Source organism: Podarcis muralis, chromosome 5 (assembly GCF_964188315.1).
Source record: "Podarcis muralis chromosome 5, rPodMur119.hap1.1, whole genome shotgun sequence".
Lineage (NCBI taxonomy): Eukaryota > Metazoa > Chordata > Lepidosauria > Squamata > Lacertidae > Podarcis > Podarcis muralis.
In genome coordinates this window covers 78,900,030-78,972,118 of record NC_135659.1, presented here as the reverse complement: position 1 = coordinate 78,972,118, position 72,089 = coordinate 78,900,030, and the positions used below count along the sequence as shown (strand labels likewise).

At 45.0% G+C, this 72,089-nt stretch overlaps 1 protein-coding gene and 1 long non-coding RNA gene across 2 annotated transcripts; one reads left to right on the top strand and one right to left on the bottom strand.

The window, feature by feature from the left end:
* Positions 1-32,803: 32,803 nt before the first annotated feature.
* SDC4 (syndecan 4) lies at positions 32,804-56,165 on the bottom strand. The gene is made up of 5 exons (XM_028735041.2): positions 55,968-56,165; positions 37,862-37,997; positions 36,750-36,793; positions 35,454-35,646; positions 32,804-34,312 (listed from the first exon to the last, which is right to left on the bottom strand). The coding sequence occupies exons 1-5, from the start codon at positions 56,046-56,048 to the stop codon at positions 34,158-34,160; spliced, it is 609 nt and encodes a 202-aa protein (XP_028590874.1). The 5' UTR covers positions 56,049-56,165; the 3' UTR covers positions 32,804-34,157.
* A 900-nt stretch (positions 56,166-57,065) lies between these two features.
* On the top strand, positions 57,066-59,931 carry LOC114598374 (uncharacterized). Its single transcript, XR_003707046.2, has 2 exons — positions 57,066-58,734; positions 59,638-59,931. It is a non-coding gene; the product is annotated as an uncharacterized LOC114598374 (long non-coding RNA).
* Positions 59,932-72,089: the final 12,158 nt, after the last annotated feature.

Here is a 72,089-nt window from a genome sequence, read left to right as displayed (position 1 = left end):
GAGCCTACTCATTGTTAAAGCCATGTTTATGGAAGACAATCTTACTCGGCTACGAGTGATTGCCAAAGAAGAAGAACGAACCATGGAGGGATTCCCAGCAGTTCATTTCAAGAAGCTCTGGCTTCTCTCATAACCACAGCATTGGATTCAAAACAGACATCACCATCCTGCTTTTTGACTCTCTCTCCAGCCCACTGCTTAGTAACTCTGTTGCTTAACTCCCAGCTGCCATTCCAAACTCTAACCTTTCCTAAAGCACTGTCATTGTGTTCTAACCCTCACTTGCGGGTGGGAGGAAATGAGGTTCGCTTTTGAGCCTTTGTGTTGCCTGAATGGCTCATCCGCAGGCACCTCGAAAGGAAATTATCTGAGTTAATTAGCTTTTACACTAGGCTTCATTAAAGAATTAACAAGGTCTAGTGAGTGCACGACTTAGATTCACACTAGGTCGGGCTTAAATTAAATGAATTGAATTGGATATCACATCAAAGGAAATTGGCTTCAACACCCCAAACCTTAATTAAATTCCAGCAGCCATAAACCTATAACATTATTATTATGTTGCTTTAACAGTCATAGCTCCACTCCCCGCACAGAATTCTGGGAGCTGTAGTTTGTTAAGAGTGCTGAGAGTTGTTTGGAGACCCCTTTTCCCTTACAGAGCTATAGTGGTTTAACCACCAACCCCAGTTTCTGGGGAACCCTGAGAATTGTGAAATCCTGGAGCGTCAATGGTAGATGATACTGATCTACTGAACTGAGTCAGAATAAGGCGGCTATGCAACTCATGCATTGATCACTGAGAATACATTATGTGTGGACATTGGGCACATGGAGAGGAAAGGCAGAGCTGGACACCTGAATCATTACAACTCCCCACCTCCCTCCATGCATACACTTAATGACACCGAACATTTGCGCATTATTTGCATATGGAAGAAAGGAAGGCTTAATCCTTGTAGTGTATCAGTGATAGCTTAGCCTGTTCCGCTCCTAAGTTTCATATTTCCACGAACTTGGCTTAGCTAAAATGCTCCTTCTGTCGGCCAGATATCAGCCTTCCTGATCAACAAGCTTTTCTGGTAAACAATCAATGTGTTTGTTCATGCCTGCAACTGTCTTTTTAAAGCACTTCCCTTTAATCTACCTTTACAGGCTGATGATAATAAGTGCAACTCTTTTTACACATATTGTTGGGGAATCAAGAACCAGTGAATGGCGTTTCTTTGTTCCGTCTCGGCCCTAAGCCATAGCAAAATGATATTATTTTGGACATTTCCTCTTCCTTTATAGACAACTTGGCTGCTTTTCCCTGAACCTAGCGCTGGTTTTCAGGGAAAGGACAGGCTACACACTAGGTGCTTGCTTTTGGAACAACCACACTTTTGCTTACTTCCTTTTTGTTGGGCATCCTCAAAAATTTGATTCATCATCAGATTGTTTGGTCTGTGTTTTCCCCCATGGTCTCTTTCAAATGTCAAAAAATCTGGTTTTTCTCGAAAGGACCAGAGCAATTGGGCAGATATTTAAAAGCACATCGAACGCAGCTTCAAAGGATTCCAAAGAATCCTGGGAAGTATAGTTTGTTCAGGGTGCTGGGAATAGTAGCTCTGGGGGGAAATCATAGAATTGTAGAATTGGAAGAGACCCTGAGGATTATCCCATCCATCCCCCTACCATGCAGGAATATGCAGCTGTTCCATGTGGGGATCAAACCTGCAACCTTAGTGTTATTGGCACCATGCTCTAACCCAGTGTTTCCCAACCTTGGGCCTCCAGCTGTTTTTGAACTACAATTCCCATCATCCCTGACCACTGGTCTTGCTAGCTAGGGATGATGGGAGTTGTAGTCCAAAAACAGCTGGAGGCCCAAAGTTGGGAAACACTGCTCTAACCAACAGAGCTATCCAGTGCTCAATGGAAATGGTAGCTCTGGGAGTTACTGTTGATCAGTAACTTCCAGAACTATGCTCTCTGTTTTTATTGTTCTTTAACCCAGACCTGGCCTATAGAGCGAGATGAGCGTCGCAACCCCAGAGTCGGCCACGACTGGACCTAATGGTCAGGGGTCCCTTTACCTTTAACCCAGACTTGAACCAGCCAGTCCTTCAGGACTCCTTCAAACAGAGGACTGTCTTCTATAAAGTAGAGCCAATGACCACACTAGTTTTCTATGTTTCCCCCCTCTTTTTTTCGTTAGAAATGCTGCAATTAACATATCCTTCAAGTGTACCTTTTGCTCTATTTCCACAGAACACAGAAGAACATTTTCCTTTCTTTGGAATACATATATTTATACGGAGGAGCAACTCAGTCAAGCCATTCCCTAGTTATAATTGCAGCAGTTTGCCCATGTGATCTATTGTTTGCAAACACTAGCTCCAAGAGGTCATGGCTCTTTAACTGCTGTTAACATGTTTTATGGATTGCCCCAGAATAACCCTCCGTCCGTGAGATTGTCTCTTGACCTAGACAGGCGATAGAAGCTTGAGGGCAGGGTTTGGCTGCGTTCCTACAGTCAAGATGCAGTGAATGTTTACCAACAATGGCAGGTTGAGGCAAGCACAGATGCCACAATGGTCTTTTCCACCCTTATGGACAACTGGATAATAATTAACCTGAGTCACCCTCCGATGACAAACTATCGGACACCACCCAGCACTTAGCATACCTCGTTCAAAGGCAAGCTAGGAGTTACATTTCAAGGTGTGCCTGTTCCCTTTTTCAAAAAAAGAATTGTAGACTCTTCCTCTTGTTAAATGTAACAACTTGTAAAAGCTGGGGGAAATAAATATATGTACCAGCCCCAACAGCTATTTGGCCAGCAATGTTATTAGGATAGGATAGGCCTCGGCCCAGTATATCTGAAGGAGTGTCTCCACCCCCATCGTTCTACCCGGACACTGAGGTCCAGCGCCGAGGGCCTTCTGGCGGTTCCCTCAATGCAAGAAGCCAAGTTACAGGGAACAGGGCAGAGGGCCTTCTCGGTAGTGGCACCCGCCCTGTGGAATGCCCTCCTATCAGATGTCAAAGAGAACAACAACTACCAGACTTTTAGAAGACATCTGAAGACATTTTAGAAGACATTCCCTGTTTAGGGAAGCTTTTAATGTTTGATGTATTACAGTATTTAAATATTTTGTTGGAAGCTGCCCAGAGTGGCTGGGGAAGGCCAACAATATGGGCGGGGTATAAATAAATTGTTGTTGTTGTTGTTGTTGTTGTTGTTGTTGTTGTTGTTGTTGTTGTTGTTGTTGTTGTATTTTGAGTTGAGAGAAGACTCTTTTTTTCAGGCAATAATGTCCTGAAGATTTCTGTGCAATGTGAAAGTTTCTTATCTCAGGCTACAACTTGCTACAGTCTGTTTCTGAATACCAGTTGCCCGAAATCATGTCTGGGTGTTTATGGGGGGGGGGGTGCTATTGTGATTGCCTCCTACTTGCAGACTTTCCAGAGGCAACTGCTTGGCTATTCTGGGAATATAATCCTGGGCTAGATAGGCCTTTGGTCTGATCTACCAGAGATCCTTAGAATCATAGAATCACAGAACTGCAGAGCTGGAACAGGACCACGAGATCCTCTAGTCCAACTCCCTACAACGCATGTTCTTATACAAATCGTCTATGTTCACACCATGCATTTAAAACACATATGAAGCACCACCACCTTGGAAACAAGAATTTGCCCTCCTCAGAGCTACAATTCCCAGCACCCTTAGCAAACTACAGTTACCAGGGTTTTTTGCCCGGGCGGGGGGCTTAAAATGTACAGAGTCCCAACTTGGGTGAGATCATGTATTGCATTTATGTTTAAATCATAGTAATCATTTCTAAATTTGCATTTACAGTGGTACCTCAGGTTACATACACTTCAGGTTACATACGCTTCAGGTTACAGACTCTGCTAAGCCAGAAATAATGCTTCAGGTTAAGAACTTTGCTTCAGGATGAGAACAGAAATCATGCTCCGGTGGCGCAGCAGCAGGAGGAGGCCCCATTAGCTAAAGTGGTGCTTCAGGTTAAGAACAGTTTCAGGTTAAGAACGGACCTCCAGAACGAATTAAGTACTTAACCCAAGGTACCACTGTATTACACATCAGCTAGCATATAAAATGATGTGCAGATTCGTGTTTTTTCTCTTTTTTTAGCCACGTCCCTGTTTTAAACAAAACATAACATTGAGCCAGTGGGGAACACCTGTAGTTCCACTGCAGAGCACCTGCTATGCATGCAAGAAGTTCAATATTCAGCATCTGCAGGTTGGACTGGAAGAGACCCTCTTTGGAATTCCTGGAATGCTGCTGTCCAAAATGGTAGAGACAATACTGCACTAAATGCCCAAATGATCTGACTTGGCAAAAGGCAGCTTCCTGTATTCTGACATGTAGATTGTAGTAAAATCTGACATTTTCGGGGAAGGAGAAGAGTATTGAATTTTCCAGGAGGGCAGTGGGGTGATTTTAGAGAAGTGAGAGCACGGCATGTTTTGCTTACTTACTGTTGCCTACACAAACTTCTTCTGTTTCTGTTCCGCCCACAACTCAGTGTTCCTGTGAATTCCCATTCTCATTATTCTTTGCATTGCTCATGCAATCGTCTCCTGAAAATAACAGCGAAAGGTCAGGGTTGGCTGAAGGTATTTCGCTGCCTGGGGCAAAGGACAAGATGGACAAACAGACACACACACACTCAAATCCATGTGTACAAAAACTGGACTGGCAGCTGAATCCTGCTCCAATGCTGGCAGCAGGATTAGTTTAGGGCAGGTGTAGGGATCCTTTGGCCCTCCAGATATTTGTTGTTGTTGTTTAGTTGTTTAGTCGTGTCCGACTCTTCGTGACCCCATGGACCAGAGCACGCCAGGTACTCCTGTCTTCCACTGCCTCCCGCAGCTTGGTCAAACTCATGCTGGTAGCTTCGAGAACACTGTCCAACCATCTCGTCCTCTGTCGTCCCCTTCTCCTTGTGCCCTCCATCTTTCCCAACATCAGGGTCTTTTCCAGGGAGTCTTCTCTTCTCATGAGGCAGCCAAAGTATTGGAGCCTCAGCTTCACGATCTGTCCTTCCAGTGAGCACTCAGGGCTGATTTCCTTCAGAATGGATAGGTTTGATCTTCTTGCAGTCCATGGGACTCTCAAGAGTCTCATCCAGCACCATAATTCAAAAGCACCAATTCTTTGGCGATCAGCCTTCTTGATGGTCCAGCTCTCACTTCCATACATCACTACTGGGAAAACCATAGCTTTAACTATACAGACCTTTGTTGGCAAGGTGATGCCTCTGCTTTTTAAGATGCTGAATTTTTAAAGATATTACTGAATGTCAACTCCAATTGTCTTGCTTGCTGTGACGCTGCGGCAGATTGGAGCTGTGGTTCAGCAACATCTGGAGAGCCCAAGGTTCCCTGCGCCTGGTTTAGGGGATGCATGACCGGCTTTAGCACACATAGCTTTGATCTGCCACTGAGGGGAGTGGCTAGGCGGCTCAAGAACAGCATCTGCCACCTGAGGCAGATTATAGAATCGGGATTCAAAATGACTTTAGCAGATTGGAGAACTGGGCACAAACTGACAACATGGATTTCAGTAAGGACAAATGTAAGGTTCTGCACTTAGGCAGGAAGAACCAGATGCACAAGTGTAGAATGGGGGACATCTGGCTTACTAGCAGTACATGTGAAAAGGATCTAGGGGTCTTGGTGGACCACAAGCTTAATATGAGGCAACAGTGGGATGCAGCAGCAAATAAAAGCTAATGCTATTCTAGGCTGCATCAAAAGTAGTCTAGTGTCCAAATCAAGGAAAGTAATAGTCCCACTCTATTCTGCCTTGGTCAGACCACACCTGGAAAACTTTGTCGAATTGTGGGGACCACAATTTAAGATGGATGTTGACAAGCTGGAACGTGTGCAGAGGAGGGCAACCAAGATGATCAAGGGTCTGGAAACCAAGCCATGTGAGGAACGGTTGAAGGAGCTGGGTATGTTTTGCTTGGAAAAGAGGAGACTGAGAGGAGAGATGATAGTCATATTAAAATATCTCAAGGGCTGTCACATGGAGCAAGCATGTTTTCTCTTGTTCTGGAGGGTAGGACTCAAACCAATGGATTCAAGTTACAAGAAAGGACATTCCGACTGAACATCAGGAAGAACTTTCTGACAATAAGAGCTGTTTGACAATGGAACGGTCTCCCTCAGGAGGTTGTGAACTCTCCTTCATTGGAGGTTTATAGGCAGATGTTGGATGGCCATCTGTCATGGATGCCTTGCAGGGGGTTGGAGCAGATGTCCTTGGGATCCCTTCCAACTTGATGATTCTCAGACATTTATTAAATATAACTAAGAAAAGCAAAGATTACAAACAAATAAGACACAACATTTTATCAAAGTATAAATAAAACCAGCAATCTATGTAATAAAATGGCATGTTAGAATTGCATACAGTGGTACCTCGGGTTAAGTACTTAATTCGTTCCGGAGGTCCGTTCTTAACCTGAAACTGGTCTTAACCTGAGGTACCACTTTAGCTAATGGGGCCTTCCGCTGCTGCCTGCCGCCGAAGCACGATTTCTGTTCTCATCCTGAAGCAAAGTTCTTAACCCGAGATACTATTTCTGGTTTAGTGGAGTCTGTAACCTGAAGCGTATGTAACCTGAAGCATATGTAACCCGAGGTACCACTGTACTTGGGTAGACTTGCCAGAAGAAAACAAAAAAGTTTTTACCAGGCGCTAAAACAATACAGCAAAGATCCCTGCCTAATGCCAACAGGCAGGCGTTCCACAGAGTAGGTGCTGCCACTCTGAAGGATTGAAGAAGAAGAAGAAGAAGAAGAAGAAGAAGAAGAAGAAGAAGAAGAAGTGTTTGGATTTGATATCCCGCCTTTCACTCCCTTTAAGGAGTCTCAAAGCGGCTAACATTCTCCTTTCCCTTCCTCCCCCACAACAAACACTCTGTGAGGTGAGTGGGGCTGAGAGACTTCAAGGAAGTATGACTGGCCCAAGGTCACCCAGCAGCTGCAAGTGGAGGAGCGGAGACGCGAACCCAGTTCACCAGATTACGAGTCTATCGCTCTTAACCACTACACCACACTGGCTCTTTGATTTGTTGCAAAAGCAGAATGAACATTATGTGGCACTCATAAAGGTTTGTGCCAGTGAACACAAATGGCGTAAAGCGACCCTTCAAGTAAACTGGTCCCAAGCTATTGAGGGCAGGGACGCGGACTTATAAAAAATATTGGGGGGGGCCGGGAAAGCTCATGAATAATAAATAAGCTCATGAATATGCAAATAAAGTGGCGCCGCCTCCTCGTGAGCGAATAGGGGAGAGCGTGCTGCGCCTATTAATCAGCTCCAAAGGAAATTGGGTGGAGCTTTTGCTCGGGAGGGAGGGCAGGAGGCATGCAGCCCGCCCCTCCCTGTGCATTTTGGGCTGGGAGAGGGGCGGCGATGGCGCTCTGCTGGAGGGGCGCCGGAGATTATTGGGGGGGCGGAGCCCCCCCAAACGAATTTTTGAGGGGGCTCGGGCCCCCTCAAGCCCCATGGAGTCGGCGCCTATGATTGAGGGATATGCAGAGACGGAGATTCCTGCCCCGATGAGCTTACAGTTTAAGTTTTACAGAGGAGAAGGCAGGATTAACGAGTATGAGTACTGGGAACTGCATATGAATATGGCTCTCCTGAAGCACGGACAACTCCATCTACCATTTGCAGACTAAGGTGCTGATTCACAACTGGGTAACCTTCGGGGTTTGCTTGGTTTTTCGTACGGAAAGGCCCTGGAGAAAAAAGTTATCTAGAAAAAGGAACCAAACGCCTCTCACTTCTTTCTTCTCCGTTTACCAAAAGGGCACAACCGAGACGCTGATCAAACACTAATACTCCCGTCTGGAAAGCACCCCTCCCGCCTTCCTGTCCCTCTCTGAATCATCTGGCGGAGAATCTGTGCACTGGGGTGCAGGGGCGCAGCCGGGGGGGGGAGCAGATCAAGTAAGACAATAGAAATACTTAACTAACTAAACAATCACGTCCGTTCTGGGTCCCCCCTCCCAACAAAAATCCTGCCGCCGCCCCCCCCCCCCAAAAAAATCCAGGCTCCGCCCACGCTGGGTTGGGAGCAGCACCTTGGCGTGGGAGAGAGAGATTTGTGTCCAGACACCTGCACCAACCCGACGCTGCAAGATGCTGTGATCTGCGACGATCAGGCTGATTCCAGGTCCCGATGAATGAAGTGGGAATAGATGCCTTGCCCTTGCCCTCCCACCACCCTCCCCGGGGGGTCATGATGAAGTCGCGAGCATGCAAGGGAAACACAATGCCAAACGCGTGCACCCACACACACCCCTCCTCAAACCTCCCTCGTCCAGAACACCTTCCTGGGATGCAGGTGATGAACCTGGCCAGCAGGTGGCGGCAGATTACAAAACGAGCGAGGCAACTGGGGTCTGTCCGTATATAAGCAAAGGATTTTCGGGTTCCTTGGGGTAGAATGGGCGAAGAGCTGCTTTCGCTTTTCTTCCGCGTGCTGCGGTAGGTGGGAGCCTCTGGTGCCCCTAGGGGCACAGGGCAGAAGGCTATCAGATTAGGGAGCTCGTGGGAATCTCATCCAGATCTCTCTGCTAGCATAATTTAGGGGGAAGGGCTGTGGCTCAGTGGCGGCAGCAGCTGCCTTGCATGCAGAAGGACCCAGGTTCAGTCCCTGGGATTTTCTGGAAGGGCTGGAAGAGAGAGCACTGTCTGAAATCCTGGAGAGCTTTTGCTGCACAAAGCAGACAGTTCTAAGGGGGGTGAATGGACCAGTGGTCTGGGGGCTTAGCCACACTTACCTTTGGCCTCGCTCTTTCCAGTCACAGGTCCATGCTTAAAAGTTCTGTGTCAGAGCATTTTATTTTATTTTATTTTATCCCAGAGCTTTCCCCATGAAAACATGCTCTTTAATGCTCAATCAGAACAAATGTCAATCCTGGTTTTCTGCAGATTAACGTTTGTTTCAAGTTTTTGTGGGGGACAAAAAAAGAGGGGGTGCTTAGCTCCGACAACAGACCTTTAAAACATTAACCGTGCCTGGAAATAGCAAAGGAAATGTAAGTGTGGATAATCAGTAAAAGGCAAAGTTTCCAATGTTTACACAGTTTCTAGGAGGTAACACACATGTTAAATGCAAAAATGTGTATTTACTTGTTAAAAGAATTTTCATTTAAAGAATTGGTACTTGTTTTCCTCTTCCCTCCTCCTCCCTTTCCTCCTTTCTCCCCTGACTTTTGGATTGCGAATCTGCAGCCTAATAGGGTCTGCCTTCTTATGGATCTTAGGTAAGCCACTTTCAAGAGGCTTTTCAACTGAAGAGGGTGGTTTAAAAAGGCTTGAAATTAAGAGGTGGGCATCAGTACATAGGAAGCTGCCTGCCCATGCTTGCTTTTAGCAAAAAAACAAACACAGAATTAACCTCCCTTCCCTAGCACAGCTGGCCGCTCTGATCAAACTCAGAACTTCCACAGCTCCCACTTGTTAGTTTTTCTTTTTAAAAAGCCCATTGGGGAATCTTATGACTGAGGGGGGGGGAACCTAATAACGCTGCTCATGGAACATAATTTGTCTCGGAATTCACGGTTGCATAATAAGCCTTTCATCTGCATTGTTTTCAGTTTTGGCCCTAAGCACTGCCTGCCAATACACGATACTGATTAATTTATAAACCTGTAAAGGTTTTGCACTTGAAAGGAGAGTTGCTTAAGAGAAGGCTGGGGGATGGAAAGACCATTATTTTTGTACCGCATACCGGCTCCTATAACGGCAAGTTTGGCTGTTCCAATGCAACTTGTGTTCTGAGTTCCTTGGAGAAAGTGCAGGAATTGCAACATGAAAAGAACTCCAGGCTATTGAGCATCACAAGGTCTCTCTCAGATGAAGATGGTTTTAATTCCATGAGTCCCCTGGAAGCAACAACAGGAGATAGGAACCTAGGAAGCTGCCTTATAATACTCAGACCCTTGGGTCCATGTAGCTCACTGCATTGGCAGGGTCTCCAGCAGACACAGTAATCTCTCCAAGCCCTATCTGGAAATGCCAGGGATTGAACCCGGGTCACAGTAAATGTTAGAATTCCTGCTCCATGATTGCAGTCATGGGATTGTTGTCTATCACAGGACGGTGTATGTTTTGACTCCACAGAATGGGAAGTGACAGAGACAGGATGTTTGTGTTACTGTGTTCAGTGAAGTGACACTGTTGTCCTTTGTTCTTTTTCTCTTTGCTGTCTGATGCTAGAGAGAGAGGGAGCCATGTTGCAGTGCTCTGTGTGTGTTTATATGTAAATAAAGTAGATTAGCCAAAATGCTGAGTTGCTGAGGTCTGTTACGCAAGCTGCGAAGACTCTGCAGATCCCTTAGTGTGCCAATGTCTATTGACATCGGTCGCTGTGATGTCCGGGCAGAAGAAAGCTTTTGAAGCACCTGAATGATCGACCAGGAGGGCGGGAACATGCCAGTCAGGCATGTGTCTCTGCCAGGGTCCTACTTGAGAGTAGGACGAGCTCCTGACAGTAAATGTCCTGCCACTAAACAACGGCCCTTCCCTTTTAGAATATAAGGAAAGCCCAGCTGAATTAGCCCAAAGACCTATCTAGTGCAGCATTCTGTCTTCTGCAGTAGCCATAAGAAACCCACCAGTAGGGTTTCAATGAATCCACAGACTTCTATTCCAGTTCTGATCTGTGTACAGCTTTGTTTTCACCAAATAACAGTCAGGACCAGCTGCAGGGAGGGGTGAGGCTGTAGATTTGCCTGGATCCCCAGGATGGGCAAAGGGAGCCCATCCCTCCTACAGTGCTACCATTCTTACAGGAACCTCTATGCTACTTGCTCATTGTCAGAGTTATTAAAATTTTGGGGGTTTAGTTTCTCATTGCCCTTTCAAGGGTCTGTCTATGTTCCTTCTTGGCCTCCTGTCTTTGCCCACAACAATATCCAAAGGCTACTATATAGCGCCACAGTACCCACAAAGCAGTGAAAGAGCATTAGCTCAGCTGCTTTGAATTGCTACTTAAGAGTGAAGAAAGAAAGGCACTGCAGGCCGAAATGATGGTGGCAGGCCCCTGGCACAGACCAGAGGCCTGGCTTTGCAGCAGCTCCTTCATTTGCGTGTTCAGACCCAGAAACCTCCCCCCTAAATAAATTCACACATGACTCAAATTTCGGTTTGGTTTTTGGCAGAATTTAGGCCACAACTTTATTGATTACAGAATGTGACTGGTTGCATAGGCTCTGGTTCGACTAGCTCCCTGCCATGCAGGTAGCGCTGACCCAGGGTTCCAGCATAGGTCAGCCAAGGGTGAACACCTGGATAAGGGGAAAGTCAGGAACGGGCTAACTCTGCCACCCAAATGTCCCTCTGGACTCAGGCATGGGCACAACCCCTTCTCAGGGGTTGACCAAACCATTGAGTCCCTGGATTCCTTTAACGGAATACCCTTCACATAGGGATGGCGAGAGTGTTCTCCCATCCCTATCACCTGAACCAGAGCTTATCCGCAACCTTACAAGTTGTGACAATTTGCTACACAGCAGGCAAAACCCAAATGGCAACTGCCAATCAGCCAAGTGGGGAAAATTCCTGCCGTGCCCCTGTCCCAACGACAGACGACACACGACGGCATAGCAAGGTCAAGAGCAAAGCCCTAAAAGTAGGGAGAGGTGGGCGGGTGTTCTGAATGCACGCGCCAAAAGAGGAAGCTCTGGGTCACGTGCATGGGCATAAATAGGTCCCTCTAATAGTTTGGACTGCGTCCCATTGGCCAAATTGCACCCAGCTTCGAGGGACATACCAATTGCTTGTTGTGGCTGTCCAATAGAACCCACCCACAACACAAGGTGTCGGTTATCCGGGTCTCAACACAATACATGCCCTCTTTAAGGGAGGACCCAATTTCTGAGTAGTGCAAACAGCAACCTCTTCTCGCACATCTCTGCTCTCCTGAAGAAAGATCATCCTCCCTTTCCCTTAACCTTTTGATATCCAAGGAGGTCCAATGTCCTGCAGTTATTACAGTGGGGGTGACCAACCTTATTTTCTCGTGTGGACGGCAGTCACACTCGGCCAACCCTCCACGAGCCATATTCCATGATACCACTTTAAACAGTCATGGCTTCCCCCAAAGAATTCTGGGAGCTGTACAGTGGTACCTCTGGTTAAGCACTTAATTCATTCCGGAGGTCCGTTCTTAGCCTGAAACTGTTCTTAACCTGAAGCACCACTTTAGCTAATGGGGCCTCCTGCTGCTGCTGCGCAATTTCTGTTCTCATCCTGAAGCAAAGTTCTTAACCCGAGGTACTATTTCTGGGTTAGCGGAGTCTGTAACCTGAAGCGTCTGTAACCTGAGGCGTATGTAACCCGAGGTACCACTGTATAAGGAGACCCCCTGGGCTGCAATCCCAGAGTTTCCTGGGGAAAGCGATTGAGAGTTAAACCACTCTGGACAGTGTACCCCCAGGAGAGAGTATCTTCTTTAGAGTATATTGGTTTTCCTGATTGAGGCTGTGTGCACGTGTACCTTTAAAGCACATTCAAACCACATCTCCCCCCTCAAAGAATTCTGGGCATTGTAGCTTACCCCTCAAAGAATTACAGTTCTCAGGAACCCCTGACTAACTGCAGTCTTCTGAGGGGGGTGAGTGCGATTTGAACGTGCTTTAAAGGTATAGTTGTCTATGCAGCCTTAGTTAATCTCACTATAGTTGCACAGACTTGCGTAAGCCCTGGATGGTGCAAGATCTTTTTCAGCTGGATCCCTCGCTTTTCCGTTCCTCTAATTCAGAGCTTGCTTCAATCTGGGCTGCTCACAAAGCCTCGCTGCTGGTGCCAAGTGGAACAGAATAATTGCCAGGCTTGGCACCCACGTGATCTTCAAGCTGAGGCCTTGCCCTTTTGGACAGCCGCCTCCCCTTGACTCACAGGTTCATTCAGCTGCTGCTGCGGGAGCAGCGAGGCAAGAAGAAAAGGTCAGGATCGGAGCAGGAGGGAACGAAAGATTCCTCAGAGGCAAAATGTGCAGGGTTAGCCGGGCAGGAGGGAAAATGAGTGCAGAGGCCAATGACACCCTTAGATAACAAAGGATTAGAAGAAACAAAGGTTTGCCTCTTGTGATTTGTGGCTCTGTCACATCCAGAGGCAGCTTAGCCCCAGCAGGAGCTAAACCCCGGCAGAGTGTTAGGTCTCACCTAATCCCCATCACTGGAAATGTCCCAGGCTTATAAACACTGTCGAAAAGAGATAATTCAATCAACCCCAGCCTAGATAGCAGGAGGTGGCTGTAATATCACACATAAGAGAATGTGTGCAAAACAAGCATCTTGGGGGGTTTTTGCCCTTTCATGGGTCCATCATGGAAAACCTGCATTGTTTTCCTGCAGGCCTCACCTCCTGGCACAGATTCCCAAATAGTATTCAGGGTGCATAAGTCTGCTGAACAAGGGCTGGAAAAATTTAGGTGCCAAGGGAGTGTGTATGTGCAAACACTATACTCTCTGGAGTATGAGGTCCCATTCAGTACTGATCCCCTGCTTCTACTTACTGATTATTTTAGTTTATTTATAACATTTATATCTCACCTTTCTTCTATGGAGCTCAAAGTGGTACAGTGGTACCTCAGGTTAAGTACTTAATTTGTTCCGGAGGTCCGTACTTAACCTGAAACTGTTCTTAACCTGAAGCACCATTTTAGCTAATGGGGCCTCCTGCTGCCGCCGTGCCACTGGAGCACAATTTCTGTTCTCATCCTGAAGCAAAGTTCTTAACCTGAAGCACTATTTCTGGGTTAGCGGAGTCTGTAACCTGAGGCGTATGTAACCTGAGGTACCACTTTATACGTTATTCTCCTCCTCTTCTCCATTTTATTCTCACAACAACACTGTGAGGTAGGTTAGGCTGAGAGTGACTGGCCCAAGGTGACCCAGTGATCTTCATGGCTTAGCGGGGATTTGAACCCTGGTCTTTCAGGTCCTAATCTGACACTTTAACCACTATACCACACTGCCTCTCAGGCATACATGTCAATAAGGGCTGACCTACATCATATAAGCTCTTTTGGCTGGTAAAGCCACTGGGCTATGCAGCGTTTTCACTGGACTTCGGAATAGTGTTTATGCTGTCTACTGCATTTTCAAATACTGAGCTTTTGTTTTGTGCGGCATCCTTGTTATTGTTTCTATTGTGAAATTTACAATTAGTTTTTCAAGAAATACATTTCAGATTTTTGAAGCCTTTCTGGGGAATATCTGTTGAGCTACTCTGCGGTTCCTAATCCTTGTTCTAGAAACATCAGAGGATTACTAGAATCTGAGAGACCACAGTTATGTACAACCTCATTCAACAAGCGCATCTGTGTTTGAAAAGATGTTACAGAACTATAGTTTCCATTCGTCTCCTATGTGGAAGCCCGTATCCCAATTAAATATATTAATATTCTGACAGATTAATGTAGACTTCTAAACCATCTCAATAATGAGTCATTCTTTCCTCAGACTGTTTAGCTGTCTCACATGCTCATCCATATTGTACTAAATACTGTAATAAGTGAGTTTCATTCAGACCCTGCAATCATCATCTGAGGGCCTTCTTCGTGTGCCTCCTCCATGAGAGATCTGGAGGGTGGCAACTTTTTCTGTGGTGGCTCCCCGTTTGTGGGATGCTCTCCCCAGGGAGGTTCATCTGACACCTTCACTTACTTACTATTTATTTATTTATTTATTTATTTATTTATACATACATACATACATACATACATACATACCCTGCCCATCTGGCTGAGTTTCCCCAGCCACTCTGGGCGGCTTCCAATCAAGTGTTAAAAACAATATCTTTAGGCGCCAGGCAAAAACCTTCCTTCTCAACTAGGCCTTTGGTTGATTAACATTCTACAGTCTTGTAAATGTGTTTGTTTGAAGGGGGCGTGTTGGTTTGTTTTTGTTTTATTTTATATATGTGTGTGTGTGTGTGTGTGTGTGTGTGTGTGTGTGTGTGTTACTGTTTTGTATTTTTTTATTGCGAACTGCCCTATGATGTGAGAGCTGGACCATAAAGAAGGCTGATCGCCGAAGAATTGATGCTTTTGAATTATGGTGCTGGAGGAGACTCTTGAGAGTCCCATGGACTGCAAGAAGATCAAACGCATCCATTCTTAAGGAAATCAGACCTGAGTGCTCACTGGAAGGACAGATCGTGAAATTGAGGCTCCAATACTTTGGCCACCTCATGAGAAGAGAAGACTCCCTGGAAAAGACCCTGATGTTGGGAAAGATGGAGGGCACAAGGAGAAGGGGACGACAGAGGATGAGATGGTTGGATAGTGTTCTTGAAGCTACCAACATGAGCCTGACCAAACTGCGGGAGGCGGTGGAAGACAGGAGTGCCTGGCGTGCTCTGGTCCATGGGGTCACGAAGAGTCGGACACGACTAAACGACTAAACAACAACAACAAAGCCCTATGATCTCTAGATGAAGGGTGGTGTACAATTTTAATAAATATAATTAATAAATGTATTATTCTCTTTTTAAATTGATTTTCTCTCCGTGAGTAAGCTTGCTGTGTGGTTTTTCCTTCCTGTTCTTCAAAAATAATTGCTCGTTCCAAAAAAGGAAAGGTATGATTTTCAGTGTAACTCGTGTTATCAATAGTTTAAGAAAGTGGTCCAAGCCACATGTAAGGACTTGAGTGATGCTGGCCTCTTGGCAAGGCTGGATCCGCATGCAAACATCCTTGCCCTGGAATGTCATTGCCACCTCCCATTGCCTCTGGCTCCTTTTAATTTTGCTCTAGATTTGGCGCTGATTGCTTTCTTCCTTGGAAAACTAAGTTGCGCAATGCTCCCTTCAGCAGAGTTCCAAGAAATAGTGACACAAGGAAAATGCCCATTACTGCTACCCTGTCCAGAGGGTTGCCAGGGACTCTTCCTTAAATCTCTTCCTACGTTGTTTTAGTGCTGCTGCCTGCATCGCTGTAAATCTGGATCTGCTCCCATCCTTTGCAGAGTGTTTTCTTCCTCTGCTTGCGGAGCTGAGATAAGAGTGGTGCTTGATCTTTGGGGCAAAATTTGAGGGAGGGATCAGAACTAATAATAAATAATATAATTATAATAATTTATTATTTATACCCCGCTCATCAGGCTGGGTTTCCCCAGCCACTCCGGGTGGCTCCCAACAGAATATTAAAAACACGATAAAACATCAAACATTAAAAACTTTCCTAAACAGGGCTGCTTTCAAATGTCTTCTAAAAGTCAGATCGTTGTTTATTTCCTTGACATCTGATGGGAGGGCATTCCACAGGGCGGGTGCCACTACCGAGAAGGCCCTCTGCCTGGTTGCCTGTAACCTCACAGTGAGGAAACCACCAGAAGGCCCTCGCTGCTGGACCTCAGTGTCTGGGCAGAATGATGGGGGTGGAGATGCTTCTTCAGGTATACAGGGCTGAGGCCATTTAGGGCTTTAAAGGTCAGCACCAACACTTTGACTTGTGCTCGGAAACGTACTGGAAGCCAATGTAGGTCTTTCAGGACCGGTGTTATGTGGTCTCGGTGGCCGCTCCCAGTCACCAGTCTAGCTGCCGCATTCTGGATTAGTTGTAGTTTCCGGGTCACCTTCAAAGGTAGCCCCACATAGAGCGCATTGCAGTAGTCCAAGCGGGAGATAACCAGAGCATGCATCACTCTGACTGTGCTGGGCCCGGGGGTAACCCGAGTAACGCAGTCCAGGTCCAGTCCTGAATCCAAGGGTTTCATGAGGAGTCAGTCCGACAGGGCCAAGGCAGGACACGAGGCAGGAAACCAGGCAAAGTCAGGCACAGGATCACAGGCAGGTTCTGGCAAACAGCAAAGTCGCTCCCGCAACCTGGGGCGGGGTCCAGCAGCCTTTTATCTCTGTCGGGGTAACAGCCGGTCCTGATCCCCCGGTGACTCACCTCCCTGTCTCGCCCGAAGGTGAGCACTCCTCCTGCGAGTACTCAGGTCTCTCCTTCTCTCAGACCTGAGTCTCTGCAGCTCGGGAGATGTTGGTGGGTTACTAGACCCAGGGGCTGCCTCAGCCTCTCCTTACCCAACTGGTAGTGGAGCAGCTATAAGTGATTGCCCAGCTGAAGGCAACGAGGTAATCCCCGCATCTGGAGCCAGGGCAGGCTCAGGCCCCTGACTCGGCCCAGCTGGTGCTTGTTGCAGGGGAACCTGTGCAGACTGGGGCTCTTCAGAATCAACCCCAGAGTAGGTTCAGACGCCACCTGCGGCAAAAGATCCGGTGCAGACTGAGACTGCTCTGGTTCTGAGCCCGAGCCCCAGCCCCAGGCCATCACACTGACTATGCCCTTGACTTCCAGGTATTCAGAGGCATAATGGCTCTGACAGCGGAGGTAGAACATTGTGGCTAGTGGTCCAGGATAAAGGTAAAGGTAAAGGGACCCCTGACCATTAGGTCCAGTCGTGGCCAACTCTGGGGTTGCGGCACTCATCTCACTTTATTGGCCAAGGGAGCTGGCATACAGCTTCCGGGTCATGTGGCCAGCATGACTAAGCCACTTCTGGCGAACCAGAGCAGCGCATGGAAACACTGTTTACCTTCCCGCCGGAGCGGTACCTATTTATCTACTTGCACTTGGATGTGCTTTCGAACTGCTAGGTTGGCAGGAGCAGGAACTGAGCAACGGCAACTCACCCCATCGTGGGGATTCAAACTTCCGACCTTCTGATTGGCAAGTCCTAGGCTCTGTGGTTTAACCCACAGCGCCACCAGCGTCCCAGTGGTCCAGGATAGCCATGTCTAATCCTCTCTTAAAGCCATCTACATTGGTGGACATCTCTGCCTCCTATGGGAGCGAAATCCATAGTTTAACTGTACATTGTGGTGCCCCCTTTGTACTGCTCTTTCCTGCGCAACTGGTCCTGCATTGGCACAGATAGCAGGTGCCGCAGGCTGCATGCGCCGAGCACTTAAGTGTTCCCAAAGCTCTGGGAGGGGTTCCCAAGCTCCGGTTACACAAGCTTATCCACGTCCTGGTTCTCCACGTTGCTGATTTCCCCTGGTTTCATTTCTGCCCCACCCTCCAAATATTGTCACTTGTGGTTTACATCCTGGGACATTGGGAGGCTCGTCCAGGGCTCACAACAATTGCTGCCCATCCCTTTGCAAAACCACTTTTATTACATATTATTAGAGCAACACCTATATAATTGCAGTCCAAGATCAAAGCTTCACTTCGGCCAGCACAGCCTTAAGGAAGAGACAGTCATGGCCATTCATAGCTTTGGATTCAATGAGTGGACAAGGCAAAAAGCGGGAGGAGGGCTGGGGTGGGGGCAAGGAACAGACACAATGAAGCCAGACCAAGAAATGTAGTCTATGGAGCTAAATCCTCAATTCATGCAACGAATGTAAACTGCAAAGGAATCTCATCTCCACAGCCCCAACCACAAGAAAAGTCAGAGTTTGGAGTGATATCCATGTAAGAAAATTCAGCACTAAGAAGGGGGGGGGGGAGAGAATTCTGCAACCTGTATACATTGATGTAAGTCTGAATTAATGCAATGTATTTTTAATACTATTTATTCTGCATCATTCACACACACAGGCACAGGCGCACTATTTTGTAAACGTTTATTCCAGTTTTGCTAGTCAGAGTGGCCGGTTACTGGAGTCAAACTCCTAAGCATTGAAAATCTTATTCAACCGTATCTCTGCTCTCACATTTCCAAGCACTTCTGTGCATCCATGAGATCTAGAAACTTGCTTTTTGAAAAGAAAGCTGAAATTCTCAAGAAGCTAAGCCCTGCCCACTACTGCCACATTCTGTGGGGGGGGGGGGCCTTTATTTTTTGTCTCCACATAACTGCCTTAGATATACAGCCCTGGTTGGGAGGCGGGGGAGCTCTGAGAAGTCGGGGGGCTTGTTATGTACAGGAGTTTGTATATTTTGCGCCTTGAAATGGCTACATTCTGTACCACCAAGAATGAATTCTGCAACCTTTATAAATTATGCAAATTAGGCATATTTCCATAGGCTAGCTAGCTTATTTGTTTATTTATTTATTTAATATAATTTATATGCCTTTTGATTGTTTAAAGCACAAACCTCAAAGCAGTTTAAAAAAAACCCTCAAAGACTTGCCTGTTTTGTATACTTCATTCTGATTCTGCTAGTTGATAGCTCCTGGGCTTGTTTTAAAATGTGGAGTTTATAAGATGGGAGATGGAAGGCCAAAATAAATATCTCTTGTCGCGGGCTATTCTCCTCCATACTCGCAAGTCTCTGCCATGTTTTCTTTTCACCTCAGAACGAAGCTGTTTGGCTTCACCTGGAACTTGTTTTGCAAAAGAGGTGGGGGAAATCTCTGCTTGGAATCAGGCCTAAAACGCAGCCTCCTTCCTTTGAGGCACATACCTGCTGTACACCTGAGCATATCACCTCCGCTCCCAGCCCCATAGCTTGCCCTCCCCAAATAGATTTAACTCCATCAAGTAAAAGGCAATCGGACTGCTTCTTAAATCCAGTTTGACAAGGCCCAAAGAAGCAGAACCATTATTGCATTGTAGTCCCGTTCCAAGTAAGATAAAGGGACCCCTGACCATTAGGTCAAGTCGTGACCGACTCTGGGGTTGCGGCGCTCATCTCACTTTATTGGCCGAGGGAGCTGGCGTACAGCTTCCAGGTCATGTGGCCAGCATGACTAAGCCGCTTCTGGCGAACCAGAGCAGCGCACGGAAATGCAATTTACCTTCCTTCCGGAGTGGTACCTATTTATACTTGCACTTTGCCTTGCTTTCGAACTGCTAGGTTGGCAGGAGCAGGGACCGAGCAACGGGAGCTCACCCCGTCGCAGGGATTCGAACCGCCGACCTTCTGATCTGCAAATCCAAGATTTCTCCAGTTAAAATAGGGACATCCTCAGGAAAAGCAGGACATTCTGGGATCAAATCAGAAACTGGAACAGCTTCTGTAAATCTGGAGGTGCCCCTGGAAAATAGGGGGGTCTTCAGCTCATCCACCAAGGCATGCTTTGTTTTCTACATCCAAGGAAGCCACCTTATTCCAATGGCACATTCAGATGCGGAGAATATCACATTAGTTTTCCTGATTATAATGCTAGTACTTCTGTCCCACTTTCCAGTGTTCTTTCCACACTGCAGTGCCGGTTGTGTTGTAGAAGTGTGGTTTTTTGACTGATATACAGGCATGTCGCATTGCATTTCATCAACCCCAGTGGACGTGGTATGACACAACGACAAATGTCATGGGACGTGTTGTGAACCCTCCATGCTTTTTTGCACATGTGCATTTCTGTTCCCTCTATATTCCCCTGACAAAATCGGCAGGAAAGAACTGTGTGTTGCTATACTGCCCCACATTTCGCCACTTTGCTCCAGGAATTTGCTGGGTTAATGGCGTTACAAATGTTTTTCCCCCCTTTTCTTTTATACACAGAAATGAGGGCTAAACCTCCACTTGAGATTCCAATAGATTACCAGAAGTGTTTTTTATGTGAAAGTTCAAATACAATGCAGAAATTAACAATGGGGGAAATGTCTGGGAAACTGAATAAATGGCTGTCTGAATGCAGCCAAAGTATGATAATTGGGTTCACCTAGCACAGTATTGTGTCTGACAGTAGATTTCTAGGGTTTTCGGCAGAAGTCTTTTCTCACCCTACCTGGATGCACCCAGGATTGAACCTGGAGCTTTTTGGATACAAAGCATGTAAAAGATAAAAGGACCCCTGAACGGTTAAGTCCAGTCAAAGGTGACTATGGGGTGCAGCGCTCATCTCGCTTAAGGCTGAGGGAGCCAGTGTTTGTCCACAGGAAGCTTTCCAGGCCATGTGGCCAGCATGACTAAACTGCTTCTGGCGCAACAGAACACCGTGACAGAAACCAGAGCACACAGAAACGCCGTTTACCTTCCCACCACAGTGATACCTATTTATCTACTTGCACTGGCATGCTTTCGAACTGCTAGGTTGGCAGGAGCTGGAACAGAGCAACGGGAGCTCACTCTGTTGCCGGGATTCGAACCGCCGACTTTCCGATTGGCAAGCCCAAGAAGCTCAGTGGTTTGACCACAATGCCACCCATGTTTGATACAAAGCATGTACCCTACCACTGAGATGAAGCCCTTTGCCATGGTTCTCTCTGAAGGGGAATTTGCACAGCTCGGCCCATGTTGCCAGTGAATGACAACACCAGGAATTAATAATGCCTGGGGGTGCGCAGTGAGGTGGCCATGTTTGCAGGGGATACCAACTTGTTAAAACAAGCTTGATGAAGATGTCACCCCAGTGTGCCATAGTTGTGAAAGAGGCAAATTCCACGCTAGAGATCATTAGGAAAGGAACTGAAAACAAAACTGCTGGTATCATGGCACAGATTTAGGATGCAGCCACATTCGGAATACTGTATACAGTTCTGGACACCTCAACTCAAGGATATTGCAGAGTTGCAAAAGGGCAACCAAAACGAAAAATCTTGGGAACCGCCCTGAGATCTCCAGACGAAGGGCGATATTATTACTATTTATTAAATGTATATACAGTGGTACCTCGGGTTAAGAACTTAATTCGTTCCGGAGGTCCGTTCTTAACCTGAAACTGTTCTTAACCTGAGGCACCACTTTAGCTAATGGGGCCTCCCGCTGCCGCTGCACTGCTGGAGCACGATTTCTGTTCTTATCCTGAGGTAATATTTCTGGTTCTTAACCCGAGGTAATATTTCTGGGTTAGTGGAGTCTGTAACCTGAAGCGTATGTAACCCGAGGTTCCACTGTAATGAATAAGATGGGTATGGAGCAAGTTCTCCACAAGCATCCGGGGCTTTTTAGTTCAGAGAAAATGCAAGTAAGAGATGGCATGGTAGAAATGTACAAAATTATTTTGCATGGCATGGAGGAAGTGGATAGAGGAAACTTTTTATCCTGTCATAACAATAGGACTTGCAGACATCATATGAAGCTGAATACTGAAGGATTAAGAAAGTATTTCTTCACATAGTGTCACAGTTCAGCTATGGAATGATGGCCACCAACTTGGATGGCTTTAAAAGAGGATTAGGCAAATTCATGGAGAATTGGGCTATCGATGGCTAGAACAATGGCTATCAGCTGCCTCCGTGGTCAGAGGCAGTATCCTTCTGAATGTCAGGTGCTGGAAACAGCTGGATGGGAGCTTGCTCTTGCACTCTGGTCCTGCTTGCAGGCTTCTGATAGGCATCTGGTTGGCCACTGTGAGAACAGGATGCTGAGCTAGATCTGGTTGGCCTAATCCAGCAGCGTCTTCTCGTGTTCTTACTGGAATTGTCTCCAATTCCTCCGTAGAGGCTACATGACATAAAAGCTGATGTCACAACAAGTAGAAAACAATGGATGAATTATTTCCTGCAATAACAAAGAAAAACTTCACCTGTTGATTTTGGACTGCGATGCCTCTCATAAAGCAAGGGGTGAGGAAACTGTGGACCTTCAGGTATTGTGGGACTCCAGCTCCCATAATCCCTGGTCATGAACCATGCTGGCTGAGGCCAAGGGGAGTTTGGAGTCAGGAGAGTCATGGGTTTCCAACTCATCTTAAAGGCACAGAGCCTCTGTCCATAAAAGTTGGTAGACTCTCCAAAGCTTCTCATTGTTGTTGTTTAGTCGTTTAGTCGTGTCCGACTCTTCGTGACCCCATGGACCAGAGCACGCCAGGCACTCCTGTCTTCCACCGCCTCCCACAGTTTGGTCAGGCTCATGTTTGTAGCTTCGAGAACACTATCCAACCATCTCATCCTCTGTCGTCCCCTTCTCCTTGTGCCCTCCATCTTTCCCAACATCAGGGTCTTTTCCAGGGAGTCTTCTCTTCTCATGAGGTGGCCAAAGTATTGGAGCCTCAACTTCACGATCTGTCCTTCCAGTGAGCACTCAGGGCTGATTTCCTTAAGAATGGATGCGTTTGATCTTCTTGCAGTCCATGGGACTCTCAAGAGTCTCCTCCAGCACCATAATTCAAAAGCATCAATTCTTCGGCGATCAGCCTTCTTTATGGTCCAGCTCTCTTCTTTATGGTCCAAAGCTTCTCAGCCAACCACAATTCCTGGATGCAATTCCATGGGACAACATTGTGTCATGATGTAATGCTGCATACCCTCCAACATTTCTCTGATGAAAATAGGGACATGGTATTCCATATTGTTGATGGTGGTAATTATAATTTTACTATTTATCCCCCACCAATCTGACTGGGTTGCCCCAGCCACTCTGGGAGGCTTCCAGCGTATATAAAAACATAACAAAACATTAAACATTAAAAAAAACTTCCGTATACAGGGCTGCCTTCAGATGGTTCAGGAGTCAGATAACTCCATACCCCCCAACATTTCTCTGATGAAAATAGGGGTGTCCTGAGGGGGTGACGCTGTGGTCTAAACCACTGAGATCAGAAGGTTGGTGGTTTGAATCCCCGCGACAGGGTGAGCTCCCACTGCTCGGTCCTAGCTCCTGCCAACCTGGCAGTTCGGGAGCACATCAAAGTGCAAGTAGATAAATAGGTACCGCTCCAGCGGGAAGGTAAATGGCGTTTCCGTGCACTGCTCTGGTTCGCCAGATGTGGATTAGTCATGCTGGCCACATGACCCAGAAAAACTGTCTGTGGACAAATGTCGGCTCCCTCTGTCAGTAAAGCGAGATAAGTGCCGCAACCCCAGAATCGTTCGCAACTGGACTTAACTGTCAGGGGTCCTTTACCTTTACCTTTCTAAGGGGGACATTCCAGGAAGGTCTGATGTTGTATTGTGGATATTCTAGGAAGTGTGATCAGGCAAGAGGTTCTGGAGAGCCTCACAAGCAGGCACCAAACAAGGCTTTGTGTGTGTGGTGTTGGTGTTTAAAAGATGAGATGCCATGGCAACCTCACAAAGTTAAATGGGTTAAGTGCAAAATTCCAGCTCCCATATGTGAAATCTCACCAAAATCTCCTCACCGCAGTGCACGCACGCACACACACACACACACACACACCCCTCCCAAAGCAGCAGGAGACATTGTCAACGTTTCCTCCCTTGTGCTGACATGGTGGGGGGAAATCAGAGGCCTTTTCTGGGAATGCCCTAGGAGCCTTGGGGTGGAGAAGGTGTTGAACCATTTGCTCTGCCCAGAAAGTGGGAGACGCGGGGGTGAGGGGGGAGAATGTTGGCTCTTGCACAAAGAAGGAATTTTCCTCTCCCTGGTGAGCCAGTGATAACCGATACCGGAGATAAACAAACGTAATTTGTAACAGTCTGACCGGAAACCACTCCTCCACTCTCCCCTGGGTCATGTTTCAGTGATGCAATCTTTTTTTTTTTCCTCCAGGGGCACAAAGTGAAAAAGAAGGGGAATCTGAACCAGAGGTTTATGATGAGGAAAAAAGGTGGCCAGAGAAGATGGATTATTTTTTGCAGTTTGCACTTTGACCACCCTCTTTCTAGTCAGGATTGCTGCCCAGCTGCAAGTGACATGCTCCTTGTATTATTAGAATATACAGTGGTACCTTGGGTTACAGACACTTCAGGTTACACATGCTTCAGGTTACATATGCTTCAGGTTACAGACTCCGCTAACTCAGAAATAGTACCTCGGGTTAAGAACTTTGCTCCAGGGTGAGAACAGAAATCACGCGGTGGCGGCAGCAGGAGACCCCATTAGCTAAAGTGGTACCTCAGGTTAAGAACAGTTTCAGGTTAAGAACAGACCTCCAAAACAAATTAAGTTCTTAACCCAAGGTACCACTGTATATTAAACATGCACAGTGGTGTCATCTGCGGAACATTTGTTTCGAATTTCTCCCTACCTTCTGAGGCTGACTTGCCAAATTTTGAAGTAACTGAATCAATACATATTGCTATCTCAAGGGGACGGAGATATGAGACGATCAAGTCCAGAATCTAAAAATACTTTCTGATCACACCTAAGATTTCATAAAAAGGAGGCTTGATGGGTTTTCTCAGGGAGGAAGTTTTACAGCCTGGGTGCCACTGCAGAAAAGGCCCTGTCTCTGGTATTCAAACCTTATTCAACGCAGTGGTGGAGAACCTGTGGCCTTCCAGTTATTCTTGGACCACAGTTCTCATCAGCCCCAGCAAAGATGGCCAATGGTAAAGGATAATGGGAGTTGTAGTTCAACAACATCTAGCTAGTCCCAGATTCCCCATTCTGCTTTGAAGGGATGGGGGAGAAGAAACCTGAAATGGTGTATTGTCTTGATTTCAAATATACGTTTAGAGGTCTTTATAATACCAGCTGCTGGATTTATTGGGGAACAGAGTGACTGCTCTTGGCACCCGACGCACATTACTGCTAGAGCCATAGATGTTCAACAGCATCCAATGCTCATTTTGCAGGTGCTGTGGCTGCGCATGTGCTGGGCCTTATCCAGGAATGGAATGGGGATGGACTCCTTTTGTGACCCTGAAGCCACAACTGAAAACGGTCTTGGTGCACCTGGGTTGATCTTGTTGATTCGTGAGCTCTCATGCTCCAAATCTCCCACTTCCGGAAGAAGAAAGGTCTCTGGGTTTGGTGACAATGTTGTTTTCAAAAGGCAGCTAAGGATATGCAGTGCATCTTATTTATTATGGCTATTTACCGTATTTTTCGCTCTATAAGACGCACCAGACCACAAGACACACCTAGTTTTTGGAGGAGGAAAACAAGAAAAAAAATATTCTGAATCTCAGAAGCCAGAACAGCAAGAGGGATCGCTGCGCAGTGAAAGCAGCAATCCCTCTTGCTGTTCTGGCTTCTGGGATAGCTGCGCAGCCTGCATTCGCTCCATAAGACGCACACACATTTCCCCTTACTTTTTAGGAGGGAAAAAGTAAGTCTTATAGAGCAAAAAATATGGTATATGCTGCCTTTTACAAACATTCCTTTGGAAAAACCCCGAATTCAGGTAAAAGAAACTGCAAAAAAACTAATAAAGCAGTAGAAGCCAAGCGGTATAAAACAAAACAAAAGGCTTGGGAAAATAAGGAGAGCGTTGCCTGATAATAACAAGGTGAGGGCAAGTATCTTTGAGAAGTCCCATTAATTCAGGTGCCCCTCTTTTCAGTAGCCAGCTGTGCCCACTTCAGATGGTGGAGACACTGGTGCAAGGCTCTCTGTTTGAGGAAGTGCAAACTCACTCTCAGTGGCGTAGCGTGGGTTGTCAGCACCCGGGGCAAGGCAAGTAATTTGCGCCCCCTAACCCGTGGAGAGAGTGAGTGAGCCAGGTAGGGGCAGAGAGCTGTGAGTGCGAGCGAGCGCCCCCCAGATGTTGCGCCCGGTGCGGCCGGCCCCCCCTGCACCCCCCATGCTACGCCACTGCTCACTCTTTCTCAGCTACAAGCTGGCACAGGAAAAGATTAATAGAGAAGCACACCATTTTCTGTGCCCACACTATTATAAGGTAAGAGATAAAAGGGTCTGGGGTGTTCTGACCAATGAGGTGAAAAGTACTGGGTTGGCCCTCCCCAAAGGCAGAGTGAGGCAAGAGTCTCATGTAGCTGATTCCCTCCTCACCCCCACAATTTGTTATTGAGTTTAGGCAATTAATGCAGGGCAGACAATGGAAGATTTTACATAATGTAACATCAGACAGGTGGTTTCAGGTGTCATGGAGTAGCAGCAAGTTGCCAGTCCTTTTATTTATTCTTGGTGTATTTTTACTACAGGGTGGGGGCTCAGGGGGGAAACTGGTCCTTGTGAGATTTTCAGCCAATATAACTTGACTGGTACTATTATTATCATCCACGATGACTGGGAGGGGAGTGCCATTCTGCAGCAAGCTGCCTTGGGCTGGCCAGAGAGGAAATGAAGCCGGAATATAATTATTTATTATGTTTGTTTAGTCCCTTGCCACCTCAGAAGGCTCCAAGCAGGAGAAATGATTTTGAGGAGATATGGAGTTTGTTTGTAGAATTTGTACTGTTAAAACGGAAAGGGGTCAAACCATCGCAAGAGGTGTTGAAATTTTGGGAGGTTGCAATGGAATGGATCTCGGTGGTGGGGTGCACATTTTTATTCTTATTTATTATTATTACTTTGTAAAAAAAATAAATTAAAAAGAATGTATAAAATGTAAATAAATGTATAAAATATAAAGAAACGAATAAAAAATTTAAAAAAGAAGACTCCGAGCAAAGTACAATATTTTAAAAGCATAAAACATGGCATAAAGTTGAAAAAAGGACATTGCAATAAAAGCCAGCAAACCCAATAAAACAGCAACAACTGCAGCAGCTGAAACATTCCACCAACAAACTGCAAAAACATCAATACCTGTCAAATGCCAGAGAGTTAAGAGATGTTGTTACCTGCTGCTAATAATGGCAGCAGGCAGAACTCACTGACAGTTGTAGGAGAGGAAGAACTGATGGACACTTTTGGCCATCAGATTTTTGGATTCATATTTCTTAAGCTTTGGGACTTTGGCCAGTCCTGTCCTATACCTTAATATGCATAAACAGAGCCTCAAGTGGGTGTTAAGCTATGCAGAAAATCCTGCTGTTTTGTGGATAGCCAGCACTTTCAGTAAAAAACAACAACTGCAGAACTGAGAAGCAAATGTCACTCTGCAGATTCTTTTAAATATGATGCATTCAGGACAGCAGAGAGATGGGGAGCCTGCAGCCCTCCAGATGTTTCTGGACTCCCAGCTTTAATCTCAGAATCATAGAATTGTAGAGTTGGAAAGGAACCTGAGGATCATCTAGTCCAAGCCGGATCTGCAATGCAGGAATATGCAGCTGTCCCGTATGGGGATCAAATTTGTAATCCTGGCTTTATCAGCACCATGCTCTAACGCACACATAGGCAAACTCGGCCCTCCAGATGTTTTGGGACTACAACTTCCATCATCCCTAGCTAACAGGACCAGTGGTCAGGGATGGTGGGAGTTGTAGTCCCAAAGCAGCTGGAAGGCCGAGTTTGCCTATGCCTGCTCCAACCAACTGAGCTATCATCCAGTCAGTATGGATAGTGGTCAGGGATGATGGGAGTCCATAGCCCAAAAACAACTGGAGGACCATAGGTTCCTCATCTCGAAATAGCAACTAACATCCCAGGAAAACATAATATGACCCAGTACTCAGGTGGCATGTTTCAAAATATTCCAGCACTCATTAATCCTTACATGATCTCCTTAATGTATCTGAAGAAGTGTGCATGCACATGAAAGCTCATACCAATAACAAACTCTAAGGTGCTACTGGAAGGTTTTTTTGGGGGGGTTGTCCTTAAGGTAGGTTAGTAGTATCTCCATTTTGCAGATATGGGGGCAGGAGGAGCTGAGAAACAATAAGCTTGGTGAAGGATTTCAAATGGCATGCTGGATGCAAAAAGCAGACCTTTTAGCTTGTACTCCTAGGCATATTTACACAGAATTCAACCCAGTTGTGGGCTTGTCTCCTAGGTGTGTGCATATGACTGCAACATTAGTCACCATGTTAGACCAGCTCTAAAAACTCTGTTGCCCCTTAAGCCAAGAGTGCACAGACTTCAGGTTTGTAGGATCTTCAGGCCGGTGATAGGACTCTCCTCTGACTGCTCGGACCAATGTTTCTCTGCTGAATTATGACAACTTTGGATCCAACATGGCTGCCTGCAACAGAATGACTGATGGGCTGGAATCTGCAAGGGCTAGGAATTAATTTCTGCTGAGCAGAATTCTGCTGTGTGTTATCTGTGATTCTATGGTTCCCAATGCAGCTGAGATTTGCGACTTGGAAGTGATAAGCAGAGTACAAAAAAATGTCCAGGTTAGCATAGCTTTCTGATGGTGAAAGAAAATCTTGTGGACTGCAGCATGCCTGCCACACACAGTTAGCCTTCACTGCACATTTTGGAAAGCAGCAAAAACAGAGAGGCTAACAGAACTTTGCTCCCTGGGATGTGGCAAAGCAACCAGAGTTGGTCTCCACAGACTTAAACAGCTCCACCGCAAGCCAAAATAGGCTGGGTTTTCTTTGCAAAGCAACATGCTATTGTGCTGCTGTGGCTTCACTGTCTCTCCCAGCACTCTTGGAGCATTCAGACAATTTCTTTGGCTCCCCAAGCAGAGCAAAGTCTGAATGGGAAGCCTCTTTATGCAGAACAGGAACTCCCAACACAAGGTCTTAGATTTCCCAGACATCCAAAAGTTACAAATCAGAGGAAGTGCCATTTACAAGCTACCAAGAGGCCCAATTTCCCCATCAAAATTGTGTGGTTTTTTAAAAAGAGATCATTCTTTAAATTTAGGACTTCTGGGGATGTGCGAGGGGGAAAGTGGCACTCATAAATTCTTTCATATTACCTGTACTGTCATCACCACTCCCATTGGCTTATGCCTATATGGGACTCTTGTTCCCAGGTTGAAGTAAGTGCCCTGGTTCTGAATTAGACTAAAATACCATCTAGACCAGCATTCTACTTCCAGAAGTGAGCACATGTCCCAGGCATAAGGAAGATTCTTGCATGTAATCATCATCATAATAATTTATTTATATCCCACCCATCTGGCTGAGTTTCCCCAGCCACCCTGGGCAGCTTCCAACAAAATATTAAAATACAGTAGTCCATCAAACATTAAAAGCTTCCCTAAACATGGCTGCCTTCAGATGTCTTCTAAAAGTCTGGTAGTTGTTGTTCTTTTTGACATCTGGTGGGAGGGCGTTCCACAGGGCGGGTGCCACTACCGAGAAGACCCTCTGCCTGGTTCCCTGTAACTTGGCTTCTTGCAGTGAGGGAACCACCAGAAGGCCCTCGGAGCTGGACCTCAGTGTCTGGGCAGAACGATGGGGGTGGAGACGCTCCTTCAGGTATACTGGACCAAGGCCGATTAGGGCTTTAAAGGTCAACACCAACACTTTGAATTGTGCTCGGAAACGTACTGGGAGCAATGTAGGTCTTTCAAGACCGGTGTTATGTGGTCTCGGTGGCCACTCCCAGTCACCAGTCTAGCTGCCACATTCTGGATTAGTTGTAGTTTCTGGGTCACCTTCAAAGGTAGCCCCACGTAGAGCGCATTGCAGTAGTCTAAGCGGGAGATAACCAAAGCATGCACCACTCTGATGAGACAGTCCGCAGGCAGGTAGCGTCTCGGCCTGCGTACCAGATGGAGCTGGTAGACAGCTGCCCTGGACACAGAATTGACCTGCGCCTCCATGGACAGCTGTGAGTCCAAAATGACTCCCAGGCTGCGCACCTAGTCCTTCAGGGGCAGAGTTACCCCATTCAGGACCAGGGAGTCCTCCACACCTGCCCGCCTCCTGTCCCCCCAAAACAGTACTTGTGTCTTGTCAGGATTCAACCTCAATCTGTTAGCCACCATCCATCCTCCAAGGCAGGAGTGAGGAACTTCAGAACCAGGAACCAAATAACTGAACTTCAGGACTCTTCCCCCTCATTGGCCCTGTTCTTTGCCCGGTGTCAGGGACTGGCTGGCTGAAGGAATGGTGGGAGGCACCAGCCGGGGAACCCCCAGGGAAAACCCATGAGGAGGAAGGCTCAGAACCCAGGGATTGGTGGTGGGGTGCCAAGGAGAGGTCAGAGGGAAAAGATTGGGAAGAGGTACTGGATACTGAAGGAGCAACAAGGGTACGTGAGCAGGAAGAGCCAGTGACAGGGGGCAGTCCAGATTCTGAGGCTGAAGCAGAGTCAAGAGGCTGTAGAAGAATCCAGGGGGTCTCCCTCTCCTGCTGAAACAAGCTCCCCTAGCCCCTGGTCTCCAAGAACATGCAGAATAATGAGGAGAGCAGCACAGAGGCCAGAGGTGCGCATACACAGTTCAACACTGCTTGGGAAACATCCAGGAGGGGAGGAGCCTTAGAAAGGGTAGAAGGCCCCTTTGTCTGAAGAGGCACTTCTACACATTCCGGTGGTCCTACGGGGTCACCACTTTGGACTCAAAACAGACATCATGCACACAGCCTTTGGGCTGGTCCATGTGAGTAAAGGGAGATGAGTCAAAACCTACCCAATATTCATCACCATAATAGAATTATGCAAGAGAAAGCAGGATTTATTTATTTTTTTAAGAAAGTACCAGTTTATTTTATCAAATCAGTGACAGTGAAAACAAAAGCAAATATACAAGAAATCTCATTTGAGCAATCAGGAGGCAGACATGTTTTCCAAGCAATCGTTATAAAAATGTGTTAAGTATATAATCCTCCCTACTCAGCCCCCTACCCCAAACTAAACAATTCCAGAAGCCAAGTTTGAAAAGACTTGTGCTTGTGCCAAAGCAAAATCCATTGCACAGACTTAAAACTTTACCCATATGTTCATCAGAGCAGTCTAACATACACATGATAAAAAATCATCGCATGAATTCACTGCCAAAAGTGTTTTGTTTTTGTTTTTAAGGGAACAGCAAGCCGTACATTGTTCTGGTAACGTCTTATCAGAGAACCTTGCACAGCCCCCTTCTGTTCACGCAAGGATCACAAAGTTAAGTGTTAAGACTATGTCACGTTTTTAAAAGCTACAGCTCAAAGAATGCAGGTAGTTCAAGATTATGCCAGGATCTGTGTGGTTAGGAGATAGCCTTGTGCTGCACAGTACCCGATTTCCTGCAAATTACACAACCCCCCCAGCCCACCCCACACACTGCACAGAGACCTCAGAGGCGACAAGACTGTGCAGATGCAATCTGATCACATTGGAATCAAGTGGGGCCCTGAAAAGCAACTTCCGAAGAGACTCACTTCCTAGGAAACCCAGCTTACACCAGATACGCTGCAAGTCACTGAACAGCAGCCGTAGTCCATGCAATGCAGCTTAAAGGTCCTTGTAATACCACTATCTACATGCCCAACCCAAAGAACTCAGATCTAAGCCAGGCTCCGCTGCACCAGTTGCACTTTCCTCCAAATGAGGGGTGAGGAATCTCAAGCCAGGATGCCAAACGCAAACCTCTAGGACACTACCTGCCTCTCAAGACTCTCCCCAGGCAACACACCTCTTCATATCCCCTTTCTGCCTGGCTAGAAGGTGTCCTTCAATTCTGAGAGTGCCTTTGGTTGCCTGGATGGAGCAGAGAGAAATTAGCAAAGGCAACATTTACATTCACTGCTCTACCCACTTTTGCTCCTGCTCAATACTAGCATGTGGTGGTCCTAGAGGTTTGCCCAGCTGGAAAGGTGGTCCTTAGCCCAAAACGAAAAAGAAAAGAGAAGAAACCACTTCCCCACCCCCACTTTAATCTTTGCACAGCACAGACATGTTGTTCGAAACTTTTGTACCATTCTGGCATAACCACCAGTGGATGAAGATTCTCCCCAACAGGAACCAGCATTTACAGTCAGGTAGAACCAGCAGCTGGAGAAAAAGCTTGGCCCTGAAGATGCTCTTCTTTAGAAGGGGAACAGCAATGTGCCATTCTGAAAGCCAATAGCCTCAATTAAGAGCCCAAAAGAAAAACAAATATGTATTTGGAGCCTCTTGGCACTTGCCTGAAGGGGGAATAGCAACTTTGCACAGAGACACCGCTCTCCGTACCAAACAGCTTCTGAAGTCTGTCTTCTGTCACTCCGTGGCATTAAAACGGGATAAGCAAACAGAAGCATGTGGCCGAATCATGCCCACACCCCCAGCAGTGAAATTCCATGCTGCCTGTGCAGTGAAGCTGGGTGTAAAAGCTAGACTCCAACCCACACAGCTGAATTGTTCAGCTGCCATTGATTAGCAACACCATATGTGAAGTAATGACTCCATTGAGAAGAGGAAGACATTTAGGGGAACTCTGCAAGAAGAGAGCAACCCAGCACCCCTTGCAGGAAGGCTGTACAAAACCTCAAGTGTGCATGTTACTGGAATATATATATTATAGAGCTCCACAGCACTGATAATATATTACAAGGCTAAAAACACAAACCTCCAATTATATTTTAGTCATGTTCAAAGAAATCTGATTTTTGCATACAGACATTAATTCTAGCAGAACTTATTGCCTTCGGATATAGTACACAGAATCAAGCTTAAATAGTTTTCACAATCATTAGGAGTTTCATTATATTAGTGTTTTACGTATAAAAAGAAGAGTTACCAAAAACAGAGCAGCCATCTTAGAAAGTATAAATAGCTCTATATAAAAACAACAACCCAGAAACTTATTTGCTTTTACTCCAGAAAATATATTTATAATTATATATAAATATTCTCTTCTCAACTGCCTAGAATAGCCTATGATATGAGCTTAGAGAGCTTTAACATACTGTAGCTGCTGCATCAGTTCTGGCAATGAGCGATATAAAATGCCATTCATCTGGAGAGATGTCCAGCAAAGGGGGGAAAAGGGACTTAAAAAAAAAAAAGAATTCATGAAAATTACAAAATATATATACTTTTTAAAATTCCGGAATACTTTCTACAAACTTGTATAGGCAGGGAATTTTTCTTAGCGTCTTGTATTTAAGGAAACCCTCTTCTAAAAATAAAAAAGGTATTTCTTTAACTCAGCTCCATTTAAAAAGTGGGAGACATCCCCCTGACAGACACACAGACAGACACACACACACACACACACACACACACACAGTCTGTTCTGCTTTTATAGGCTACTCAGCCCTCTCTCCACCAAGGAAGACATCATCTCTTCACACAGCTGCGTCCAAAATAGTACTGAGATACTCAAGTCTGCAGAGAGCAGATTTGCTCTCTCCCAAGGCTAACGTGCACTGTAGCGCAGGAGATTTCATAAATAAGTTCTTTACAAAACACGAAAAAGCCTTGTAGAGCTGGCCCCGCTACAGGTCAACCTTCTTACAGGTAGAAATGAACTTACACCTTTTCTGCAGACAAGGCAATTTGGAGCACTGCGACCAAATGCAAACAGTTTCACATACGAAACCCCTTCACCCAACCAAAACAGAGCATTTGGCAAAATTTGCTTTGCTTTTCAGGACACATGCACACTCGCACACCCCACAAGGGGTTTTTTCTCCCTAGGACGCTGCCTTTTTTCTTTTTTTACTTTGCGTCCTCGTTGGCTAGTGGGATGGGAAGGGTCACAAAGTTTTTATATATATATATAAAAAAATCACTTTGACGGTTAGATCCAAGAGAGCATTTGTCCCAGAGCTTCTTGTCCACGGTCCAAATGCTTTTTTTTTTACAAAGTCCGTTTCTGACTCCCAAATGGGTTTGTGGCGTTGGCAAGCCTTAGGCGTAGAATTCGTTTGTGGGTGCTTTCTTGTAGATCGGCTTCTTGCCCAGGTCGTAACTGCCCTCGTCCTTTTTCTTCATGCGATAGATCAGGAGGAGGATTGGGAAGACAGCAAACAGCAGCAACCCGACTGCCCCACCTGCAATAAGAGCTGGAAGTAGGGGGGAGAGGGAGAAAGGAAATAGCAGCATATAGTAAATACTGTGGAAACAGAAGAGATTTGCACCTTCTTCCAACACATGTCATGCAATGCAGCTTCCGTCTCAAGCTTCCGCTACACAGTAAGTGCTGGAAGCTGTTTGCACCCAACTTTAGTTCCAGCTGATACTAGGTATTTTTTATTATTATTACAATTAAATCATCCAACTGCTGCCGTAAAGAACTCAAGGTAGAGCACAACGTTCTCCCCCTTCCCACCTATCCTTGCAATAGCCTGTGCTACAAGGGTCAAGGTATTGCCAGCCGTGACTTTGAGAGTCATTCCAGTGCTCCAGGAAGTGTGTGTGCAAGAGAGATCTCATCTACTGGAATCACAACTGCTGCATACGTCAGCTCCATGCACGGGTCGGAATGTCTGCACAGGTTCAGCATCATAATAATAAATAATTATTATTATTTATACCCCGCCCATCTGGCTGGGTTTCCCCAGCCACTCTGGGCGGCTCCCAACAGAATATTAAAAACACGATAAAACATCAAACATGTTTTATAAAGCATGCATGAGCAGTAGCCCTACTAAAATTCAGGGCACAGTTGATGCTCTCAGAAGCTATGCAGATGTTCCAACCGATGGAAGGAAGCCGGGTCCATGGAAGGAGCATGGCCCTATCTTCGTACTTATCGTCTCACTAGAGATCAAATATGTTCCACGAGGCTCCAATCTCTAAACACAACTTCTTGCACCCACTCATATGGAGTTGGGGAGAGGGGCTGCTTCTGTGAAGAGAAACCTGCTGAATGTTTAGGCCGAATGTAAGTTTAAGTAACGGAAATGCTTCTTATTTTGGGTAGTGATGTGAGGAGACGACTATGAGTTTCTCAGAACTGTGGCTGCCCATCTACAGGCCTTCACATGCTTATCGAAGATTGGCCATGTTGTTTAAACAACAGTTAAAAATACGTCCTCTCCCCACCACTCCTGTATATTTTCATTTTCCTCTTATTTGTGCAATACATATCCGTATTGTTAGTTCTTTGTATTCCTGATAAAAAGCTTCTCTTCAGCAAATGAAGCTTCTCCCCATTTTAAGGAGTGGCAAACTGAATTCTTCCATCAAAAAGAAGATGGTTACCTGCCAGAACTTCTGTCCTCTCAAAGATGCTGCCATTGGCTGTGCTGGCCATCGAGATCTTGTTGGATGGCTCATCGCCTTCTTCAGAGGGCGCAGGTTTCCTGAGAACAGAATCGTTTTCTATTTCTATCACAGCAGGCTCGCTATCCTTTGTCTCTCCTTTGGAATAAGGGATAAAGTTGTCCATGGGCTCCTGAATGAAGTGAAAAGATGAGTCATGCCTTTGTACCTACACAGCTGAGAGCAATGCTTCACAGAACGGAAAAGAAAGAAGGGTGAATGGTTGAACCCGTCTGGGCGCCAGCGCCTCCCCTTAAGTGTTCAAAGAGAACGATAATAACCAAGGGTCAGCACATCTAGAGACAATATGGCAGGACTGGCCAACAGCTGTAGATGCTGCTCCAGAACAGCTTTATGTTGTTTATATAGCAGAGACACCCTGGTATTCTGGAAATGGATAGCACTGTCAAGTGTTACTCCACTGTACAAACAGATTTGTCAATGGACAAATTTTACGATGATTTGGAATTCCTTTTTATAAATACCGTATTAGGTTAAGGTCTGGTTAAACTACAATAACTTTTGTTTTTTGTAATGTATACAATTCCTTTTTGTTTTTTCTACTTTGTTTTCTGCATGGGTACTATTCCTTTTTCCTTTTTCGTGTCTTATCCTACTCTGTGCATTTGTAATTATGCACTTTTTATTTTCCAATAAAGAAAGTAAAAAAGTGCTACTACACTGTACTGTTTGCTACCGCAGTATGTGCCATTTCCGATGGCCATTTACCTTGCGTAGCACACCTTTTTTAAAAAAATAATAATGCCCAGGGGTCTTTAACATGCACCATTTGCCTATGCCAAAGCCATGCAGATCTACACAATAGGTAAACCTACCCAGCAGTAACCCATTCCCTCATCCCCTCAGTACAAGGATTGCCACTTGTGCAATGGGACTCCACCCCCCTTCTTTCTTCTCCCACCACGTGTGCACCACACCTGCCCCAAATCTGCTCCAAAGGGTTGTGGGGGAAACCCCGGGACAGATTTAGAGAGCACACAGTGGGAGGAAAGTCCCATTTGACAGGCATTAATCCTTGTGCTGACAGGAGGTTCGCTCAGCAGTGCAGCAAATACAAGCCACTGTCGCTTTGCATTTCCAGTTTTCAATGTTTCTGCAGGGGTTCAGTAACACAGCTGGGTGGCCTGTTCTCAGAAGCCATGTAAAAGCAAGCCCTAGGTGGCACATCAACTGAATGACTTCTTCGCCAAGTGGAGAGTATTTGCAAATACCTACCATAGGTCTTTCGGAGGCTGGAAGTAAGGCATCCTCCGTATCATCTGCATAATGAGGGAAAAAATGTATTAATTCTCACCAAAATGAAGGAACTGCGATTTATACTGCCGTTCCTTCAGAAGACTTTGGCAAACTTGCATCAGACAGCTTATCGCCTCATCGCGCACTCTCCTCTTTCACATCTCCACCCAACCCCCGACTTCCCTGACCTAGTGGGTTTTGCTTCAGGCAGCCGGTTGCAAGGACTGCCACTGCAAGTCCACACACAGCGTGCTGTTTGACTTGTTTTCAAGAGAGGAGCTGCCCTTCTTTCAAACACCCATTCCTTGAGGAGAACTGGCTCATGTAAAGTCCCAGATCTGCCCCAACTTGTTGCGTGCTAGTTTCGGAGCTTGTTTTTCCTCCGCGCTGAGAACGCAGCGTGCAACAGGGCAACAAGTTGTTGTAGCAAGGCTGTGCTGGGAGTTTGGGGGAAAGCAAAGGACACAAAATGCGAGGCTGTTGTGCTGTCAAAAGGCTGAAGTAATGAGAGGGGAGGTAGAAAGAAGAGCCGTTTCTGAAGAAAGAAGGAGGAAAGCTTCTTCCTAAACACAGCCTTAATGGGAGTTGTCTAACAGAACCACAACAATGTGGGAAATTTCCCTGGGCCAGTGACCAGCTGCCGCAGGTCAGTGAGGATATTAGAATTTCTCAGCTAGTTGTTCCAGACAAGCGCAGGCTGCATCCATCCCCACACTGTTGGAACGGTGGTTGTGTGACAGAAGAGCATGTGTTTCCCTTTCAAGTTAGGCATGTGAACTAGAAAGTATAAGCAGGCATTCTGATTGCAATAAATGGCAAAGCATGTTGAGCATCTCCCATCCATGCACACCTGGCTAAGGGTGGTTGTGCACTCGTAAAGCCTCAAATTAGGGAGTACAATGCTTTCACCCCATGTTTAGCCAGATGATATTCAGCAAAGTAAATAGGAGCACAATGCAAACAACCTGTGTTCATCTCAGATTTATAACCGGCGGCTTACTACAAGCCTAGGCAAGAAGAGCACAGATTTTACACATGCAAAAGGCTGTTTGGCTTGGAGCTAGAGGCAGTTTAGAGTGAAGCATATATACCTTCTTCATCTCCTGAACCTGAGTAGTCATAGCCATCTTCATCAATTACAAAGTCAGGCCTTGAGTCCTCATCATCTGGCAAATCTCCAGATGGAAATTCATATAGCTGTGGGTCCATAGTCTCGGTTTCTCTCACCTAAGAAGGGAAAACAAGATTTGAAAGGAATGGTTAATAATAATAATAATAATAATAATAATAATAATAATAATATTTATACCCTGCACATCTGGCTGGGTTTCCCCAGTCACTCTGGGCAGCTTACAGCATATATAAAAACATTGCAAAATACCAAGCATTAAAAATTTCCCAATACAGGGCTGCCTTCAGATGTCTTCTAAAAGTTGCATAGTTCTTTATCTCCTTGCCATCTGAAGGTTTGATATTAGTAGTCCGGGGGGGGGGGGGGGAGAATACTAGAAGTTAACAGATTGGGTAGACACAATAATTTAATAAAATCTGAAAATCGTATGAAAACAAATAAAAGAAAAGGGAGTTAGAATTAATTATTCTAAGAATTCTATTTTAAGTGTTATGAACTAGCATAAATGAGTGAGGAATTAAGAAATAACTGGAGTGTTTATGCTGTATTAGTAGGATTTAGAAATAAGTAGTTTATTTATGGGATGTAAGACAAAGCGTTGTATTCATAAGCAGAAATTGGATGAAACTGTAGAATTGTATTTTTGCGCTCTCTCTCTGTGTGTATTTATATATAATTTATAGGAAGAGTCTTGATGGACCAGATGCCAAACTGGTTGTTCCAGAGATAGGCAGAATTCAAAGATGTCTTGATAGCTTGATTCAAAGATGGATTGTAGCTTGATCAACCAACTTAGAAGAACACGTTTAAAAGCCACAGGTGTTTACGGGCTGCACAGCTGGCTCCTGCAGGACAGGGGCATTTCTGCATCAAGCTGCAAGATGTACCATTGAAAAGCAGCAACACTAGTCACCATACCAGAGCCCTAACTCGAGCTGCCAAGGTGACACATAACAGTAGATCACCCAAGTGCCAGGGTGTACTGCAAACCCACTGATAATTAAGAGGGTTGCCAGGTCATTACCAGAACTAGTGCCAGAAGAAGATGTGGCCCATTTCATTCCCTGCCTTGCTCTTCTCTACTTGCGGAGTTTCAGCCACTCTACTCTGAAACTTCCTATGCATCAAAGTAAAATCTCTGCTTGCTACAGCAGGGAAGGGTGAAGAGAGCATGCAACTTCTCTGGCTGCCAGCTTTAAAGCCACCACGACAACCTGGCAGTAGCAACCCTATTTAAAGTTCTTGCAACCATCTTGCCCTATGCTGCCAGTGGGCAGAGGGAATGTCTGGCCTGTCTTCCCCCACAGTGCTGGTGCCTGGAGCCAGCCGTATGTGAAACGGCACTGTTTGCTTCCCCAAGGCCTCCGAATTCAATTAACACAATTATACAAAGGTTGGAACTGACAGATTTGTTTGCTTCCCCCATCTGAAAATTCTGCTGACAAGAGGATCAAAGGGTGGTTTTTCTTTTTTCTTTTCATAATAAATACTAACTCACTTGAATTAAGTGCTCCATCAAGAACATACAATTTAAAAAGCAAACTCAGCAGCTGCCCTTTGAAAATAAAAAAGAACTAAATGCTGGGGCCTAATGCAGCCACAGATATGGAATTAGCACAGCAACAGCAGCAATAGATAAGCTGTTGCACGGTACATAAAAGCCAAAGTGACTTTGCCAAGGTTCAGATGTCAAGCTACGCAGTTTCATAAGAGCCTGTTTACCTTCCACTGTTCAAGGAACCTGTAGCAACCTTCAGAGTTACTCCGAGGTAAGACAGCTTCCCTTGCAGCTCAGTACACCTTGGGTATCAAAAGACCAGTATGGCAGCTTAGAACTACACACAACTCAATTCCAGAATTGTTAGGTCATTTGCCAGCTTGGGGACTGAACTATTTTTTGTTTCCGCCTGGGGGACAAATTTCCATCTGCCTGGATAGAGGAGGTAGAATTTCTCTATGTTAAGGTGTCTGGAGTCACTGACTGAAGAGCAACTGATTATTAACTTACTATTACCAGAGGAGAAAGCTCTTACGCAGGAAAAACTGAGAACCCATATAGCCAAAGAGGCTGCAGCACTGGATGGATGACCCAACAGCACTAATAATGAATGGCATGTTGATGGAAACAGGTCAGAAAGTCCTTTTGCAAGTCCTTTTGCATCAAAATATGCTTGCCATATTTGTCTGATGCAAATTTAGTGCCAGTTATAGAGACAGTCAATGGCAGCAGTAGCCTGTGGTTGCTTCTGATCAGGACTAACCAAGAGATTCCAGATCTCTCAACTGTGCCATGCTACAGGATCTAGACACTCTGCATGCAACCCAAATGGAAAACTGAACTCTGCAAGATGGGATGCATTTTGTGTGCAGAATTTGGTCCTTGAGGCCACAGACTTCCGAGAGAAAGAGTTGGTCTGCATACGGCGACCAGCTTTTGTCCTCATTGCAAGGCAGTCCAAAGCAAGCAGTTCTTAACTGCTGTGGCACACCCATGTGTCAACTAAGACTGCATTCATTGTGATGAATCACAGGTATAACTTTCCTTTGTGCCCATCTGTTGCTGACAGAAGTAGGCGGTGGGTGGGTGTGTTATCAGATCAGAGGATGAGCAAGACTACAGTCAGACATGCGCCATCTTTTGTGTGCTTTGATAAGCTATGACTTAAGCTCGTTTGCAAGAAAGTGACCGAGCCGGATACAAACACAGACTTGACCCAGATGTGTTTGCTGCTGGAGGAGCCCATGCGATTGAATGAAATACCATTGTCCTATGTCAGCCATTCCCAATCTGGTGCACGATCCCCAGATGGGAGTTGTGGTTCAAAATGCATGCCAGGAGGGCACCAGAATCAAGAAGGCTTTCCTCAAGCGCATGAACTCAGCATCAGCGTTGGGCGACTAATCCAAGAACAAAACTTCTTTATGTGTATAATAATACATAGGAGTTTTTGAGAGTTAACAGAGACCTTTAGTGAGGCTAAAAAGGTATTGAAAGACAACTTCTTTAGCGGTAGAGTCTATATCTACAGAGCACCAGAAAACAGAATATTTGGGCACAACTTGAGGATAGAGCAGGAGACAGGATTGCTCCATCCACCATTTTGAATCTCTCCCCCAGTGGCCACAGCCACAACCCCCAGGAAGGACAAGCCCTGAGGGAGCTACAAGTCAAACCTTGAAGAGCAGCCTCCTTTCTTGCTTGCTTTTGAGCACAGCTCTTTAACCCCAGGTTAGCTTCTCAAATGTGTTTCCTGCACACCCAAGGTTTAGTTATTCTAAGCTACTCCCGATGCAGCTGGGAATATGGGTCACTATGAACCATAGGGTTTGTTGCTAGGCCTAAGGAACATTGGACAGCTTACTTCATATGAGCAAGTTGTAAATGGAGACTGAGGCTAAACAGACCATAGAATCAAAGAGTTGGAACGAATTCTGAACACCACCCAGTCCAAATTCCCTGCAATGCAGAACTCTCAACTAAAGCATCCATGACAGATGGCCACCCAACCTCTGCTTAAAAACCTCCAAGGAAGGAGAGTCCACCAGCTTCTTGGACAGGCAGTCCTGTTGAACAGGGCGGTAACTACATTTCTGTGCCCTGGGAAGACTTAAATCTGCAAGACCAACCACCTTCCAATATGTACTACTCTACTTTGGTAATATGGTGCCCTGAGTGAGGACAAAATTTGGAACCCTTTCCCAAATATTTCTTATTTTCACAATAATTCCTGTTGGTACAGTTGCTTTTTATGGATCTTCTCAGTAACTACTGGTGTAAGTATAGGTTGTTGTTGTTGCTATTGCTGCTGCTGCTGCTCTCCCCTCAGCTCAGCGCCCTGTGTGAGGGAACCACCCACACTGCCCTAAATGCAGCACTGATTCTATGAAGGTGCATTATGTAGTCTGGCTTGGCCCTTGCTGCCATTCTTACAATAGGAAGCTGCGCCCAGAATGAATCACTTGCCATTCACTCTGTCTACATGCAGTCCCATTTCTATGCCCCAACTGCCCCCAAATCCAACACACAAGACATTTTGATAATTGGGTTTTCTTTAAGAACTCCAAAGTCTGTTACGTCTGAGCAGGGCCCCTTCGCATTTGCTTTGGGCCAGTTCAAATGGCTACTCTGTCTGGAGATCCTTTAGACTTCCACCGAGTTTCAGGTATCAGTTTTGGAGTTTGCAGCTAGGTGTCTTCCTTTTCTATTAAAGGGAAATTGGGTTCTTTTCTGTTTCCAAAGACCTTACTGGTCTTACCGACCTGATATTCCAGAATAAATGAATGAATACATTGTGAATCTATCCTAATGATCTGGGAGCACTGAAAGGAGTGGGGGGCTAATCTCCAGGGCTTGTTTACTATGCTCTGTCCAATCCTAAGAGCCCTGCTTGGTTTTAGAAAATGAAAGCAAACTGTGTGAGTGCCGATTTTGGATTTTGCTGTTCCTCCATTATTTTCTGCTTTTTGAACAGAGCTGCACAGGGTCAGCCTGACGGGCAGTTCTGTTTGTTTTTCAACCAGAGGGGCACTGCAGCTCCACGAACTTCTGGCAACGTATACAGGCTTTGCTATTAATATGCTCTCCGGCTGAATCCTTTAACTACAGAAGCCTGTCACTTCTACATTTAATCCAGTTGCAGCGTATCTTCTGAGCATTAAGCAGATTTGCCCATATCGAGTGCCAAGCGAGATTAACAAACATGGCTGGGAGGAGCACAGGGGCGGAGAAGCAGCTTTTCTAGCCTACAAATTGCTGAAAGATTTGCTCTGCAGCTGCCAGCCACAGACTGTGTGCAGGCACACATGCACACCTTGACTCTGCTACCCACAAGCGCTGTTGCAGCAAGGCAGTCAAGTGTTTTAAGTGCCACAGAAATCATATGCACCAAGACATACCCAGATATTCCGAAGGATGATTGTTAGTGCAGGGATCATTAGCAAAAGCTATATTTAATGTGTATGCCTGGTTCCTTTCTCACTTTAACAGCAGTGTTCAAAATTAGCCAGGTGCTACGCGACTTTTGCACCTGGCTTTGAACCATTTGCAACCAATTGGAAGATATCTGGGCACCAGGTTGATGCCTGACATCTCCACCATCTGGGGATCAATGGATCTGGACTGTTTTCACACTTAAACCCCGCCCTCCAATGCTGTAGAATTCTATCAGTTATATTTTATCTGCACAACCAGAATGAATTTCTGGAACCAAAATGCTTTTCCTGTGCAGCCTGAGCAGTCCCCATTAAGAAAAAGAGGTCGGAATAGGCCAGTATACATGTGGAGTGTCCCTGGATGAAGCGACTTTTGTTCTTTAAGTTTTCAACGCTCTTAGCCTAGCTCAAGGTTGCCATCTGAACTAGCCAGATGTTTAACTGAGAATCAATCACAGTCAACCCAGTCACTTGAAAAATAAGACTTTAGAGCCATCTTGCCCCAAAATGGCAACTAGACATTCCATTTTGGTGACTGCAACCTTGGTTTAAGGAGCCACTGGGCACCTAGCTTATATATCTGAGTTTCTGTTTCACGATTTCAGCTCAACCACTACTTCTTGCTTTTCCGACTGAACTACCCAAAACTGCTGCTAGCACATCAAAGACCATTAGCTGCCTTATTAGGGGAATCCTGCTTGTGACTCTAGCAGCTTTCAGAACTACTCACTTCTATAGATCCAAGACCCAGAATCCAGATTCTCCTCCAGGCTCTGCTGAAAGACAGCAGACTCCAATTTGCAAAATCTCAAGAGACAGAGCCCTGCCATGCACCGCTTTTAACGGGGCAGGCAATTAAATCTTCCATAGCCTGCCTTAGCTAGTACTTCCCAGCAATGTGTACATAAGCAGGTGGGGTAAACCGTCAGACCTATTGGGCTGGCAGCACCAAGTATAAGGACCTGGAACAACAAACTCAAGGAAGAAGGTGGCAGTTTGCCGCTAACCATTTGCAGATGGAAAGCAACTCAGTTTGGGGTGGGGGGGGGGGAGAGCTGCGTTCCCATGCTGTGAATTCCTGGTATTCAGTCTTCTCAGAAGCCAACCCCCCCCCCCAAATATGGCCGACGCACACACTGAATGCCTGCATCTGCCCAACTTCAAGGCAACGCATTTAGGGTGCAGCTTTTACAAAAGTGTGGGAAAAGAAGCAGAGACAGAATTGCCAGTCAGGTTTTGTTTATGGCACCACTTTATTTGGTTAGCCGTAGATGCTAAAAGCTTCATTGGGTGCAGAAGATACACACACGAGTGACAGGCTACGTATGTGTGGACAGATGGATTAGAAGGAGTATTCCCAAGCCTGTGAAACGTCGGCTGTAGTGGCTCCATGACTCTTGCCAGTCTTGATTATAAAGCATGCTTGTTCTTGGCTTCTCAGTCAGATAGGAGTGGTACCTTTGGGATCTAAGACAACACCCCTGGCCCCTCCCAGACACTGTTAAGACGATCTACGTGTGCCCTTCCTTTCACAGTATGCCTTTAAGTGTTCGCTTACATGTGCAAATTGTTCTATGAGTTGTACTGTACTAGTAAGTAGCTTGTGCTGCCTGAATCTAATTTGCTCAGTGTGCAGGGAGGGAGAGATGGGGTAAAAAGAAGTTGCGCAGAAACTAGCACTTCACGGAATGGTTTTTTTCTCTTGCCCACAATTAATGATTGACCAGTATTTCCCCCACCCAGGCCATTATTACTTCCCCTCCATCTCTGCCTTCATCATCAGGACTATCAAGCTTTTGATCTGACCACCCTTTCCCCAGTGTTGCACTCCGCAGGCTATTCTGCATATCCAATCAGGCCTGGATCCAGAGATTCCTGGGAGCAAATACTCCTGCTGACAAGATGGAGAAAGCAGAAACAAGATTTCCACCGATTCGCCTCTCCTCTGTAGTTCGGAGGGGTTTGCTCTGGGAACCATGCAGGATGATGTGGGTGGTGGTGCAAGAGTTAAGTTTCACAGCTAGTACACAGATGCAAAGGACTGAATTACATGTCACCAATGCTCTTGCAGGACTTGAGGATAAGCTAAGCTACAGGTATTGTCACCAATACAAGCACCAAGTTCATTTGTTTCATCTTAGCTCTGAAGACCAAGACCTATTATGTTTCTCTGTATTACACTAATTATTCTGCCTTTATTAAGCTGGATTTCCGTAACAGGTAATTTATTGAATTCATCTTGAATCATACCTCTGAAGGGGATTTGTCACACAGGAATGGCTTTCAAGCTAAGTTCTGGGGAACACCTCCGGGTTCCTCAAGAGCTTATCAAAGACTCTTCAAAGGCAAGTTCAACAATAGCTTCCCTGCAAAACAGATTGCTACCCCACCTTGATCTTACACTGCAACGTGCAGCTGCATGGGAATGCTCTAGACTGCACCACCAATTTACATATGAGGCAATGGCAAGGCCAGGTGAATAGGTGCACACACCTGTGAGTGGGCAGGTACACAGAATATTCATGAAGGGCACCGCAGAGCAGGACAGTGTTGGTCAAGCAAGTCAACATCAAATGGGTGCCCTAAAACAAACAAGTTTAGGAAGTTTTCCCTGTACAGTATAGTTGTCTTCCCAGTCATTTCTACGTGTCTCCCTAAAATGGCTAGGGGGAGATTAAAAAAAAAATCCTATTCTGCATAAAGTTAAGAGATCCCGGTGTACTTTTTAAATTTACATTCAAAATCTGCTCCTCTTTGAGTCATTTTTTCATTAAGATTCTGTGTCCTTGCTACCAGGGAAATTTGGAGAAAGTTCAACCCTTTCCCAGCCTTGATCTGAATTAGCCCACCTTCCCCCTCCCAAACAGCTGCAATTTCCTTTTCCAAACCATAGTTTGCCAATTCAGATGTAGAACTATGGTTTGACTAAACCAGGAGCTAATTGAAGCAAAGCACACTAGGGAAGAGCATATGCATCCTTCTTGTTCCTGCAAAACTGAGCCAACTCAGTATCTTAGCAGCAAAAGAAAATGGACTTGAATCAATGTTTAGAGAACTGCTGCTTTCATGATGAAAGTTGAAGCTATTTACATTCTGAAGGGATGTTACAGCCATTTTAGTTCACCCCCTTGGGCCAATTTCTTCTGCTTGCAAGTCATGTGCAAGCTTTAGCCAACAGCATTGCCCTACAGGACTTCAAATCATATTAGCCCATATAGGTCAGCTTTACAAGTGCACTAAGCTCACTAGATTTACCTAACGTGACTCAAGTAAACAGAATATGATGTTTGGACAGAGCCATATTGACAATAGCTGCAAAGGCAACCCTTAAAAAGCCCCAAATTGGCACGTCCCCATCATTTCTCCCCCACCTGCGCCGGGCTCACGTAACAGCTTGGCAGCTTATGTGGTCCCTCAGCCAAGGTAAACTTTTATCCTTCTCAGGTTATTGGATTCTAAGGCCTATGCCTTAGAAAAGTGTTGCTTAAGACTTTCAGAGCATTTAGGAAACTTGCTATCAGCAGTCTGTTCTGACTCACCAAACTTCCTTCAAAATGCCTTTGCTAAGGTGAAGGGTGAGGTCACATCTGACAAGGCCAACCAGGCCGGGAAAGCAGAAGTATCACTTGGTTCAATCTTGTGACTCGCTAGTTCCAAGGAAGGAAGGGAATCCTCCCGTCAGCAGACTCTCTGGTGAAATTACAGTCGTGCATATTTCAACTGTCTTACGTATCCTAAGAAGGCCTTACTGTGCATAAAGCCCCAAAAGCCACACCAGCACAAAGGTTACATGGCATTTTGAGACACGGGCTTTCATGTAGTGCTGGATTACCAGGTAGGAAGAGGAGGTACCAACCTATGGGGACCCAGCAACCACGGATCAAAATAATATTGATTTTATGTTGAAAGTAAGCTACAATCAAGCTTTCTTAGTTCAATGTGAGGTAGGTCCCGAGATTTTGACTGCCTAGGGGCCTCCACAGGGTTTAATCCAGCACTGATTTCATGAGTTGAGACTATGTAGATAAGCTTTTTAGGTTTTTACACCTGCAATCACTCTGCACCATGTTCCAAGCACTCTGTTCGGGACAAGAGAAACAGCATGGGGTAAGGATTGACCCCAGCTTGTGCAAATTCAACTCTCTTTGTGCACACACTTGTGTTCACAACTGACTGCTTGCAAGTTGCAGATTCCAAGAAAACAACGGAGGAAGCGAGGTGAAAATGTTCCACTTTTCTCAGTGGATCCAAGACATTTGTTAGGTGATCCGAGTGCAATAAATTGTCCATGTGTGTGGAAGAAGAACCACATCTAAATTACAAAAGATTAGGAAAATGAGATGGTCTGCTTAGTACATCATCCTATTTGCCACAGTTGCTGGCCAGAGGTCCACAAGGGCAAGAGACCTCTCCCATGGTTGTTGTGCAACTGGTACCCAGGGACATGTTATCCTATCCTGGAAGCTGGATCCAGCCATCTTGACTAGCAACCATGGCTGATTCATAGCTCCTTGCGACCTTTTGAGTTCTCCCCTACACAAAGATGCTCCAAGCTCTACCGTTTTAACTACCATCCTCAACTGGTTTCCAAGATCCTATTAGCTTTCCATTGCTAAGGTACGTTTAATTGTTCGTCTATCTGGCACCCCCACACTTAAGTCCTGATGAGCAAGGTACCAGGAATTTTTTTTTACAGGTAGCAACAGTTTGTCTAGGTTTGTTTGCACAGCTGTTTCTTGCAGGGGTTTCTGCTTTACATAATCTAATCTAATCAGGGGGCCTAGAGATTAGCACAGCCTTCCTCTTCTACATCTGATTAATACCCGTGACTTTTCCAGACAATGACGCTTTCCAGAATCACAGGAAATATGTAATGTTTACAGTCCAAAGCATCAGGTACTTTCCACTATTATAACAGCACACCAAGCAGTGCACTGAACCAATCTTTGCATTGCCATAGCTGAAGGAAAATGGGCAGCACAAAGAAAGGAGTCAGTGGAACTAAGGAATTCTTCCATTAAATGAAGCCCACCTACATGAATCCCTATCAAGTCTGAGGAATGCCAAAGAGTGTGAGGATTAATCAAAAGTGGGCAGCACAGAACAAGGGAAGAGAGTAGTCAAAATACTTTTTCAGATGCCCTTGTTTTGGTTTTTTTATAAAATGAAATCATTTGCCAAGCTACAATGGCAACGCCACTTTTGCTGCATATTCGCTCCTAGTGCTGTTTTGCTGGATGCTAAGTCTTTTCTTTATTTAGCCAAAATCTAAGCATGTGCAGATCAATACATTAACCTTTTTGGCATTCTGTAAAATTTCTAGGGTTTTAGTGTTCAGAAAGGGAATCTTGATAACTTATTGACTCTGCCAATCCATCAGCTGGGTAGAAGAGGCCAACCAACAGAAGCAGCTCTCCACAATGACTCAAGACATTACCATACGAGCCACCATCCCTTCACTGTTAAGAGGCAGTATGTCTCTTAATACCAGTTGCTGGTAAATATAAGGAGGTGTCTGCTACTGAGCCCATGTCTTTGCCTGGAGTCCTCCCAGGGGCATCTATTGGCCACTGTGGAAAATAGGATGCTAGGCAAGATAGGCCTTTGACTTAGTCCAGCAGAACCCTTCCTATGTTCACTGGAGCAGCCAAACCTGCGGAGTCAAAATTAGAGGCATTCATAACATAATCCAGCAGATTGCAGAGTGCTGCTTAGGGAGTGAGAGAAGGGTGTCCGCCTTAGCTTGGAATTTTTGGACAAGAGAGTTCTGGTCTTTGCCAGTTCTCCCCCTTTTACACATGCAGCTTCTGCGATCATTTGCCAGAACTGCAACACATCAATGGAAGCTGATTCAGTGTCACTTTTATATGAAAAGAACACTCATTCACATGCTCAGTTGTAGCTACTGAATCAGGGAGTTTTCCAAATAACGTGCAGTTCTCAGAAATCTGAGTCAAGCACAAGACCTGCTACCATTACTAATGAATGGGTAGGGGTGCTGACAGTTAGCAATTCACAGCTTCAGAAAGGCCATCCACAAAATGCACACACTGGCATATATGTAATTCTGTGTCCACAGATCTTTCCATGGCTTGAGGCCAAGCAAATACACAATTCCTTCTACTGGATTCAACAGGTCCACACCTTCGGTCCTACATACATGTCAAATGTTTGCTGTCCTAAATGCCACCTGCTCACTGTAAATATGTGTGAGCCTCCAAGAGCTTATACACAGGTTCTGCCAAGTTCAGTCAATACGAATTATTTCGTGCACTCACAGACTGCATTCCTACACACACTTAGGTGAAGAGTAAGCCCTATTCAGCTTAATGGGACTTATCAGTGTAGACATGCAAAGGACTGTGCCGCAAATCTCTACATTTTTCATTACCAAGATGCAGTAGTTGTGTTTTTGTTTAACTTTATTTCCAATGAAGCCTTTATGTTTTCCATAATAAAGTTAGTCCCTACCAGCTATTCTGTTTCTCCCCATCCTTAACCATCAAGTGTCAATGTAGCTGGGGAAGAAAGAAATAGGAAAACAAAAGAGAAATAAGGGGGGGGGACTTTTGTTGTCTTTTGTCTATGCTTCCTGCACTGCAGACAGCTATTATTTTTCTCAGGTAGTCGGAAATACCTTGGGAGCAGAAGAGCAAACCCTAGTACTTAAAAAAAAAAGCCAATAAAAAAGATGCATTACTCCAAAACATTTATTTTAGTGCAAGAAGCACTAGGGTCGGAGACGAACTGAAAAAGTCCCTTGCATGAAGGTGAACAGATTCTGCCATCTCCTTCTGCCTCTACAGACAAAGCTCTGCTGAACTGGTCACAGGAATGCACCTCTGTTTTAATTTAAACTGATTTGAGTCTAGTAAAAACAAAAATACATTTAAAGGGCTTGCAACATGAAAAATGTGTTATTTCAACATGGCTACAGGTCCTATAATTAAGTTATCCGCTGTGTATCAATGCATTCAAGCTGTTGCTTACACCTTAAAAGACACAGGAACAACTGTTGCCTCTTCTTAGGGAATTGTTTTCCAGACTGTGTCCCTGCTCTGTTCTGAGGAGCTGAGCTTATCAGTTTCGTCACAACAAACCCATTTGAATCCAAATATTTTCAAGCTTCTTTTCTCAGGGCTTGCATTACTCCACATCTGCCCAAATGTCGTCAATAACAGCTGCCAGAAGGTCAGGATCACTCAGGACAGTTTAACTTCTCTGGTTTACAATAGTGTCTGATACAAGAGGAAAACTTCTTGTACATTTAACATGCACTTAGGACTCTTTAGCAGTCCTCCACAAGACCCTCTCACCTCAATCCTTTCCTGTTACTGGCATAACAAGTAGCCTTCTTTGTTTCTCTGTATCACACACAGATGGGAGGTCAGCCCGTTCCCAAACGTGTTGCAATGCCTTCTCTTTCCCCTACTCCCCCCTAAATTCCTATGTGACGTAAGCACAATGCTTGGAGGTTGTCCCTCCCTTCTCCCCAGTAAGTTTCCATTAACTCATCTTCAGTCTCATGTAGGAACTTGCCAACAGCACCAATGAACCACAATCGTGTGTCATACACTTTCCCACATGTTGGCATCTTTCCCAACCCAGTTTGACATACTGGGCAGAGACAGCGCTCTCCAGCTGAACAAGGGTTTTTCTAATCAGTCACAAAGCACCACAGCTGCCATGTCAACCACTATTATTAAGATTTATGGAACCAGAGATGTATTTTCAACCACCATGAACATCTTGGCTGAAAAAAGTGATGACAGTCATGGCAGCCCAGGTTGTTAAGTGATGGCAGCAGAACTGGATAGCAAGTGTCTTATTTTCTGGTACCCAAATCTGATAAATTACACCTATGTGGAGGGACCTCTTGGCTTGACAACGCAACCACCTAGCTCTGGGTGTTCTCGCTGTTAGGCTAGTATAAGGCGCAGGTTTGCCCAACTCAGCCTTTCTTAAGCAGGGGGGATGTGACAATTCAATGCAAAACTAAGCCAAACAACATGTTGCAATGGACTATCACGACCACGGCTCTGAACTACTTTCACATAACGTGAATCTAGGTCTGAAAGTACTACAGCGTTAAAGGAAATCAGCAAGCCATAAATGTTACACTCACAGCTATGAAAGGTGGGCGGTTTAGCAGTCAAGTAGTGCCCAAGAATTTGAAACAAAGCTGGTACCAACCCATGCAGCTATTTCTCTAGACCTCTATGATGTTTGTCACAACTGCACATCCCACCCAGAGCCATAAGTTAATTATGAGACACTGGCGGTGGAAAGTGGCCTAGAAAGAATATCTGATGGGGCTACCACTAGCCTGGCAGCAGTAAGTCAACAGTGTGAGAAAGTGGCTGAAATCCTACAGCATCACATGACTTTGGTATACCTGCTATTAGATGCCATGAGACTAGTAACAGGATCCCACTGGAAATCTCGAGAGCCGGTGCCGAAAGAGATGTGGCACAACAATAAAAGGAATATAGCTCTTTCAGAAACCTCTAACTTATCTCCGTCAAGCAATTCAAGGAGAGACTGAACTCAATTTGTTTGATAAAAAATAGTATCTTTTAAAATACTGTAACTGAATGAAACTTTATTATAATACAATGCCTGAACAATTTTTCATTGTTTGTAGTTGATTTTTTTCCCTTTCCTTATTGTTATTGTAATGGAGGAGGGAAGGGCAGAGGGAAGAATGGTATCCATTTTTTAAGTTTATTAATGGCAGGTTTAGACAGTCTGTAGCAACCCTGTCTTCATCACATGGTTATTTGAAAATACAGGGATATGGTTTGGGGTTTTAGACATATAGTGGACCTAGCATTTTTTGTAATTATGCTGTACTCCATAATACCCAAATTGCACATTTTTTTTTGTCTTTTGTTACTGTAGAAGACATTAATAAACATGTTTTTAAAAAGAGATCAGCCGTGTTATCACACTGTGGGGCAAAGCTTGCATCACAAATAGTAAGTAATATATCTACCGCCTGCAGCCCCAAATACATTGGTCAACAAGTCCGCCCCCCTTTTGCTACTTAGGGCAGATCCAAACAGTGGCATTTAAAGCACATCCAACGCACATTCCCCCCACCCCCAAAAAAATATATATTCCTGGGTATGCTAGTTTGTGCAGGGTGGTGAGAATTGTATCTCTGTGACAGAGAAACTACAATTCTTAGGAGTCTTGGGGGAAGGAATGTGCTTTAAATGTGTGTTGGATGTGCTTTAAGTGCATGGGCCTTAGTAATAGGGTCTTGATTTGCCAATCTCACAATGCTTTGAACCTCTTTCCTCCTAAACATAGTGGGGAGAGAAACAGACTAGTGAGGATGTTCTCTCTAAAACAGGGATGGGGAATTTTGTAGTCCTTCAAGATGCTGCTAGACTTGAAAGACTTGAATGCCCATCTGCTTCAGTCAGCAGTCAATGATTATGGATAATGGGATCTGGAGTAAAACAATATTCCCCATCTCTCATCTAGAACATGTCCAGATAACTTGCAACCATGGTTGTACTAGCAGTCTCTGATGAGCTCAAGAGCTACTCAATTTACACTTTTAATTACTTGTGATCCAAAGTGAACTGCACTTCATCTGTACATGCCTAGCAGCTGTTATTTTTAAGTGTGGAAGAGACAGTCCTAACGTTGGTAGATGCTGGAAAACAGAAATCAGAACTGTACTTCTTACCATGTTTCCAGTTCCTTTGCATTTTCTGCTATTTGATAACCCTGCAACCATGAGGGCTAGAAACTCCTAAGAAGTGAAAAGCTGGGATTGTCCAAATTCTAAATGGCTCCCACTGGCCACACAGGAGCTGTGTGTGCCGTTTGACCATATACTGCCTATATGGGGAAATGTTGTATTAGCATCTAATTTGCCTTTGTGATGAAGCAAGAACATTTGGAATAGCTGTCAAGGCCCATTCTTATTTTGCCTTTGCAGAACAGGTAGTTATATCACATCAGGCAAATGAGGGCACACCTGAACTCTGCCCGAGCCTGTCCAAATCATATGGTACAAACAAAAAAATAAAGTTACATATTCAGGTTAACAATGCTGATTTGATTGAGAGAGACAGAAGAAAAAACTGAGCAGGAATAGAAAGAACAAGCCTGAGGGGTTCATGGCAGCAGGACGGGACAAACCAGTTTTTTCATTAATAATGCTGCACTACTTTACAAAATGTGAAGCAGAGCCAATCAGATACTTAAGTTTTTGGAAATTCTACTACTGTTTTAACACTGCAGAGGAAAGCCAATTTCACTGGCTCCTTTACTCTTGTAACACCGGGGACCTGGTTGATTCTCCATGACAAAGATTCATGTATGCATTGGATGAGCAGCTTCAGGAAATATTTGTTTAGATTTACACCCTTCCTTTTTATTGCAATACTTGGAGGGTAATGAATTTACTGAACCACTTTTTAAAGTGTTATATATGCCAATCAAGAAACTAGTAAAATACAACATTAAAAAAAGGAGACAACTGCCACAAGTGAATACGTGGATTAGTCTACTGAAAACTCCACATAATCTTCCTGTCACTAAATGGGGCCATTGCAAAAAAAAAAAAAAAAAGGTGGGGGAGTACATTCCTGTGTATTTGGACCCACCATCTACTTCAGGCCAGGTAGTTAACAGGACTGCAAGTAAAAAGCAGAAGATGGCCAGATATTTTGATAACACTCAAGCCCCATGTCAACAGCATCTCTGGCTGATAAGGGAGCTGAAGGAATGTTTAAAGATAGTGGCAAGTCTCTGAACAAAAGCTGCTGATAGATCCTAGAGGCTAGATTCAAAATTACCCGAGATTCCCTCAGACCTACTGAAGGGGGGAGGGAACACACCCAAAACTCCAGAACCCCTGGAAGAAGTTTCCCAAGAGGGTTTCTTTACTCGTGCCATGAAGGAATCTCCATGACAAACGAAAAAACAATTTACTACATCGCAGTAACAAAATGAGTTCATATCACATCAATATATGAAGAAGTTATGTTTTCCACAAACTAAATGCAGCACATTAAGAGCAATCAGGCAAAGTAGCAAACACATGCTGTAGTACTTCCAGGCAACTCGTACTTAATTATTTCTGTTGCCTATGTCCAACTACAGCAAAATGATGTACGCTGAACCTGATCTACAAGAAGGTCAAGGAACACCCCTGCCATTTGCAGAAAAAGCCTCATGTGATAATAACACAAAAGCTTCTCCATGAAGGTGCCAGACCCAGCTCTAAGGGGAGGGAATTCCACAAGTTGTGCTTTTGGTCCAAGCAAAAAAGAAAGGTTTGGATTGGTAAGGAGACAGCACAGGTAAATGTTAAATAAACCACAGAGGGAAAGATTAAAACAAATCTATCCCTATCAAAAAGGAGTTACTATGGAACTCATTCCCGTAGGAGGCAATGGTGACTGCGGACTTGGATGTATTTAAAAGAGGATTAGACCATGGGTAGGCAAACTAAGGCCCAGGGGCCGGATTCGGCCCACGTGTAGAATGTGTGCTTTTATTTAAAATGCATCTCTGGGTTATTTGTGGGGCATAGGAATTTGTTCTTTCCCCCCTCCAAAATATATATATATATATAGTCCAGCCTCCCACAAGGTCTGAGGGACAGTGGACCGCCCCCATGCTGAAAAAGTTTGCTGACCCCTGGAATAGACAAATTCATGAAGAGCAAGGCCATCAATGGCTACTAGCCATGATGGTTATGCTTTGCCTCCACAGTCAGAAGCAGTAATGCTACTGAACATCAGTTGCACCCCTTCAGATGCAAAATGTCTCCTGCCAAGCCTATACAACACCATTAAGTTAACTGAAACAAGGCTCTCACCACCCCACAACGGTTTTGCATAGTCTTAGCAAACATATTCTAGCGAGTGTGTATTCGGCATGGTCAAAGGTCAAGAGGCAAGGGTGTTTACCTGAGAAATAACTACCTGTAAAGGTGTATTATGGTTGGCGGGAGAGGAGGGAGAGGAGGAGCAAAAGGGAAAAAACACACACAGGGAAAAAACCCCAACCCAAGGTCTCCTATTGTCAGAGAACAACCGAGAGGGAAAATTATCAAATCCAGACCTACAAGAAAACTCCCGATTTGTACCATGCCAGAGCCCTGGGGATTTCACTTAATGGGTTCTGCATGACGTTAGGGAATTGCAACAGAGCCAGGCTTTCGGTCAGCGGTTACTCATTCCACAGCTATGAGCGAGAGGAAGTGCTAAATAAGGCAGCGGGGCACGTTATTTGCCAAAATGTGCTGGTATTTGGAGACTTGAGATGAGAGGGTAGGAGAAAGGGAGGGAGGGAGGCGAGGAAGCCGCAGGGCAAGTCAAGAGGATGACGAAAGCCAGCGGGCGAGCGGGCGCAAGGGGAGCAAAGCGGGGGATAGAGTAAGGGTCGCCTATCCCACCCACCCCTATCAGCCTCACTGGAATAAGAGGGGGAAAGTGTTAAGCAGCCTCCTGGCGTTTGAAGTGGGGGGGGGGATGCTCCACTGTTAACTAGGGGAGGGGGTGAAGTGGCGGTGGAAGAGGAAAGCAACAAGCGAAAACGGACTGGGAGAGGGAGAAGGAATGTGCATGCTCCTAGCTTCACGGGGGGGGGGGTCTCATTCCCAGCTCCCATCCATAGCTCCAGGGATTTGGAGAGGGGCGTGCATGTGGGAAAACAAGGGGGGAACCCAACTCCATTCCACGTTCCCAAAAAGAGCCAGCAGAATTTCGCCCCAACGTTACAGAGGACAGGCAAGCAAGTCCCCCCCCCCCGCGCGCCCGCAGCACCACCACCACCAGGAAAGGTTAAGGAGAAGTAAGCGCTCGTTCCAAAAGTCCCGTCCCCAAAGCAATAGTTGGGAGGGAGAGGGAATGGGGCGGTTTGCAGACTCTCCCTCGTGCAAAAGTTCGCAAGTTAGCGTGTGCGACGGAAGGGGGGGGGGCGCGGCAGAACCAACACATTCCAATTATTCCCCGCTACCGACTCCCCCCCCCCCTGTCCCCGCTTCGGAAAATACCAAGCCTTGCCTGCCTCCTTACAACCGCGCGCCCCCGCTACCAAATCAATGCCGGCAACTCCCCAGCGCCCGCCACCCCTTCTTCCCGGGACGCCCCGAAGCGACTCACCGACTCGGCGGCGGCAGCGCCCAGCAGCAAGAGCAGCAGGAGAGCGGGGGCGCACAGGCCGGCGGGGCGACTGGGCTTCATGGCGTCGTGGGGTCCGCGAAGGAAGGCGCAAGAGCAAAGGCTGGTCCGGTGGCGGCGGCGCGGTAACCAAGTGTCCCGTCCTTCCCCGCCCCGCCGCCGCTCAGCTTTCTTATACGCGGCCTGGCCCGGCCCTCCGGAGGAGGAGTCGCCGAAGCTGCGGCCTCCGCTTGCGAGGAGGAGGCGGCGGCGGTGACGGCGAGGGGAACTCCCCCCGGCTTGAACTCGGGCTTCTCCAAGCGCTTTCGTACTCGGGGTCCCCCTTTTTAACCTTTCGCTTGCTTTAGGTTGATGGCAAAGCAACAGAAAGTTAAGTTTGTTTTGTTTTCAATACGTCATTGTTGATTTTAAGTGAGAAATAGAGTTCCAATGATACGGACAAGGGCGCCAACTTGAATAAAATATTGGGGGGAGAGAGATAAACCGTTCATAATAATCGATCACAACACACACCATTTGAATGGTAGTGCCCATGAACGGGGGGAAGGCCCCTCAGTTATTTTATTAGGGGGCTGAAGGGCCCTTGGCCCCTAGGAGTTGGCTCCTATGGATACTGACGCTCCAAGGATAAAAGGCCTCGGATATAAACTAATAGGCATTTTGCATACATAAATCGTTGCAACCTGAGTCCAGTTCTAAGGCTAGTTCTGAATAAAAACATAGCCCCCACTCCCTTACTCACAAACATGCACTGTTGGGATGGGGGGTAGGTGAAAAAATGTGAAAAGGGGAAGCCACAGATTGCCAAAATTATCCCATTTCCAACTCTACAATTCTATTATTCTAACCCTCTCGCTGCTTTCTGTGTCTCCAAGTTGAACACTTCCCAAACAATATTGATGCGGTTGTGCAGAGGAATTTCCTTTTCTGTTTTCCAATGTCGCATGATTACAAGCCGTGCTGCAGTTAACAGAAACTTGAGCTGATGTTTTATTTTTTATTTTTTTAACTGAAAAGTTATACAGTGGTACTTCAGGTTACATACGCTTCAGGTTACAGAATCCGCTAACCCTAATGAGGCCCTCCTAAGAATTCCACCTCTAACAACAGCCCTATAGGTACTCATTTTCCAGACAGGGAAAGGCTGAGAGACCTTGTTTCCTGATGTGCCAGGCTGTGGGACAGAGGGAAATTCCAGAGGTGGTTGGTTCCTCATCATCAAGTTGCAATGATGGGGAAATTTAGCACTTGAGTAGGAAGTGGCAACTCTACGCAGCATATGATTGATAGCTGCTGATAGGTGGCTGCAATTTTCAGTCAGCCTGTGGAGGTTGCAGCTAACCCACAGCAGGTTTTAGCAAAAGAAGATAAATAGCAGATACAGAAAGTACAGAAGATCCCAGATGTCGAGTCCAGTGTACATAATTTCCCTTTCCTAAAAGCCCAGGCAGATGTCTTTAAAAAAAAAAATCTGCTTGCTCCATACAGCGTGAAACAACCCTGAGAAAGTAACTTGCCTGAGGCAGGCTTTGACCGAGGTGAGACTGGTGTCTGCCAACCTATCAGCGACTCTTACATGGGGATGTAATCTGCTCTAGAGATGTATAAAATGCCCTTGCAATCTGCTTTACATTGGATTGACCACACGAGCAGTCAGTGTCTCTATAGGAGAGCATTGATCCCGCATTAGAAATCAAATAATGGAAGCACTTCTAGTTAAGCACTTTGTGAAACACCATCATACAGATACAGACCTACTTCGTATGGTCCTTTGGGTTAATCAGAGAAAATTTGGGATGAGAGATTACGTCAAATTACTACACCAACAAGAAACTAGATTGATTTACCTATTTAAATCCCTACACTGGGGGGGGGGGGTGTTGAAGACTGAATTCGACTTCAATTGTTTTATTTAAGCTTTCTGACAAGATGGCTACTGTTTGTGTTCTCTGTGCTAAATTTTGGATACTGTACCTTTAAAATTTCCTGAAATTGTATGTGATTCAGTGCACCTGTGGGTAGCCTTTATGATGCTACTAGGGTTATGCCTACAGTATCAGCTTATTACACTATCAAGTGATTGCTGATCCATTGCTACTTGATGTACCCGTAGGGACAATTTATTCGGTATGTATTTATTATTGTTTGTATATATACAGGTCTGTCATTTCAATTTCTGTATTGTATTTGAATTTAATGTATTTCAATTTCTATTACTGTATTGTCAGCTGATGAAGAATCATTATTGAAACAGTTCGTTATCCGGAAAAACTGTTCTGTGTTCGGAGCACCTGTCACCGCATATTTGCAGGATTTTGAATGTTGAAAGGCATTTTGCCTCCATCTCAGTGTTCCTTGATACTGACCGACTACGCCTTCTATTTTTGTTCATTGAACATTTATTTGACTCCTATTATTTGTGACTCTCATATATTTTCTGTTTATGAATTGTGTATATATACTTTAACACATTATTAGCCGCGTGTTGCTTGGGGTTTTTCTAGAGGACTATAGACAGATTCCACTACTAGTGCCTTCTGCATTCTTTGTGCCTGCTGTTGATCCAACCATTTTAGGAACATAAGAAGTTGCCTTATACAAAGTCAGGCCATTGGTCCATCAAGCTCAGTATTATCTCGACTGATTGGCAGTGTCTCTCCAAGGATTCAGATAAGAGTTTTTCCCTAGCCCTACGTATAAGCATCAGAGATTGAAGCTGGGGGTTTCTGCATTCAAACACATGAACCAGGTATGGCAGGGGGCTGCAAATACTCCTCTTTGCGCATGAAAAGATTGCGGAAGGGTGTGCATGTTTGTCTGTTTTCTCCAAGGCCCATGGAGAGCAAAGTGTTCTGGGCTAGGACTGTTCCTGTAGATATGAACTTCAAGAGAGGAATTGGGGGGGGAACCATGAGGTGTAGGGAAATATCTAGGTTTCCTTAATGGGGGTCAGTAATAACAAAGTATGAATCAACAAGCAGTTATTGCATGCAAGGTGGCAACCCCAATGCAGAAGCCACCACAAAGGATTCAAACGCAATACAAGCCTTGTTTCCTTTCTGCCTAGCAGTTTCTTTTCAAGACAAGTCAACTAAATGATTTACTTCGGTCTCTACAGAGGCAGGGTGAAGCAGCAGCCTTAGGCAGCAGAAGGGCAAGAGGCAGCACCCTGTCTACCCCCATTGCTTCTGCTGCCACCACGAGACACCTTTAGTTGAGCACTTTGTAAAACATCATCATGCAGACACGGACCTACTTTACAGAGTCCTATGGGTTAATCAGAGAAAATTTGGGATGAAGAGAGATCATGTCAAATTACTGCACCAACAAGAAACCAGGCTTATTTAAATCTCTGCACCCAGGGGGTTTGAATACTGAATTAGATTTCAATTGTTTTATTTAAGTTCTTTGATAAGATGGCTAGATGTTGGGTACTGTAGCTTTAAATTTCCTGAAATTATATGTGATTCATTGCACCCGTGGATAGCCTTTATAATGCTACACTTTTAAGTGATTGCTGATCCATGGCTATTTGATGTACCTTTGGGAACAATTAATTCAGTATGTATTTATTATTGGTTGTTCATTTGCAGGCCTGTCATTTCAATCTCTGTGTTGCATTTGAATGTAATGTATTTCATATCATTGCCAGCCGATGAAGAATTATCATTGAAACAGTTCATTATCCTGGAAGAACTGTTCTGTTTGCAGCTGTGCTCGGAGTACCCTACTTCTACGTTTGGAACACATATCTAGGATATTGACTGTGGAAAGGCTTTTTGCCTCCATATTAATGATCTTGGACAGTGACTTACCACTCCTACTATTCTTGTTTATGGAACTTTTATTTGATACCTATTATTTGTGACTCCATGCCCATATTATACGTCTGTTTATGAGTTTTTGAAACCATATAATGTTATAAAGATTTTGTTAGTATTTAGTAGCCGATGTGTTGCTTGTTGTTGTTTAGAGTGTTCTGTTTTGCAACACGGGAGGCTTTCTTTGGTGCATTAGGCAGCAGAAGGGCAAGAGGCAGCACCCCACTGCTTCCACTGCCACCAGATGACATCCTGCTCCATGGCTGAGTTTTGGTGAGAGGGAGGTATTCCGGCACATGGTGTTGCCATTTGCCTTCCCCATCTCTGGGGCAGAGAAGACGAGCTGCAAAGCCTTGTGGAATGCCCCACTCTTGCTGAGTTTCAGTGCAGCATGGCAAGGGGAGCTAAGGAGTGGTGCATTCCTGTCTCACTTCAGATGGCGAAATGGGCTGCGCCACCCCTGGAGGGGACACACACAAACTCCCCTAAATGTTAAAAGAAAAGGGTAAAAGGTGATCCTTAAATAGCAGGGCTACTCTTTGACACTCAATCAATGTTCCTGCACATGTGTACAGGTGGGATTGCAGGAGGTTTGTAGTGAGGTTGCACAAGATACCAATGCATAGCAACTAAGAAATTTCAGAATTAAAGGCAACAAGGAAACAAGTTCACAAATGGCAGGGACTGCAGTTGCTAGTAATAAATCCACAGGGAGCTTCTATAGTAGGTGCCCTTATCAACAAACAAAAATCCATGATGAGCACAATGGAAAATGATGGGTGAGGTATAAAGTTTTCCAAAGTACAAAATACTGTAGTGTGAGAGCTTGGGAAATGCCATTTCCCCAGAAGCACAACCGCAAGGGAAGCTGAGCGGGTAGTGTCTATCCAAATCTGTAAGTAATGCACACTTACTGTACAAAAGGCTGATTGTGTAGAAAAGGTCGTCATCTCCCTTCCTGGTCTTCCCTCTTTATTTCCATTAACCTACCTTTTCCATCTTTCATGCTGTGAACGCTGCCCTTTAGAAGAAGCCTATTCGTATTTGTGTTGCGCTGTGCAATTTGTTGCCAGTAAACAAGTAATAACCAATTATAACAAAGGGGTGAGCCGGAGTTAATGTTGACAATAGTTCATTGGGAAATTAAAAAGGGCTGCTCACAATGGGAGGTTCAAGGAAGAAGAAACAACAAGGAACAACAGAAAATACATAGCAGATGCTTGCTTGCAAGTACTTTTTGTCTGCACAATACTATCCTATCCACACATCTGAAACAGTTCACAAAGGCTGTTTGTTAAGGGTTATTCAGTTGTGAATTTAGGGACTCCCTTCAAACCTCCTATTTCATGGACATAATCACGTACTACTAACATAACTATTTCCACATCCTGATATAAATACAGTACTCTGATTACTTAGCTTCTACTAGCAGGCAATATATCTGTGGAAGACAGAGCAATGTCTACATTGAGCGCAGTGGGACTTACTCCATGAGAAGGATAGGTATATATAGAACTGCAGCCTTAAGTTGTGTACACATTGTAGCTTTAAAGAAACATTCCTGTCCCTTCTCAAAGAATTCTGGGCACTGAGGTTTGTTAAGGCTTGATGAGAGTTGTAACTCTGTGAGGGGTAAACTACAGGGCCCGTAATTCTTTGAGGGGTGTGTGTGGTTTGAATGTGCTTTAATTGTGTGAACGCAGCCCTAGTCTGGTGGTTTGGGACAGCAAATCCATGTGCAATGCACCAACCTGTTACTGTAGGTTAGGATCTTCATGCACACGCTTGTAAATGGTAAACAACTATGGCAAGAAATGGGGAATATGAACCTGAGTGCTCAATGCCAATGAAGTGATTAGCTCTAACAATGCATGTCTTGTGCTAGGAATGGGGGCAGAATCAAGCAAGGAGTACGGTAGCCCCAGATGTTTGTGTGTGTTTAATCCTACACACAACCTTTTTGCATGCCCAGGATGCCACTGAGGGGAATCTGTGTGCAGATCATCTTTGATCAATCAGAGTGGATATTTTTTGTCAGGCTAGCTGCACCGTTCATCAGTTTTGATTCATAAACTCAAACCTTCTGGTTGACTAAAATGCTGACCTAGTTCAATAATGTGATATAAAATCCTTACTATGGCAGATGTCATTCTAGAAGAGGCATTCCTCCTTTTGTCCCAGAATGAACACCTCTTTTAAGATACTGTGGCATTCATAAACTAAAATACTCTTATCTATTCAGAACAATTCGTATTCAAATCTAAGCAAATTTGCTCATAGGTTGAAACTCATCTGACTTAATTAACTGTAAAGTCCTGTGCAAATTTCATTACGAGTAAATCCAGGGGACACAATTGGATTTGCTTCTGGGTAAACATGCATAGGATCAGGCTATAAGAGATTTATTTAATTTGGTGACAGTTCAGGTTTTAGGTGTATAGAGGTTTTTTGATGACTCATACCAAAACCAAAAACTACATAAGGCTATTAAGTCATTTTCTCTTGGTCGATTTAGTGGAAAATGCAATGGCAACTAATAAAGGCAGGCTAGAAGATGGAAAGTGAAATAACGATTACCATACTTTAATTTATCCTGTATACTGAGAAAATGTTAATTTTCTTAAAGGAAGAATAAGGCGCCTGTTATCATCATAACAGTTTTTATCTGATCATTGTTCGGTTAAACTCAGCAGAATACTTTGTCTAATATTCTGTAAGGTCTCGTAAACAGATTTCACTTTGTAATTTTATAGCCCATTGTTACTTTTGACAGTCTGATCCTTGCTACTTGCCTTGTTATGTATGCTGCCTTTCCTGCAAGGACAGGCTGAAGGAGTGCAACTGGTTCAAGGTCACCAAGTGAGATTCATAGCTGAGTGAAAAAAATTTCTCCTCCTGTCTCCTCCCTGAACTGCATAATGTTGCTTTAATGTTCCGTGGCGCAGCTCTGATGACAGTTGACACCTGGTGCTATTGATGTGGTTGTTGATTAATGCAACTAAACTGTGGCCCCAGACCTCAAAGTCCTAAACCTTATTAGTCCCCCTATGGCTAGAAGGATTAAAATCAAATAATGATTTCCTGCCAAATAGTTTTCTGTAGACTTCAGTAGCCTGTACATTTACAGACTGGGCTAAATCTCTGCGACATGAATGAGGAAGCTGTATCTCTGTCCTCATGTTGTAGAACTCCAACTCCTATCATAGAGTTGTAGAGTTGGGAGGGAATGAACATGAGGGTCATGTCCAGCCTTCTGCAATGCAGGAATCTTTTGTCTGACCATTCTGGCTGAAGCATAGGAGCTGTGTTTGCTTAGTTAAGTTGGAAATCAACTATCTAGTAGAAACGACTACCAAAGTTTAGAGATATAGATATATACGCACACAGTTAATAAGGGGGAAAGAAGCACTAATTAACTACAAAAATAGCTAAATTCAAAATTTATTAAATCTTATATATTATAGTAGCATACAATCAATCCCTGTCCCAGCTAAATCCAGGATGGCTGGGGTTTTTTTACATATTCCACAGCTGGTTTCCAACTATTTAGTACATCTTTACCTAACTTTTTAAACATAATTTTCAGTTTAATTATCCCCAGTTGTCCCCATATTTTCCTAAGTGTTTCTTATTGTCTTGCCTTCCAGGCATTTGCATACAAAATTCTTGCCAAGCTTAACATGTATTAAAGCCTGCCTTTGAATTTCTTCTGCTAGTATTAACAAAAAAAATTCCTTCCAGTAGCACCTTAAAGACCAACTAAGTTAGTTCTTGGTATGAGCTTTCGTGTGCATGCACACTTCTTCAGATTTCGTGCATGCACACGAAAGCTCATACCAAGAACTAACTTAGTTGGTCTTTAAGGTGCTACTGGAAGGAATTTTTTTTGTTTTGACTATGGCAGACCAACACGGCTACCCATCTGTAACTGGAACTTCTGCTAGTATTATTTCTGCTGCTCCCTGCAAGGCCCCCAAAGCAGCCTAGGGAATTAGATTACAAAAGGAGCAACATACAAATCCATTAATCTAATCAAAAAAAGAAAGAAAGAAAGAAAGAAAGAAAGAAAGAAAGAAAGAAAGAAAGAAAGACAAAATAGAACATTTCAGAGATAATAGGAGGCAGACAATACCAGCAGATAAGACAACCTAATTATCATAAAAAGCAGTAAAAAAAGGAAGGTCATTCAGCAGATATCTCCACTCTTGGGAAAGCTGCAAACATTCACTTCACATAGCAATGTATATTAAATGTGTGGTGTGTACGCAACCAAAAGCAGTTTAGTTTAGTTGTAGTTTAGTTGTATCAATCTCACTTTTCTATTAAAATAATGTCTGAAGCACATTACAATAATATATATACATACAATAGGTTGTAGCCAACTAAGTTTTATTCAGAGCTGACAGACTGAAATTAATGGACCTATGTTAGTCATGTTCATTAATTTCAATGTGTCTTCTCTGAGTAAGACTAGCATTGGCTACAACTCAACATAACAATCAGCATTAATACATTAAAAGATAACAATAGTGCTAGATACGCCAGGGCTGCAACAAAATGTTGCAGTGTGTGATGATACCGGTACTTGTTCAACCACTCCATTCCATTTCCCCTCCTCTCATCTTCCTCCTTTCCCACCGTTCACAGAACTAAAATTCAGCTCCTGTCTATAGACAACGTTGGGTTGCAACAGCATTATTTTTAATCACGTGCAATATAATCTTATTAGCAAAGGGCTTTTGTTCCCCTTTAATATTTGCATTCAAACTGAAAGTGCACACAACTAGGTTGCTCTGGTCTGTGACCACAATGATGGTTTTGTTTTTGTTTTTTTAAGTCTCTGGCTTGAGGTCACTGGGTAATAACGAAATGCCGGTGTGTTTCCTGACCTCACAGTATTTGCATGAATTCAGCACCGTTTCCTGAACATGCACTGAAGTTTTTTTCTCACCATTTGCAAGTTGAGACCATTCTGGGTTGCATCGATTCCTACCATGTGGTTTTCATACCAAGAACATGGTTACCGCTTTTCAGTCATACACAGCATCTGGTCCCTGAAAGGTTTCCTTATGATAAATTGGTATTCTTACCTTGCTTCACAATGCTGGAAAAATCTTATGGCCCAGTTTACACATCACAGTAAGCCACAGTTAAGAAATGCTCAGGTGATTCCTGCTTTGCTCTTCCCCTCTAGCCAGTGGGAGCAACAAACTGTGATCCCCGGCTTAGAGCACATCTGAACCAGGGTTCATCGTTTGTTTTGCTCAAATATTTGGTGAGCCAAGAACAAACCTTGGCTAGATATTGTGGTTTGTTTGGAGCAAAAACAACCGCAATCTCCAGTTCAGATGCACCGCTATTGTGATTTGTTTGCTCCTGCTAGTCTGAGATGAGGATCAAAACAGGAGACTTCAGCATGGTCATGGTAAACCATAAAGGTAAAGGGTAAAGGGACCCCTGACCATTAGGTCCAGTGGTGACCGACTCTGGGGTTGCGGCGCTCATCTCGCTTTATTGGACGAGGGAGCCAGCGTACAGCTTCTGGGTCATGTGGCCAGCATGACTAAGCCGCTTCTGGCGAACCAGAGCAGCGCACGGAAACACTGTTTACCTTCCCGCCAGAGTGGTACCTATTTATCTACTTGCACTTTGACGTGCTTTCGAACTGCTAGGTTGGCAGGAGCAGGGACCGAGCAACAGGAGCTCACTCTGTCGCGGGGATTCAAACCGCCGAGCTTCTGATCGGCAAGTCCTGGGCTCTGTGGTTTAACCCACAGCGCCACCCGCGTCCCTCTAATGGTAAACCATAAACGATGCTTTATTGTGACAGGTGAATGCTGCCTTTTTATATGCAGGTCATAGAAAGTGACGGCACATATGGGTTCAGGGGGAAATAGTATATACCGTAACTGAGGATTGCATTGCTCAAGGCCCTCTGTCATTAAGCTGGATAAAAGGTCACAACTCGTGATTAGGTTTTTATCAGAGCACTCCATGGGCGTAGCCAGAGAGGGGCTGGGGAGGGGGCAGCTGCCCCCATCAAATAAATAAATAAATAAAAATACTTAACTAACGGTCCAATTGAGTCGCAGATAGCTCAGTTCTGCCCCTACCCTCAAGTCCTGCCCGCCCCCAACAAAAATCCTGGCTACACCCATGGAGCGCTCCCTCAAGGCACAATGCCTTATCAGTTGCCCTTGTTAAGCCACATACTATTGCTGTTTGAAAAGCAAAGGAATCAGTTTGATTCCCATGTTGTTGTTTAGTCGTGTCCGACTCTTCATGACCCCATAGACCAGAGCACGCCAGGCACTCCTGTCTTCCACTGCCTCCCGCAGTTTGGTCAAACTCATGCTGGTAGCTTCGAGAACACTGTCCAACCATCTTGTCCTCTGTCGTCATCTTCTCATTGTGCCCTCAGTCTTTCCCAACATCAGGGTCTCTCCAAAACCCCAAGGTCAGGAGGCCATAAAATCATAGAGTTGGAAGGGACCCATCTAATCCAACCTCCTGAAATGCACAGTAGACCACAGTATCTTTGTAAGGGAGATAGAAGTCTCTAGGGTTGCCACACCTTCAGGGCTGACCTGAAGTCTCCAGGATTGCCTGGCGGGGCGGCGGGGGTGGGGCGGGGCTTGAATCTGCAAGTGGGAGAGGGTGTCTTTTTCTTCTTCTTTTTAAAAGAGGAATGTTTACACAGCTTACAACCTCCCACCCAGGAGAAACAGGCTGCCAATGATTGCATAGACTCTTGGTGGGAGGTTTACTCTCATCTCTTTGCTTCCAATTAGCGTCCACTTCTGCAAATTATTGCATAGAATGTCTTGTCGTACCTTAAAGAGTTGCAAATTGTATAAATGGCATCGGCATTTGTGGAAGTGGGTGCATAATAAGGTCAGAATGCCTACAGCACTGGCTGTTCACAAGACCAGCCCACAACAAGCATAGGAATGCCTGCTTTACCTAAGATTTCTATCCTCGTTTCCAGTCGGTGACATATTTGCACATTTGTTAGATTTTGTATTTGTCCTCAGGTTTGGACCCTGAAATCTCAGCAGTCCTTTAAATATCTACAATATCTGTGCAATGGAGGAGGATGGAGAGAAAACCTGAACAACAAAGATACACAGCTAGGAACTCATGCACCCATAACTTCCTCGCAGCCCTGCCATTGGTTGAAGAAGATAGATTAACACCCCCACATAAGCTGGTCTTCCACCGCTGAGAATATACATTGTCCATACCCTGCCAGCTACATATCTGTCAGATGTAAGAAGCCCCTGCTTCCACAGCAGGTACTGACAAAGATGGGACGCGGGTGGTGCTGTGGTCTAAACCACTGAGCCTCTTGGGCTTGCCATCAGAAGGTTGGCGGTTCACATCCACACGACAGTGGTGAGCTCCTGTTTCTCTGTCCCAGCTCCTGCCAACCTAGCAGTTCGGAAGCACACCAGTGCAAGTAGATAAATAGGTACCGCTGCAGCGGGAAGGTAAATGGTGTTTTTGTGTGTTCTGGTTGCTGTTGTGCCAGAAGAGGTTTAGTCATGCTGGCCACATGACCCGGAAAGCTATTTGTGGACAAATGCCAGCTCCCTCGGCCTGAAAACGAGATGAGCACCACAACCCCATAGTCGCCTTTGACTGGACTTAACCGTCCAGGGGTCCTTTATCTTTTACCTTTAATGAAAAAGACAATGATGGTTGGTGCCCATTGGGACTAGTAGGGCAGATGTCAGGGAGGCAGGTACCACCCACCAAGCACAAAAACCTTGATTCAGTTCAGGACACTCAGCAGCCGCTTTTAAGCAAATGTTTTAAACTGGGCAGATAGATGTGATATAGATCCATGATCCTGTTTTGGCGTTTGCTCAGCTGCAAAACCTGTGACTGGCTTACACCATCAGACTGTAGGGCTATGGGATGGGGGAATTGTTACATGGCTGGAGGTGTCCCTACTCTCTACAGAAGTATTCACCTCACACAGAAACTATCATGGCAGGGACGGAAGGCTCGCCTTGAACCTTCACCTGGAGTTTTAATACCTAGCAGTGATTGTGTTGTTGTCATATACAGTAACACTAGACCACGTTGTCTGGTCTGCCGTGGTGGAGGCCACCCACAGCCTCTCGACTCTGTTGAGAACTGGGTCGTGGTTCCAAGCCTCTGATCAAGTCTTCAGAGCAGAACTAGAAAATGGAAACTAATTGCTTCAAAGAAGTGCTAAAAAGAGGAAGTGATGTGGTTTGTGGGGTTTTTTGGAAGGAGCAGCCGATGCTGAGCTGGGACTTTCCCAAGCTTTAATGGTTTATTACATCAGAATCCAATTATCTGGAAAGCACGGTGCCAGCCACCCCCCTTTTTTTGCCCGAAAAACCTTCAGCCGTGTGATGTTTCCTCCACTCTGCGGAGAAGAAGTGCTATTGGGAAAAGTTGGCCATGTTTCACAGCTGTGATGTCACACTGAATGACAAAACGAAAACAGTAGAATTTCTGTTCCAAGCACTGGGGAAGACCTGAGCTGCCCAGAGGAATCGAAGAAGAAAATGATAGCAGTACTGGAACTTTTGAAATACCCCACAGAGACTCCCATCACCAGCTGATACCCACATAAATAACATTGTTGGGACTTTCTCTTTTTCATTCCAATGCTCAGTAGGCCAATGCTCTACTGTATCTTGTCCAGCATCCCATTCTCACAGTGGCCAACCAAATACCCATGGGATGCCAACACACAGGACCTGAGGGCAACAACACTCTCCATACTTTTGATTCCCAGCCACTGGAATTCAGAGGCATATTGCATACCCTCCAACATTTCTCCAATGAAAATAAGGATTTTCTACTACAGTGGTACCTCGGGTAGAGTACAGTGGTACCTCAGGTTACATACGCATCAGGTTACAGACTCCGCTAACCCAGAAATAGTACCTCGGGTTAAGAACTTTGCTTCATGATGAGAACAGAAATCACGTGGCAGTGGCGGGAGCTAAAGTGGTGCTTCAGGTTAGGAACAGTTTCAGGTTAAGAACGGACCTCCGGAACAAATTAAGTACTTAACCCGAGGTACCACTGTACACCACTTTAGCTAATGGGGCCTCCTATTTCTGGGTTAGCGGAGTCTGTAACCTGAAGCGTATGTAATCTGAGGCACCACTGTATATCATCCAACATTTCTCCAATGAAAATAGGGACGTCCTAAGAAAAAGTAGGACATTTCAGGGTCAAATCAGAAACCAGGACAGCTTCTGTAAATCTGGTACTGTCCTTGGAAAATAGGGGCACTTGTGATACTGCCTTCGACCAGTGGCGGCATCAGAAAAAAGTTTCAGGGGGACACAGATGGGGCAAAGTGTATTTCTAGGTGGGTGAGCTGTAATAGTAATTTATCTCACAGCTAACCTGCAGCAAAAAATATATTGCTATAAGTTGATATAAATTATGTCTCCTAATATTGTAAAAAATGCACACTTTCTTTTACTTGTTGTTATAAGTTATGTTGGATATTATGCTGGAAATCAAATAAAATATTGTTTAAAAATGAAACTTTGCATAAAAATAATATATTGTCCTACTTTTTATGCCTTGATGAACAAATGTGTTGAGGTGTATCTGTATGTATGCACCAAATTGGGTCTTTGACCAGGGTGAAATAAAGCCTGGTTTCGCCCCTGCCCTTTCTTCCCTGGCAGGCAGCAGGGCACCATTTTGTGGCTCGCCTCAGGTGCCAAAATGTCTTGGGCCCTGGACTGCATGATAAGACACATTCATTGCTGGAAGTGTGGACACCTTTTTGGAGTGCTGTACACCTATTATGCCCACGTCGTCCCTGTCACACACCATTCGTCAATCAAAAGGACATTATGCTGGAACCGTTACAATCTGTTTTGTGCCAATAGTGCACTTCTCAGGTGCTTGCTGCCTACATACGTACACAGAGAGCCCTTTCTCAGGTTACATCCTATTGGGGCAGACCTACTGGCACTGCCGGGCGGTGCCACTCTTCCTTCCCATGTTTAATTTGTCTCATAGCTGTCAACTTATAGATTTGAAAATAAGGGGCCAGCAGCCTTGAAAATAAGGGACCAGCAGCCAAAATAAGGGACCTGCAGCCTCACCTGTTCCAGGCACTCCAGTCTTCCTGTCCTCCTGCAGTCTGGTCAAACTCATGCTGGTAGCTTCGAGAACACTGTCCAACCAACTTTGTAACCAGACTAGACTAGAATCTGAATCACATGCACCACAAGGCCTATGCAGCCTCAACTTAAGATGGCTCCCCGGCCTGGCTTTGCACTGCAAAGTTTGCAGCAGCACGTGCAACAAAATGGCACCCAGCATTCAAAACACCCCTCAGCTTGCATTAACTAGCCACACACGAGGCATGCAAGCTCCACCCCCCAGTCGTTCTTAGACTTGTTATTGGGTGAGCAACACAGCCAAGCAACACAGTTGGAGCCTCCCTCCTCCCTGGCTGGCAGGGAGGGAGGGAGAGGAGCTGCTTCCTTTGAAATTTAAGGGACATCCATCAATAAGGGACAGCAGTGGGACATGGCGCTGGAATAAGGGACTGTCCCTTCAAATAAGGGACACTTGACAGCTATGATTTGTCTATGTATGAAATAGGCAAAATAGGAAGCAGTACAGTAACTTAGCTACCTCTGTAAACTGATACAAATATCCTCTGTACGTCAGTGTTTCAACACACTGGTTTCCAGCCCCCCTCTTTTGAAAGACAGTAAATTTTATTTTTTAAAACCTGTGGAAACACTAACTGAAGGGGATAGAGAAAACCGCTGCATACTCGTTTGTAAACACGCCCACCCGTGTGTACAGACAACAGGATAGTAGCTGCCACTTTGGACAGCATTATCATGTGACAATGTGTCCAACTGCAAATGGCTGTGTACAAAATCACGCTGTGATAAAATGGCCTCTTTTAAAGGCTACCTGTGTACATAGCCTTTGCCTGCAAACCATCTCGAGCTGAAGGACCCTTCACATACTGAAGACCTGCCACATTCCTTCAGCAAATCTAGAACTTGCTGTTGAGTTAGATTGAGAAACAGGCACAGTCTGACTAATATCCACAGAACACTGGCTGCCGGGTATTCCCCTACATGATTTTTTTCTCAAGCTTAAACTGGGAAGTCATTTCCATTCTGGGTGTTGGGTGGATTAGATTAAGATGGTAGATAAATCTGTGCCAACTAACTTCTGCCGTGAGCATAAAAAAGAGATGGGCTTTCCATGGTTTAATAGCAAAATATGTTAAATAACAGGGCAGCATTCAGAAAATCTCAAGAACTGCTTTAGTGAGTTATTTGTTACAAGACATTAGGAGTAGGGAACCTGCACCTCTGTTGTTGGTCTACAGCTCAGTGAAGAGTCCAGCAACCATTGACCATGTTGGCTCAAGCTGATGGGAACTGAAATGCAACAACACTGAAGGTACCGCACCCCTACAATAAGCCATCAAAGCACCTGGGGAGTAGACTGATGTGGGAAGCAGCAAAGTTTTAATACTAAATAAATTAATTGGACTATTAGAACCGGTTAGAAATAAATTGGGTCAAGCTACAAACATCGAAGCTATGTGTACAGCTGCTCTGATAATGTTTATGAAACCTCAACCCTGATATGGAATTCCCAGTATCTTCGTAGAAAGGAAAACTTGCTGTCCTCAATGGGAAATGGCATTGGATATACTCAGTATTTCTCTTTCAGAGGCAACCAGAAAGAGGTGGGGCTCTAAGTCACTCCCTAGATGTACATGTAGACATCGGAGGAGATGGGGGCACTGCCACATCAGAAGTACATAAACAAGAAGCTTATTTATACATTTAAAGAGTTGAAGCAACTTCACATTTATACATTAGCATACTTAACCATTTTCTCTTACTCTCACACACCCCAGTATAAGAATAATAATACTGATTGTTGTAAGGTAGTTACTGCTAACAGAAAAGAGATAAGGTAAAAAGCCAAAAACTCTTAGCCAAGTTTCATCTACAAGCCAAAGCAGGAAGTTCATCCATTCTGAAATCTAATTATATATTTCAGCGGTGGGCAGTTATTGTACTTAATCTTGTGAGAACAGATTCATCCAGCATTATGCAAAGCTTACACGTCTGCATCCTTTCGCTGTTATTATTATCATTGTCTATTTTTACATTTGTGCTTGAATATCTTAAAATGAGACAGGAGATATATACATACAGGAGTGGTCCATCAGATATTGCTTGACTGCAACTCCCATCATCCTTGACCACAGTATCCCCATCACAGC

Bases quoted from the DNA above. Each gene is read 5' to 3' on its own strand.
- SDC4 (XM_028735041.2), bottom strand. From the start codon at position 56,048: ATGAAGCCCAGTCGCCCCGCCGGCCTGTGCGCCCCCGCTCTCCTGCTG. The intron at 37,998-55,967 runs GTGAGTCGCTTC...TTCCCTTCTTAG, and splicing joins GCGCTGCCGCCGCCGAGTCG to GTGAGAGAAACCGAGACTAT. The intron at 35,647-36,749 runs GTAGGTATTTGC...CACTTCATTCAG, and splicing joins CAGCCTCCGAAAGACCTATG to GAGCCCATGGACAACTTTAT.